The 72,089-nt window shown below is 43.8% G+C and overlaps 3 long non-coding RNA genes across 3 annotated transcripts in view; 2 read left to right on the plus strand and 1 right to left on the minus strand.

The window, feature by feature from the left end:
* Positions 1 to 13,305: 13,305 nt before the first annotated feature.
* Positions 13,306 to 40,862, minus strand: LOC122461015. The gene is made up of 4 exons (XR_006282693.1): positions 40,464 to 40,862; positions 33,955 to 33,961; positions 31,970 to 31,973; positions 13,306 to 13,511 (listed from the first exon to the last, which is right to left on the minus strand). It is a non-coding gene; the product is annotated as an uncharacterized LOC122461015 (long non-coding RNA).
* LOC122461016 lies at positions 37,005 to 45,088 on the plus strand. Its single transcript, XR_006282694.1, has 3 exons — positions 37,005 to 37,194; positions 40,664 to 40,665; positions 45,076 to 45,088. It is a non-coding gene; the product is annotated as an uncharacterized LOC122461016 (long non-coding RNA).
* A 21,630-nt stretch (positions 45,089 to 66,718) lies between these two features.
* Positions 66,719 to 72,089, plus strand: part of LOC122461116 — a 16,179-nt gene continuing 10,808 nt past the window's right edge. Inside the window, exons 1-2 of the long non-coding RNA XR_006282855.1 lie at positions 66,719 to 67,017; positions 69,650 to 69,652. This is a non-coding gene — a long non-coding RNA (uncharacterized LOC122461116). The remainder of the gene's footprint in view (positions 67,018 to 69,649; positions 69,653 to 72,089) is intronic.

The raw sequence follows: 72,089 nt of genomic DNA on the forward strand, positions 1-72,089 counted from the left end.
GCTGCAGTAACAGGTACAGCATGTGCTGGTTAACACAGAATAATTTTCACATTCACACTAGGAACTGCAGGCAGAATTCACTGCTGTGCAGCCAGTCTCCTCCCCCTCCTCCTCATTCCCCAGTTGGGCAAGTGAGTGAGAAAATCAGTCAGCCTTGTTAGCATCATTCAAGCAAACAGCAGCCAGCTAAATCAAAGCCTGGTTAAACCCAGGATCATATCTCTGGGGATGGAGGATAATGAAGAGTACAAACACCACCTCCAATGATCATAGCATGGCACAGACAGTCTCTTTATCCATGCACTGGGTCCAGATGACATATGGTATCTAAGAACACTAATTAGAATAGCTGGTTTTGTGATTAAGGCACTAGATTGGGATGCAGGAGACCTGGCCTCAAGCCTAGATCTAGGGTTGCCAATTTTGGTTGGTCATATTCCTGGACATTTCATCACATGACATTAAAGATTAATCTTTGTCCTGGAGTCTCCAGGAATTAATCCTGGAGAGTTGGCAACTCTACCTGGATCCTCAGGAATTTAGTCCTTAATTCCCCTTGATCTGGGCCTCAGTTTCTAACTCTACCGTGGTTCTTCCTTTGTGATCTTGAACAAGACAGCATCTCTATGTGCCCCAGGGGCCTATTTGCAAATGAGGGATGTTATTTCCTTTCAGCCGGCCTTTGTCTGAGGAGAGCATGCTTGTAAGCTCCTGGACAGTCTCTCCCAGTGTGCACTGTGCATAGCATATTAGGGCTCTGCTCTCATTTGGGACCATTAGATGCCAATGTAATACGAGTAGAAGCTTGGTGTCTCATCATTGCTCATCCTATATTTTATGGGAAATATTTAGTAAGAGTTCAAAACCTGTTTTAAGTTTTAGAGCTTTAGGGTTAAAGAAGGTCAAATTCCTTCTTAAGTAACCAACACAAAGGAGCTAGTGAGCTGCAGTATAGTGGTTAGAACAGTTAATTAGGAGTCAAGTATGTCCATGTCCTGTTCCCAGCCCTGCCACTCATTCACTGTGTCATCTTGGGTAGTAGTTTATTTTCCTCTTTCCTCATCTGTAGAAAGGATAAAACACCTGACCATACACAGGGGGTGACGTTGTGAAGATGTGTTTTGTGGAACCAGCAGAAGAGAGAAAAAGAGATAGACCAAATTTATAGTCTTATCTGCCCACTCAGGAGTACTTTTCTCTTAGGAGCCAGCTTCTGCAGTAGTATCCAACCCAATCTATTTATAGAGATGCTTAGATGGTCCCCATCACCATAATATCTGCATGATACATGGGAACTACCACCTGCAGACCAGCTCAACTGAGCCCTTCACTTACCAGGCTCGTAGGAATACCAGACCTTTGAGCCCATTCCACAGAGACCAGCCCATCAAGCAAACATCCATGGCCTCTAGGGTGGGGTTTCTGGGATTCTGAGGCACTTGAGTCAAAATCCAATAAGATGAGCTCTTGATGACTTTACTGGAAATATCAAAGTTTGAAAGGAGGATTTTTCCCCATGCTCAACAAATACATCAGATTCTGAGATTTTAAGTAAATGGTAACATGCAAATTTAAAGCGTCAGTCATGATACAATTGTATATTACATTAGTCATCCTTTTTTGGGGGGGCCAACTGAATATTAAGGGGAAAATTGTACAGCACTTATTCTCCTGTCATCTGTGGACAGCAAGGGGAGTATTTTGCTGAATGGTTCCATGAACTGCACTCTGTTGATGGATTCCCATTGGCAGTGTCCCAATAAGGATCCTATGTCCTATAGGAAAGTACATTATACTCACTCCTAAAACAATTACTATACTGTGGCCTGCGTCCCTGGGGTGCATTCAGACTTTTGAATTCCACCATCTGAGGAGTGAATGAATCCAGAATAAATGCATTTAAGAACATAAGAATGGCCATACTGGGTCAGACAAGAGTTCCATCTAGACCAGTATCTTGTCTTCCGACAGTGGACAATGCCAGGTGATTCGGGGGAATGAACAGAACAGGTAATCAAATGATCCATCCCTTGGTGCCCGTTCCCAGCTTCTGGCAAACAGAGGCTAGGGACACCATCCCTTCTCATCCTGCCTAATAGCCATTGATGGATCTAACCTCCATGAATTTATCTAGTTCTTTTTTGAACCCTGTTATAGTCTTGGCCTTCACAACATCCTCTGGCAAGGAGTTCCACAGGTTGACCTTTTTTATACAATTATAATGGTTACCAATTATATAAACATTTTAGACAACACTTAATTATTCCTGTTATATAGAGTTATAGTCAATGCCCACACAATATATGCAGCTCTTGAATAGTGATTTTTCATCCATGCATCTCAAAGCACTTTCGAGGCAGGCAAGTATCCTTACTCCAATTTTAGAAGAAATCAGAGCAGAGAAAGATGAAGTGAAATGATTTGATGAAGGTCACACAAACAGGAGAGTGGTAGAATCAGAAATACAGGGCATAATCCAGAGCTCATTGGAGTAAACGGGAGTCTTTGCATTGACTTCAGAGGGCTTCGGTTCAGGGATTTAGGGAATAAAACTAAAGAAACAAGCAGATATAAATTAGCAGCCAAAGAAACTGGAACAATTTGGAACACAAGTGCTTAGAATTAGAACCGAGTTCTTTCTTTGTTGGCAAATCTCATGGTAATAAAAGTCCTAACCCTGCACACTGTTGAGCACCCATGGTCTTCAGTGGATGTTAAAGGTTGCTCGCTATGTCAGAGATTGCACAATAAAGGCAGAGCCAGGAAGGATCTTCACATCCACAGTTGCATGAGGCCTAGGACCTAGTGAAAGCAGGGGAAGCCTTGTTCAGCTGCAAAGCATAGAAAAGTCACTAGCTTCCGTTATCTGAAGCTGAAAGACAGGGGCAAAACTAGGGCAAAGCAAACCTGAAATCTGACAGGAAAAGCTGAGGTTTAAATTTACTATTTTTTACCTCAAACTATAGCCTCCATCTGGTTCATCAGTCCCATACGGAAAAGGGTTCCAGTTATCTTCCTGAGAAGATGTATGGGCACAAGATGCTATTGAAGAGCAAAGAAGACCCATTCTATAATTTTTTATGTGAACTTAATTGGTTAAGCTCTGGGTTGACAGTCTTTGAATCTGAACCCTTTTCTCCACAGAACAAAGGTAACAGCAGTTCAAGCTTCCCACAGTGCCCTAACAACGTACTTCAAACCTTTGTGGTTCAAACTGTCTTGATGAGTCTTTCAGGTCTTTTCAAGCCTTGGCCTCCTTGCCGAAACTTCCATCAGGAATACCAATTAGTGGCAATTGTGGTGGGGCTTTTCTGTGTGGGGAGGTGACTACCTGTCCACTAGGTACTGGATTGGAACAACCAAAGTAATTTCATGTGGGCAATTGAAATTATAAATACCACCTAGTTTCACTATCCAAATTAAACTCTATTTTCTTTTTCAAACAAACAAAAATATCTAAAAACTGGGAGAGTTCTGAACACATTCAGAGACACCTTTCACATGTTATCCTTGGTCAGATGCAGACTGCATGTACTAAATGGGATCTTTGGCCCTTCTTAATGTTTAAATCATGTAAAACTTGTTTTAACATTTTCTGAGGTTTCACTTTTAGCTGCAGAATCAAGTAATGCCAAAATGGACATCAACATCAATCTGGATTAGTTCTGTAATACTTTATCTTGAAAGCATGAACAAAGCCAGCCAAGTCAATACTGGGAAGTGACCTGAATAGTCATCCCAACTGCTTTGGAGGTTTTGTGGGTTGGGGGGATGGAAATCAAGTAAATCATGTTTGCATTTGTCATTTTCCAGCGCTGCTTTTTTTTTCCCCCTCCCCCTCCGTTCTAGTGAGGGCCAGGAGCAGAAAGACCAAAATCCCAAGATAGTATGCAGTAAATATTTTGAGGATAGCCCAGCTGAAACAGGAAGTCTGGGAAATAGCATTAGTCTCCACCCCATCCCCCACTCTAATGTGATTTGCAGCCCAATTTTGCAGACCTGGGGAAGTTTGGACACTAGTATTTCAGAGAAGCATCCAAACTGGAGCTACCTGGATACAAAACTTCTGCAATGAAGTCTGAAACAGAGCTGGAACATGTTGATATTTTTCAGCCTTTGGAGTAGATCGTACAAACACTATTATAGGAGGGGCTTGACAAAAGTTTGTCATAGTTTTATGGAACGCTTGGTGAAATCCTTCACTGTGTACTTATCTTGTGGCAATGAATTCCACAGTCTATCATGGAGGTCAAGAGCTTATCAAGATTCAGAAGAGGATTAAATGTTTGTAGGGATAACAAGATGGAATGTTTTAGTAGAAGGATGGAAAATAAATTTAAGAACCCTCATGCTTTAGGGCCAGTATCTAATTTGATCAGGAAAAGACAAGACAACTTTCCTTGTGAACAGATTATTGAATAACTGCCTTGCAGCTTCCTCTGAAGCAGTTGGCCACTGTTGGAAATAGAATATTGGTGTAGATGGTCCTGGTAATTCTAGGATTCTAAGTGGAAGTGGGGATTGATTGTATGACATATACCCGTTTTCCATTGCTAATATTTAGGATTCCACATTTCCTATCTTCTGAACCTGGTTCAAGTATCTTTAAATTGTGAGTCCCTCAGGTCAGGATCTGTGGTTCTCTCTGTGTTTGAACAGTGGCTAGCACACTGTGTCTGCTACCAGAAATATATTGGACATATCAAATAATCCTGGATCCCAAATCTTAGGCAAGTCTGGGACTAATTATTCTTTCAGTTAGAAAATGTGATGCTTGGCAGTTGTGCATGCATTCAACCCAAAGCCACTAACACTCAGCAGATTCTGTTGACTTTTGCTTTGAGTCTTTTGAGTTTGTTCAGTCTTGAAACACAGAGAAACTCGAAGGACTGTGACTCCACCAACCAGAGATAATTTTAAAAAGGTTTATGCAATGCCCCCTGAACAATGAGATCAAATGGCTTGGCTCCGAATGTTTGGCAAGTCCCCCTTCAAATGGTGGATAAAGAGAAGAGTGTGGAGTCCTATATTCACATTAGCTCATTCTGATGCATCATGCTATTGAGGAAACAGCATCTTGTGTTCAGAAATCACACGCCATTAGACTGTTCCTGCCCACATGGTACTATTCTGTGGACAAACAGAGGCCTTCAGTCCCTCCAGGGATCTCAGTCTGGTTGTTTCCACCAGCACTAAAATCCCTTTCAAGAGAAGACAATCCAGCCTTTGACTTTTGGAATGATGACTGTGCTAAAAGCATAAGTGAAAACTGATCAGTAACTTACTAGGAAGAAATATGAAGGCAAGAAATATTCTCTGAGAGGTTCACCCACAGGAAGGGAACTAAGAACGTTCCTTCAGATAGAGTTAATTTCAGACTAGTGGGCAGTAGACATTGCTGTTGAGGAAACGCCCAGTAGTACATGGACAGATGGAACCCCCAGTAGCGTGAGGGGTGGGTGGATGGATGGATGGAGAGACATAGCAAAAAGATGAGCATACTGCCAAAGACGTGCAGCTTTTTGGTAGCGGACATACATTCATGGAAAAATGTTGTGGTATTTGCCCATCTGAACAGACCTAAGCAGCAGCCAATGCAGCTCTGCAAGATGGCTACCTCCGTCACAGTACATGCAGTCCACAGTAGCAAAGTGAGATGAAAGCTGCTGGCAATAGCTGTTCATAACAAAGGGAAATAAATTGGAGTTCTTCTAAACGAGGTCAAGTTTTTGCTGCTGCTTCTGTTCCCCTGCTTAATAGTCAAGGGAAACAGCACAAATGATTCAGCTAGAAAGGATACTGGCCATAATTTTCTCATTAGCCAAAGCTGATAAAGAGACATATTTAGCATGAGTCTCCTTGTGGAGCCAGGGACTCAGAAGAACATGAACTCGGTACAGGTTGTAAAGACTGAATGTAATTTCTATCCTTGCTAGTGAGACACATGTTCTGCATGGTACAGGGCAGGGGGAGGTGTAACGATGCATCACTGTGCAGCTTCATTACATTCAGAAACATTATGTGAGCTGTCCTGTTCTACGTCATGAGGAAACTTGGTTAGCTTGTGACATCACTGCCTCTTACATAAGAGAAGTGGATGCAGTGTGGCTTAATGGCTAGCACAGAGATTCAGGAGGGCTAGATTCTATGCCTGCTGGGTGATCTAGGCAAGTCACATCGCCTTAATGGGACTTTGAACCTGGAAAGAGCCATGCAATCAGAGCCTCATTGTTCTGCACCTGGCACAGTCATTTACCCTTGTGCAAAGTGGCTATAAAATGTTACCCAGTCAGAATGGAAATCAACCTCCATGAAATTTCAGCAAGCAGGATGCTCTAGATAAGAAATATTTACTTAAATACTATAAATATTTTTTCCCCTGGGGAGACAATGCAGCCTATTAGCTTAACAATCATGTCCACTAGGAGAGGTCCCTAATGTGCTTAGCACAAAGCCAATGTAAGGCCACTGATAGCATCAGCAGAAGCAGGCATGAAAACAGAAGTGTAGAAGATGGGTATTAGGAATGCAGTCTTGAATCCCAACAGAGAGAATAACCTATGAGCATGATCAATCAAAATGGTCCCAGAAGATCTATGGTATGGGCGGTCCAGACTTTATTGTATATAAGCAGTGCTGCTCTTTACTCTATTGATTTATAACAATTTGGCTGTACTTGGGTCTGCCTATTAGAATTGGAATGGTTTTGTCGTCATTGACAATACCTTCACACTGTTTCCAGCAACATGTTGTTCTAAGTATTTCCATAACTCTTTGGAGCTGGATCATTCACAGATGCTGGAGGACCCTGCAGTATATCTGAACATCAAACCAAACATTTCTTTTGCCAAGGTTCGTCTGTCCAGAGTAACTAAAGATATAATTGCTGGCTGGTATGGGCAGGAGTCGCCCTAAAAGAGCCAAAGCATTCTGGTGTTAATTAGTACCCAGCATGATCTTAGAAAGCAGTGCTAGGTGCCAACAGGCTAAATCCTGTTAAATACATGAAGCAGTGATTTGTTTTGTGGGACATATTGCCCCTCCCATGCTGTCCCCTATGCATCAGATGGAGTCCTACAAACTTCAGCTAATGGCACACAGAAGCAATAGTGGGAAATTGCAGAAAAAGGGCTCTCTTTCAGGCCTGACATCAGAAAAGAACTGTGGTGGATGGGATGGATGACCATATCATGTATAGTTGGCCTACTACAGACTTCTTTTGTTTTACCTTTTTGAGGATGATCACTGTGGTAACTTGGATCTTACTTCCACTAAAGTAAATGGGCTTGTCCCCATTCACTTAAATGGACTTGGATCAGGGAATTAAAAAAGGGCCAGGCTTCCCTTTTTAATACCCATAACATTGCAGACACAATTAAGGCCATATAGGGACTTGCAGGACCTAGGGCTAGCTGAGTGTTTTTTATTGAATAGCACTCTGTTTTCCAGATATCCAGGTCACATTGGTTTCATGTGCTGACAGTGTTGAAAATTGAAGAAAGATGAAGGTGGAGATTTTCATCTCCATCTAGGAGATTTTCACATCCAATGGGAACTGGGCATGAGAATCCCTTTTATGCAGCTTTTAACATCTCAGCCTTTATTTTAAATGCCAAGAGCAAGACAAACCAGTGGTATTTGGGCTGTGCTGTTACATAGCCTGCTTTGCAGGCCACCATTGCTGATACTAGGAAAGCAGGGTTACGCGAGGAGAGAAGGCTCATTAATCTGTTGGTTTTGTAGGCAGTGCTGAGCCAATATGCACCTCTGGATTTTGTTACTAAGTGCTGAAAAGTTTCGGCTCAGTCCGAATAGGTACAACTGAGCCTTTGGAGTCTATCCAAACCATCCATTAGGCTTCTCTTATCAAATAGATTCTTCTGGATGGCTCATGAGCAGCACTTTTGTCTTTAAAGTAAAAAGTTAAAATGTAAATAGGATTAGTGTTTACCACTAAGGAAACACTACTGAGACAGACATGATAAATATTAAACAACTGGCAGGAGCTTTGTTTTGATCAACATTTATCAGCGAATGTAGTGTTCATGAAGAGCTAACAGAACTAGCTCTGCAGAGCAAACAAGTGAACATGGACTATGCAAGTGTCCCTTGACCCCTAGCTCTGCAGACGTTCAGTTCTAACCTGCAATCACTGCCTCTACTAAATCCACAGCCACTCCTCACTCAAGCAGAGACTGCTGGATGTATAGCAGTTTTGGGATATGCATAAAGATGAGACTTGCCCTGCAGATTCTCTCCTGGGAGCTATACTAAAAGCTATGGCCAAACCGTGCTATAGTTCTCCAGAAGTGAAAGAGACTGCCATGCAGCCAAGTAACAGCATTTATGAATCCCAGTGTGACATATGGGGTGTCTGGAACAAGACACCGGCATTGGTTAAATTGTTTGGAAATAAACACACAGATTTAAGACGCTACACAGCATGCACCAGTTTTTCAAAGGTATTTAGCTGTCCAAAGAGGCAAGTGGGATATTCAGAAGCACCTAACTCCCATTGAACTCCATGTGAGTTGGTGCCTTGTCTGCGTAGGCACTTCTGAAAATTCCACTAAGCACCTCTCGGCATCTTTAGATACCTAAATACCTTGGAGGATTTGGGCTCATAGGTTAGTAAAACTACACCAAGGTCAAATTCAGCTCTCTGCCTAACCCTGCACTAGTTTATATCCCACTGCAGTTTCCTTGACTTCCACGTTACTTTTAGAGTGCAGAATTCAGCCATATGATGGTCATATCAAATCCCCTATTTCTTTTTCAAAGAGCCATAAAACAGACATAGAAAAACAGTATTAAGTCACCCAGCCACCCTCCTATCAATACAGACATACTCAGTGTTTGGTCCAGTGTGGTTTGATATTACTAAACCAATGGGATCTCTTTTTAGAAAGAGACGGATAGCTCAAACAGAAGTGGTGGGTTTCATGCAGAAGTTACCAGGTGAGATTTTTCTGGCTTGTGTTGTGCAGGAGGTCAGACCACATGATCATAATGGTCCCTTCTCTCTTTCAAGGAAGTCTATGAATCTATTGCAAGTCTATGAATCTATTAACCACTAGAGAGGTTATTCCCCAGCCTAGCAGAAGTGACATCTCTTGATGTGTTTCAGAGTAGCAGCCGTGTTAGTCTGTATTCGCAAAAAGAAAAAAAGGAGTACTTGTAGCACATCAAGAGTGAAAAAGAAAAGGAGTACTTGTAGCACCTTAGGAGACTAACATTTGAGCATAAGCTTTCGTAGCTCATGAAAGCTTTGCTCAAATACATTTGTTAGTCTCTAAGGTGCCACAAGTACTCCTTTTCTTTTCACTCTTGATGTGAATCCCAAATTTTCTTTGCATTTCTATGACATCTAGTTATACCCAGTCAACCCTCCTAAACAGTTATTCTTTCCTCATGCAACCCATAACCACATTGAAGTCTATACACTCTTCAATGGAATGACATGCGAATCTGGGGAGATACCAGATTAAGGATTGCATAATTAAGCTCTTTCAAATATGTAGACAGTTATTTCCAGCCTCCTTGTCACACAGGTAAAGAGACACCAGAGGCCAATTTGTCTCAGGTAGGTGGATGTAAAAGAGAAAATCTAGAGTAACTATTAAACTCAATGAAGATTCTCTGGCTTTACACCAGGATAGCATCTTTAGCACAAACACAATCCCAAGCATTACAGCACTGACAAATGTTCCCCCATCATTACTGAATCGTTATTGTCCGAGTATAACTCCACATGCATCATAAAAGCAGCTGAAGATGAAGCCAACTTCAAAAAGCAGATGAGAGAGCCTGAAATTACTGCCACAAGCATTTTCAGTCTTGAGGGCTGGACGAGTGTATAAAATAACTGAACTTTGTTCCTGGGGCTTATTACATCATATGGCCCCTCATTCACTGAAAATATTTCTGCTCCTCATTCCAGCCCATCTGTTCCTCAGCAAACTCCTTCTCTGTATTTACTTGAAAAACAACTAATTGAGGCAAAAGGCATCTTTCCAGAGAAAAGCATGTTCATAATTATCCAAAGAACATTTCATGTTTGTTCCTGCCAGTATAATTAGATATATGTATTTTTAGTAACTCTGTCAAAAGTGGCCTAATATTTCATTGCAGAAAGTCTTCCTGAGACAAAACACTGGTTATGTCTAGTTAGGAAATAAAACAGCATTGTGAAAAAGGATCTCTCTGGATGGTAGAATGACATGCCCTGCTGGGAAATGATGGGAGTTTTCCCCTACTGTTCTTTTTTCCTTCAATTCTAGTGTATTTTTGTGAGAACTAAACCCAGTGAAGTTACTTAGCAGACTGGGTTTGAGGGACCACAGGTCTGAAACCTCAACCTTCTTAGGCATCAGTAAATTCCAACAGGGTACTGGACGACAGGTTAAGTTACTAGAATTACAAGCTCAACACAGATAGAGGACTCCAGTCCTGGGATCCGATTGGTGGAAATTCAAGGGTCCTCATTGGTTCCCTACTTCTCTTTAATCCAAACAGAGAGACAGGAAGTTGTCAGTGCATGTGGTTTTCCCCTATGCTATCCGACCCTACTGCCCAACTATGATCTCCAGGTACCCAACCCAGCCTGCCTCCTGAGTCATGCTCTGACTACTAGGGAAGACTGCCCATGTCCCGTTGTGACCTTGGGAAAGGAAGGATGGCTTTGCAACTATGCCATTGAACAGGGAGTCAGAAGTTCCACATACAGCAACCTGCTCTACCCCAGTATTGTTGAAGCAAAACAACCCCCTCTAGTGTGGGTGCATTTATCCTGGTATAAAAGTGCTTTTCCTTTTCTCCTACCCTTGGTCTAGCTCATCTTTTTTTATGGTAAACATTTTAGGGCATGAGCCCTGACTGGACTCAAGGCCTCTAGATATTACTTTTAATACAAATAGTAAGGGGAAGCATTCTTTGACAAGGTAAGAAGCCTTCTGGAGGAGGGGAAGCAGTAGAGGAGGTATATCTGGACTTTAGTATGCAATTTGTTAGTTTCGCGTGACATTCTCATAAGCAAACTAGGAAAATATAACTTAGAAAACCTACTATAAGTTGGGTACATAACTGGCTGGAAAACCATACTCTAATCATCAATGCTTTACAGCCAAGCTGGCAGTGAATATTGAGGGGAGTCTCACAGGGATCTTTCCTGGGTCTACTTCTACTCAATATCTTCAGAAGTTATTTGGATAGTGGTACAGGGAATACAGTTACAAAATTGGAGGATAATACCAAAGTGGGATGGGTTGAAAGTCCTTTGGAGGACAGGATTAGAATTCAAAGTGCTCTTGACAAACTGAAGAAATGATTGAAATAAACAGAATGAAATTCAAATCAATTGCACAAATACAAAATGTGAAATGATTGCCTAGGAAAGAGTAAAGCAGAAAAAGATCAGAGAGTTATAAGGGGTCAAACTAAATGAGTCAGTCAATGTAATACAATTGCAAACCCTCCCCCCCACAACAAAAAAAGCCACCCATGCCTCATGAACATCATTCTGGGGTGCATCAGCGAGAGTGTTGTGAACAAGACATGAAAAATAGTTCTTTGATTCTACTCAGCACTGATAAGGCCTCAACTGGAATACTGCATTCAGGTCTGGGCACCACACTTTGGGAAAGATATGGACAAGTGGAGAAAATCCAGAGGAGAGCAACAAAAATTATTAGAGGTCTAGAAAACATGACCTATGAGGAAAGATTAAAAAACTGTAAAAAAAGAAGTCTGGATAGGCACACAAATCTTCAATAAGTAAAAGGTTGTCATAAAGAGGAGGGTGATAAATTGTTTTCATTATTCACGGAGGACAGGACAAGTAGTAATGGGCTTAAATTTCAGCAATGGAGATTTAGCTTAGAAATGAGCAAAGACTTCCTAACTGTAAGGCAGTTAAGTACTGGAAAAAAATTTCCTCGGGTTGCAGAATCTCCATCACTGGATGTTTTTAAGAACAGGTTAGACAAACACCTGTCAAGAGTGGTCTAGATAATACTTAGTCCTGCCTCAGTGCAGGGGAGTGGACTTTATGACCTATAAAGGTCCCTTCCAGTGCTACATTTTTTAGGAGGAATGTCTGCCTCAGGGGAAAAAAAAATAGTTTGCATGATTCAAATGGGCCATTTGGACTCTAACAGCACAAAGAGGTCCTGAATTACCCAGAGCTGAGCTCATGTGAAAATGATGAATGCAATAGTGCATATGAAAGGGTGAACTCTTCTAGTGACTGAACTGCTGAATTCTCAGAAATTGTTGGCCATGGGGAAATGCAATTGTACCGGTGCTGTTGAAAACAAAAACTACAGGTATTTTAACCTGAGGTTATTGCAATATTAACATTATGTATAATGGTTATGCTTGAAACCTATTTTGGAGGTAACTTGAAGTCTTTAAGTCATCTCAAAAGGCAAGATTGGATTTTTTTTTTTCCTAAAAAGTATGCTCTAGCTCAGCCAGACATTATGCGCTACATGCAGGAATTACTGATTGAAATTCTATGCCTGTGTTATGCAGGAGCTCAGACTGGACAATTTTAATAGAAACTACTGCCTTAAAAACAAAACACACACACACACCCCACACAATGGATCTGTGAATTTAAAAGGCAGCTGCCCATGTCTTGAAATGATTTTTTTTTAAATTGGGAGGGTTTAAATAAAGTGTGGGAGGTTGCCAGGGGCACCAACAGGGGGCGAGTTTGACACTTTTTATTTTCAATTAAGTTTTGAAATGAGAAAAAAAATAGGAAAAAAAATTGGAACAATGTTAAGATTGGCTGGAAGGTTGGAGTGATTTACCTTTGGACTAGCGGTACACCTAGTACAAAGGTGTCCATCCATGCTACACTTAGTGCATCAGGCCTGACCTGCAGGCTCCATGACTAGGGATGGAGAAGCTAGTTCAGTTTTCAGGCCCACCGAATCCCTGGTCTCTCAGCTAACACCATCAACAAGTATTCAATTAGTGTCTAATGAAGGCTCTACTCCATTTAGGACTGTAGTGGCTAGTTGTAGCACAAAGAAACCTAGGAGTGCCATCCACTGTGCTAGGTACTGTACAAACACATGTTAAAAGATGGTCCATGCCCCCAAAGCATTGCTGACTAAATAGGCAAGGCAGGCAAAAGGTGGAAGAGGAAATGAAGTGACTTGCCCAAGGGCACCCAGGTTCACTATCCATTGGGCTATGCTGCAACAATCAGTTTAGGGCCTCCATTTACAGCATACAAGTGCCCTATTGGACTAAAGTGCTAGCAAAGCTATTAGCTAGTGAGATTACGTGTCTGTGATATGTCACACAAGGTCCCTCAATGCAGAGTGAAAAGCCACATTTGCTTTATTATAATAAATAATAAAGACAACTCAATATGCTGAATGTCTGCATTCACCTTGAGAATGAAATGGGTTCACAGCAGTCTATTTTATCCCAAGGAGAGAATGATGCAAGCAGCTATACATTTCTATTCTTGATGTGGTTAGAAGCATCCATGATTCCTGTTGAGTAAATCAGACAGACAATTACCGTCAAGCCATTTAGCTCAGACAGGGAAAGTGGCCAGGCTAGCAACAACTTAGTTTCACATATGGAATGCAACTGAATTGGTGAAGTTCATTGTCATTTGCAGAAAGTATTTGCCTGTCATCTATAGAGCACAGAGCTATGTTCCTGGATTCTCCTCTTCATTCCACTGTTCTGATACCAGTGGAACACTGCTGTAAAGGGAGTGGAGAATCCGATCCTGGAGTATCAGTTATAAATCAGTCATACCTGGGTTCATTCACCAAAGCCATTTGCTTATACAAGTCCTGATCCTTCCTCACTTAAGTCAATGGGAGGGTTGCCATTGAGTTTAAAGGGCGTGGAGTTGGCTTAATTTTCCAAAGGGTCGGCACAGTTCTGCAGATGTAATCCGAGTCTGTAAAATGTGCATTTGTATTTTGGCACCTGCAATTGAATGGCACAAGTCCCTGCATCTCTAGCTACCTGGCTGCAAGCATAAACCAGGCAGAAGGTGCATGAATTCTGATTTGGATCGGCAATTCATTTCACAGGCACAAACTGCACCTGCAAAAAGGGAGATCTGGCCCCTGCTATTTTGAAATTTGAGGGCTTCATCAGAATGTTTGGAGATAAGCAATCCCCTGGAAGAATTTACATTGTAACCCATCTCAAACTGCTGATGGCACCTCAGCATGGGCAGATATCTGCTCATGTGGATATGGACAAGAGGCACATGGAAAGGCAGTACTCGTTTGTTTGGCTGCAGGTGCCTTTTGTGCTTCTCTGGATAGTATTAAGTGTGGACATTTTTAAAGCTCCACTGGAATGGGCATGATTGATTTTCCTCTGTGTCTTGGACTCTGCCTTTTGTTCACAAATAGATGAGTCTTCCAAGTGACTCATGGGCAACACTAGTGTTTTTAAAACAAAGTGAAAATAAGATTTACTATTTGGGAAAAGTTATGGGGGCAAACATAGGAAAATGTATGAATCATCATCCACTAGGTGCCATTCATCTGCAGAGAAAAAAAGAGCCTTCTTTTGTGTTTAGGACCACTCAACACAATAGATCTCCACTCTTATTTGTATTACCATAGCAGCAAGGAGCTGTAGTCATAGACTAGGACCCCATTATGCTAGGCAATGTACACACTCTGTGGGTAGTAATCCTATTTATATGGAATACTGTACTCCCAGGGTATTTGGTGCAGTTCTGGGACATGGTGCTTAGCGGGACCTCTCCTTGCCCTGCAATAGCTTGCCATCATCTGATGATTTGAAGTACGCATGAGACCTGCAGATATTTTAGTGGATTGGCAGGACAGCCAGAGTTTATAGCAACAAACAAGTAAAACACCAAGGGCTGGATCCTTAGCTGCATAACTTGCCATTGCAGAATGTACATTGTGCAGTCATACTAAAATAAAGTCAGTGGAGCCACACTATTTATACCAGGTGAAGATCCAGCCCTCAGGGCTGCTATGTTTCCAGAGAATTACACTGACTTCACAACTCCCAGGGGCTTTGATGGGACACACCTGGCCTACTTGGGCCTACTATTAGGAAACAGTGGCTAGATTCCTGTGCTTGGGGCAGACCCTTTCTGTCACAGGGCTTCTCTCCTCATTCTCAAACTTTGTAGCGCTTCAAACAAGGAGAGGCAGCTACCAGAGACGGGTGCTATCAAGACATGAAAATCCCTTTGACATTTCCATCTATCCAGATGAACAGTCGACAACTGACTCTCAGAGGGGAAGCGGAGGCAAGCTGTGTTGTCTGATCTTACAAAATCCCTAATATTCTAGGACAGGGGGAGTTGATTTTTTTTGTCAAGGTCCAAATTTCTTGGACAAGGAATAGTCAAGGTCCAGACTGCAGAGCAAAAAAAAAAAAAAAACAACACCACCCCAAGCAACAAGATTTTGGGGTCCATTGAAAAGTTCCCAGCGATCTGGATTTGGCCTGCGGTCAGTCTATTGACTGCCTGTTCTAGCGCTTTCATGGCATGATTGTCCACTCTTTCTTTGAGCCTTACAAAGGCTGAGATACTACAATACTAATGACGTGGGTGGACCCTCCCAGCCTCAGAAGAACCCCTCTGAAGTCAATGTGACTCTGTGGGAGTGCCTGGGAATGCCCATGTGGTTCTCATTACATTATCAGAGCCTACATTATCCTGAATCAGTAAATTGGATGGACATGTGGACTCAGACTTAGTATTATGGTCTCTGTCAGGCCCTCCCTGTTATTTGCAGTGGCTAACTAAGTCCATTACTAAAGCTCTTAATCCAAAGCTCTGGGATTCTGCAGCTTCAGAGCCTTCAATGCATTTGAGCACAGATTTGCCCATGCAGCTGTTGCAAATTAAGTGTAGACAAGCTTTCTTCCTGGGATACAGCCCTACAGACAAACTGATATAATTGAGCAAGACCTTCATTCTTTCCTTTAGCTGTCACATGGCTACCAATGAACCAGTGTTGTCACAATGCCTACCCATTACACCAGCATATACATACAAACCAGTCTGTATCAGAGTGCATAACAGCCCACAACTAACGAAGTATTCTCAGTCTTGATGTCTAGATGATGTGGGGGGGAGAATAAGACAACTTGGTTCTTGGGGCATTGTACATCATGGTTGAAAATATTTTTTCTCCTCACTGCATCCTCATCTGTTTTTCAGTATTAATGACTTATTGAGTCCGGGGAGTTTTAATATGGGACAAGAGTTAACCAAGAGGCAGAGAGATACATTCATGGAAAAATATGCACACACACACAGTTACCCAAATATTTAATACAAGGAATGTCACTTCCAATAATTTATACATCACTACTGAATGTGATCTGGTGTCTCCTTGTTTAAAATTCCAAGCCTGGCTTGAATGTATGGATATTTTGCACTGGAGGGGGGAAAACCAACCCAAAACAATGTGAAAATTGCCATGAATAACAGCATTAACAGAGTTGCAGACACTAGAAAGAAACAAAGTTACTGAGACTATGTGAGATAATAGAAAGCACATCAACTGTTTGCTTGAAGTGCAATTATGTCCAGAAAGTGTCTGTACAAAAGTGACACCTTCAGATATGCTCCTTGGGTGAAATTCACTGACTCAGATGCCATTGTCCCATTCAGGCCCAGATTAAGCCCTAAACACTCTAAGATTGTGTGTACTGCCTTAGTACCTGATTGGATTACAGCAGAAGAGAAAATGGAAAGTACATTTCTAGCCATTGATGTTCAAGAAAGTCATGCATGTCTGCCTGAGTCTGCAGGCAACCTGAAACAATAGGTCTGAGAAGCCAGAACTGCCCATTCTACTTATAAGCATGTAAACGCCAAGCCCTGTTGTTCTAAGAAGCTCTGCCAAACCACCTCAATGGAGGACTATGAATGGCAAGAGAAGAAAGCAGTGGGCCCAACTTACTCACCTCAAACCTCACATATCAAATCAAACCAAACCAAACCTACCCTAGATGCTGGGTTGTGTTCCAGAGGGCCCCCATATTGCCATCTCAGCCTCTCCACTAGGGGAGGGGGAGGAAGAAGGAACCTTGCTGCTGTTGGTGCATGGTGAGGACAGGGGCCCATGTCATGGCTCCTGCTTCCCTGCAAGTGGGGTGCAGGGCCATGGGGTGGAGCCATGTGCCCCCATGTGATAGTGTGCCTGGGACCTTAGCCCTCCAGATTTAAGGGGAAATGGGTGTGGCCCTCATCTAAAAACCAAAACAAAAAACCCTATAGTGTGAGCTAAGCAGGAACCCTTGGAGCAGCTAACCCTGCAGAGGAGGCTTCAGCTGAACTTCGTTACTGTTCATTTACTTGTTGATCAAGCAAAACTCCAGGAAGGGATGCGGCTACACAGCGTGTGGCTTTTGTTTTGGAGCAGCCCGGGAAAGGTAACTGCTCAAAGGGATCTGATGTGACATGAGCGGATGAATCTCAGCTTGGTTTCTAGCAGACATGTCTCCATCACAAGAGACCAGCATATATGTTGGCCCTAACTGCTGCCCTCTTTGGCCATGGAAAAGAAGTAGTTGGGGATCATGCCTATTCTCTCCCCCTAGAAGTTGTCACCACCCTGCTCAGGTTGAAGCGCTTTAGCAGTGTAGGGAAGCTTGCACTGCCTGTGCTCCAGTTGTTCTGTGGCTAAATGTAAGGCATCAGTTTGTGGTCTGGCCCACTTCACCCCCATGGACATTCACCCACTTCCCCCACGCTGGGAAAGTGATTTTTGTAAGTTTCAGGGAGGTAGGAGACTTTGTATTGCAGTAGCTCACAACAGTACTTTGTCCTATAGTTCAAGATATCTAGGCTAGTAGCGTATGCTTAGGACAGGAATAAAACATTGATGGATGTGTCATGCAAGGAAAGAAAGAATTAGCTTCACAGTAAGAAAACCAATAAGCTTTCAGAAACAAAAAGGGACAATACTCATTTAGTGTAGAGCAGCCTAGCTCTGTTGGCATCTGTGGAGCCACAGCAATTCACACCAGCTGAGAATCTGGGCCAAAAATTCTTTAAAGGAGAAAATATAGCAAGTGGCATGAATTCTTCCTTTGCTTCCACCCATGCAACTGCTGTGACTAAGGTGTCCAGAGCTTTCAATCAGATTTGCCCAGGTGCAAGGGTCACACTTCACAGGTTCTATTGCAGGATGGGTGGCAGTGGGGTGACTTGATGTAAGGGGACTGTTATATTCAGTGGGGGTTAGTGGTGGGGGGTGTTTTAGTTGCTAGCTCCCAGTACTAAAAAGGGGAAGGGTTAATGGGGAATCAGGACCCTGAGACTGACAGGCCCCAGAAACAATGGGGAGAAAGGCCAATGCTCCAGGTCAGCCTGAATGACAGGGCGAGCAGGCTAATCAGGGAGTCAGGGAGGTCCCATCCTCCATGTGAGCTGGAATTGCCTGGGTTAGAGAGTGGGGCTGAGCAAAGGAGAAAGCAGGGACCCGAGCTGAGCTAGGGAGCAGAGCTGTGCCAGATCTGGAGAGACCCTGTCCTGGGAGCAGAGCTGCAGTCCCAAAGCCAAAGCCCAGAGAGAGCAGACTTACCTTGGGAAGAAAGCTGCAACAACCAGAGCCAGAGGGGCCAGAAAAACAGCCCACGAAGCAGGTCAGTGCTAGGAGCAAAGCTGTAGCAACCAGAGGCAAAGGGGCCAAAAAGCAGCCCAGGGAGCTGGAGGCAGAGCAGCAGCAGTGCTGAGATGGAGTGATGGAGCTGGGGCTGGAGCAGTTTGGAGCTGGGTGTGGTGAGCAGCTGGGGAGAACGAGGGGGACCCTGGGCAGCGGGCCCAGCACAGGGAGATGTCTCAGCCAAGAGGCTCTGCAGGCCAGGCTTGGATTGTAACCCCGACAGGGCGGGCACGACACTGGGAAGAAGGGCCCTGCTACCTAGAGCCTGTGGCCACCACCAGAGCAAGTGTCCAACCCACAGCATCCCCGCAGCACAGCCAGGGTCTGAGAAGAAGGCCTCAAGGGCAGGGAGACCACTGGGTAAAGGAAGTGGGAGCGAGGACTCAGATCCTTTTGCTAGCCCACTTCACCGGGGTAGTGCAGAAGCCAGGAAAGTTCCCCACAATAGTGGGATTATTCCCCCGCTTTCATGGAGGGCAGAACTTGACTCAGTGGCTATAAATAAGGTTGGACAAATTTGTTCAGATGAAATAGAACCCAAACCAAAACCAAAGCCTTTTTCAAGAACTGCAAGGCTTAGCTAAAATGCAGTAGAGGAAACATCTCAGCTCTGTTAGGGACTAGAATTTGCATATGAAACCAAGGAAAACTGCCAAGCCTGTGCATTATTCACAGCAGTGAATAATTACTGATTTCTCCAGTTCCCCAATGCAAGAGCCATTTTGCCATTGACATGTATGATTAAAACATAGTATGAAATCTGCTATTTAAACCTGTAAGTCATATTGCTGATGTGGATGGGCACATACACAGAAGTTAAACACAATATCTCTGGTGGAAGATGTTGGCTAGAGGTGGTGGGGCAGGAAGAGTAGCCTGCCAGGCATCTCACTGCTTCTAATCTATGTTGCCTTCACCAGCTATGGGGTCTGTAGTCCCAGGGGCAGGGACTTCAGCCTCATGTGGTGTCCAGGTGTAGAGGGCATGCTGAGGTCTGATGCTTTATAGATCATGGGGAAAGTCTTGTGGTTAAGATGCTGGATTGGTACTTAAGAGATCTGGTTTCAATCTCCACTCCTGCCATTCCTGTACTGGCACCTAATCTCTGTGCCTCTATTTCCCATCTGTAAAAGGAAATGGAGATCTTTTCCTTTCTCCCATCTTAGTCTTATTTGCTTAGAGTGTGAGCTCTCTGGAGCAGGACTGTTGCTTACGGTGTGTCTGTACAGACAGACAGGCACCAGTCTCAGCTAGGGCCACAAGATGCTAATAGTAATGCATGTAACAATGGAGATACAGCTCCAGCCACTTCAAACCAGATATGGAATTCAGGCTTGGGTGTATTTCAGATGTGATATGAAAATGCTAAAGTGAAATCTCCTGCTTCATACATGAAAAATCTTGTCCTCGTGGGCTCATTGTAATAATTTTTGTTATTAAGTATGCAAGTGTAAGTTTCGTTATTGAAACTGCATATTTCATGCTGCATTTGAAGATTATATTTAACTTCATTTCCTGTGCACAAATAGTTCCATTTAATCTCACAGGTATATCAAAGCACCAAAGAGTGTATGCAAGCATAATCCGCTCTTCAATGAGTGTTATGCCCTCTGGCACCCAATTCACATTAGATATAGGTCTGTAACAGCTGCCGGCTACAGGGTTTAGCTTGAACTGCAAAGGCTTGTGCATTTAGCCCTGCAATTCCCACTCACAACTGAGATGGAGGGATGTCACATTTGCAGTACAATGCTGGATCTGCAACAAGCTGATATTCACTCCCAAGATGGTCATCGTTTGTGTGACTCTTCCAACAGTTTTTCAAACTCTCTTCCTTCCCATTCTTCATACCCCCTCCTCCACTCTGACTGTGGACCAGAATACCAATGAAGTCAATGAGAGAATAACCACTAACTTCTATGGGGTCCAGTAGTCTCCACACTGTCTCATACTCCTTTTGCCACCTCCCCTGATGCCCTGTGACAGTTTTGTTTGCTGGTGGGCATGTGGCTGGTTTGCAGATTCTCTGACATCATCCCAGTCCTCTTCCTCCAACTCACTCCTTTGTTTCCTTTATTCTGCTTTCCCAAAGTCACTGTACCTTTCGGTGGTGCAAGGAATGTTTGATTGGGCCCAGATTACTTAATGGGCCTTAAAGGTGGTATTTTCACAAGCATTTTGCAATGACCTAATGCAACAAGATAAATCCCTTGTTGACTTCAAATGGGAGCAGAGTTAGGCCAGATCTGGGAATGTCTGAAAATCCTCCCTCAAAAAAAAAAGAAAAAAATTATCCCTGATCCTGTTTTTGATGGCAGCAAACCTACTGATAAATAGTGTGAATGAAGCTTCTCTTCTCCAGATTGGATCCGACTAAGTAGCAGCATGCTGTTTACAGGCACCTGCTGGTAACAGACAGCTGTGCATTATTATATAGGATTAAAAAACAGCCGCCATTTATGCAGTAGTTTACCATGACCTACTAAAAATAAGACCAATGATTATGTGTTAACAATTTTACAGAGCCAGACAGACAAGGACTGATCCAATTCTGTTTTCATTTAAAAAGGTCAAATCTGGAGAAGTGCAGAGTATTTGAAAATTTGAACCTTATTTCTAGTCTGAATTTGCCTAGCATTAGTTTCCAGCCATTGGATCTTGTTATTCCTTTGTCTGCTAGATTAACGAGCCCTTGTCAACTATCTATTCCCCAGGTACTCTCAGGGGTTGGGGTCCTTAATTGTGTTTCATTGTTAAGGGTGGGTAAAAATGACCCCCCCAAAAAAGGCATCATGTAATTTATGGACAGCCCCATAACTGAGCAGGTCAATCCTTAACCGTCTTTGATAATTAAATAGATTGAGCTCCTTGAGACGATCACTATAAGGCAGGTTTTCTAATTCTTTTAATCATTCTTGTGGCTCTTCTCTGAACCCTCTCCAAGTTACCAACATCCTTCTTGAACGACAGCAGAACTGGACACAGTATTTGGCACTGCTGCCACCACCACTGAAATACAGAGGTAATATAATCTCCTGTCATGGTTGCAGGGCTAGCTGCATCCCTCCCCCTGCCCCCGCTCCAAGTGTAACCCTTGTGCCTCTCCCAACTATGATGGAATTCTGCAGTTGTCCCACTGTGACCAGGCTAGGGTGACAGTACCTGGTCCTGTGCATGGCCACGTATTCTAAGCAGTCAAGTTTTCCCAGACTGCACCATGAACAAAGGGGTAAGAGAGTTGCCACAGTTTGGAAGGGCACTACAAAGTCTGGGATATGGGTGATTGGACTCAGGGACACATAATGCAGTAGAAATTCCTAACTTGGGATTACAAATGAATGTAGATGCTCAAACCCTATGTTAACAAACCCAGGGGCTGCTAACTTGATAACTAACCCTGGGTTTACAGATCAGTGTAAACATACCCATTAAGTTTAAGGCCAGAAGCGACCATCAGATCATCTACTCTGACCTATTGTGTCTCAGGCCACCAGCACACTAAACTCAACAAGCAAAGTTAGACCAAATTATTATTGTCCACAGGAGAACTAAATTCATGCCACAAGGACAGAATAGGAGGGACCAGTGCCCAAGATCTCTGCAGTAGCAGGGAATTAAGTGAGATTAGCTAGATAATGTTGGCAAGTGCCCTGTTCTCCATGCTGCAGAGGAAGGGGAACCCCCTTCCCTCAAGGTCACTACCAATCTGACCTGGGGGAAAATTCCTTCCCAACTCCACATCTGGGTGTCGGCCAAAACTGCTCCCCAACTGCCTTGGAGAAGGAAAAAGTCACTTTCTAGCCAATCCAAATTCCTTTGTCTTCTCAGTTCCTGGGGTTTGTCCTGGTCAAAAAAAGTTTCACTAAGCCCCATGCAGAGCTGAGCTAGACGTTCACAATCCATGGCTCTCTCATTGTCCTCAGATATTTGCCGAGGGGTGTCTTATTTGAAGCCAGTGTGTCCTTCCTACTTGCTTTTCCTTACAAAGTGCTATTAAGCTACACAGATATAGTCATACAGTAAACTTCTCAATAACCAGGTTAACAGACAGTACATATTACAGAGCAGCCCCAGCTTCCCTGCCTGATATTCCTATTTATACATTCCCAACTAGCATTAACTTCTTTAGGCACAGCATTGCACTGGGAGTTCATGTTAGAATCTACTCACCTCCCAGGGGTGTGGCTGTCCTGTTTTGCTTTTAGAAGACATTTATATTTGGATATTACACAATGTCCCTTCATTAGGGAAGCAAGTATGGAGTGTATGTCCAGTGCTTCTGTGTGTACGGCCACTGTGTCTGATCACTGTGTTAGAAGTAGGTGGAAAGTGATTATGCAACTTCTTCGGTCTGAATGGTTCTTCTGTGTATGCTCTCAGCAAAGTGGGAAGCAGTTAATAGTGTTCCACTCTGGATGGCTATTGTACTCATAATAGATCATTTTCCTCATTAACCAAGTGAGCAGTGCTTGGGTTTATATGTTCATATATCTTTCTTTTCAGTCCAAGCATCATGGATATAGGTCAGGTTGGCAAAGCACAGCAAACTCAAATGGTTCCAAGCTCTGCAAGAGCACCCTTCCCTCTCCCCCCCCACCCCCATTTCTTATTCTTATGCTCCTTGAATTGTCATTTTAAAAAAAAAAAGCGCAGAATGACAAATGCTAGCTGGAGTCATGGGGGCAGAAGCCAGGAAATCAGGTAATAAAAAGGAAGAGGGGAAAAAAAAAAAGTCTTCAAAGGCTGGATTTTGAAGAGAGCACAGCAGCCAAAAAGCTCTCAGTTTCATTGGGAGAAGGTGGGTGCCAGCCACTTTCAGGAGGGAAATAAAACCTCAATCCTTTGAAAGCTTTTTTCCTTCCTTTTTTTTTTTTTTTTTGAAAGTTGATAAAACGCCCATAGAAGTTTCTTCCTAACTTCCCATTAGTTAGGAGTTGGTGATGTCCCAAACATGAGGGTTTATATTCCTTCCAAAACACTTAGTTTCAGGATTACTCTCTGTAGTATATTGGGGAGGGTTTTGAGCTGGTTGCTTTTGATGGCCCCCAACAATGAAGCTTTCATTGGGAGATCGTTACCCTATCCAATTCATATGCAGGATCCAGTCCTCATCTGGTATAAATTGGCACAGATCCATTGACTTCAATAGAACTGCAACGATTTACACCAGTCGAGAATTTCACCCTCCATTTATGTTTTCCTTTTCCTAAGGTCATCTAATTCTTCCCATTCTGGGTCCTGCTAGCAGAATTCCCTCTTCCTCCCAAGTGTTTAGCCCCTTTGAATACTTGAACAAAACAAGTTTCATCATTTAGCCACATTATGAATATTTACTTCTTTTAATCTCTCCTCAGTCAGTCCCTCCATCTCTGATCACAGAAGAGCAGCAAAAATGAATATTCTGATATTGAGCTTCCTGGAACCACTAACTTTGGATACATATCTGAAACAGACAGAACGCCCAAGCCTTTTGAGGTTGCCCCAGTGCTACTGCAGGATTAAAGTCAGTGAAACCGTAGGATTAGCAGCAGTTTATGAAACTCAGCCAACTGTCAGACTTTCCCTCCACCCCCTAAAATACTTCCTGTGTGGCTGATCGACACGTGCCAAGAGGACACTGCTGCTTTATATCCAGCCCTGATGCTGCATGCACTAAAGTCTCAGGAGTTCAATAAGATACATTCAGCAGCAGCAGCAGAAATAGACAAAGGTGCAATACTGAGAGAACTTCATGATATTTCATTTCTAGCGTGGAACACATTGAACAGGCTCAGTATTATTGCCTGAATGTTCATTTATGCACTGCTGTGGTAAAATAGCTTCAGAAGCATGCACAGGGTCAGGTTGAATACTGTTTTTACTAGCAGTCTTCTCCTTCCTCCCAGATTCTTGCAAGTCTATCCTCCAGAAGCACTGGGAATGATGGTTTGATTACAAGTGTATGGTGGCTTTAAAGGGACAAACTATTACAATTTAGGGCCCAATCCAATTCCAATGAAGTCAATAGGAGCCTATTGACTTCCAGGGGCATTCAGTCATGGCCAGAAGGCTCATAGGTTGCTGTAAGCAGCCACAGTAGTCAGGGTTGTCATTCTCACTGGACATTTTCCCCACTCTCTATGGTTAATACTCTAAGGTCCCCATCCACACAGCAACTTTTAGCTGCAATTTTTTAGCTATAGGCCAACTGAGGAACACAGGTAGCTTTGTGATTTCCACCTTGGAAAACTAGCAGAACTGTTAATGGTGTCCAACTCTTATATCCACAATTCATTCTGGATACACAGGAGTGAGACTATCCACTGATTGTTATTAGCTAGCGACCAGCCATACTCTGGCACTACTGGTCTCAGTTCTGTGAGGCAGGCATTTGTGTCCATGTTGCTCACATATAATCCCTCCAGACACCAATTGTACAAGAACTTTAGAGGAGTGCACTCCTCCATCTTAGAGCTTCAGACATATTGACCAATTGGCCATTGACCAACTGCTTACACAAACAGTGTCACAGTTAGGAAATCTTACCACAGCCTTGCAGTACAAGGGACAGAAGGGGAGGGGGGGGTCCCACAGGTCTCATACCCCTTCCCCCCCGCCCCAGAGTTTCAGAGCCTAAAGCAGGATGGCTACACTGCTATTTTTAACCCCACAATGACCAACCTCCCCCCCCAAACTTGTTATAAGAAACCAAGATTTTAGTTTTTCCACCCAAAACAAAAAAATGCCCTCAAAAGCCCCTCTTCCTCCCACATAAAAGAGTGTGATAAACCCCACCTGTCAGTCAAAAATTGCCATCCAAGTCTAGTCACAGGTACAGTAGCTCTGTGTAACTTTGGATACATTTACACTGCAAAGAAAAACCTGGCTCTGGATTCCAACAAGCAGGGAGGGTCTCAGAGCTCAGGCTCCAGCCCAAGTGGGACTGTCTACACTGCTATTTTTAATCCTACAGCCCAGGCCCCAGTCAGTTGACTCAAGACTTGCCACCACAGGTTTTTCTTTGCAGTGTACACGCACGCTGTACAGCCTGCATGACCATCTAGGACGGTCAGCTTTTCAAACTAAGTAGACCAAGGATATGGATGGATATGTATTACTCTGTATTTAGTGAAATACAGCCATGTCTGGAGTGGCATACATCCAACTATTGCTATTGTGTAGAATAGCCAGACACTATTTCCAAAATGGGTAGGAATAATAATATTCAATTAAACTGTAAAAGGAAGAGTTGATGCAGGCAGAATGGAATTACTTATGTCAGAATTTGGATGGGACACTCTTAAGCACCCTTGTTCTTGCTATTAATGCAATGGAAATTTTAGGCAGAATTTAGGCTTCCATTGGGTGCCTGACTCCTAGACTCCTTTGAGAATCTCAGCCTTAGGACCATAAGCAGGCAGGATTTCAGATACTTTATCTTGCAGGGCTGCTCTTCAGAAGAACAGGGCCTCCTAGCACCATGGCAAGGCACTGATTCAGCACCCACTAGGAGGTAAGAGCTCCCTAACATCAACTCCTGCAGCACCTGAGTTTTCCTTGAACACCTCCAACCTAAGGACTGCCCTGGCCAGCACCACTTAGCTTGAGAGATTCCAGCCCAAGGCAATATGGCTGCAGCTCAAAGTGCTCTGTGGGATATGCCATTTACCTGGCTCTAGTGAAAACAGGAGTGCTACTACATCACAGGGATACAATGATTAATCACCTGCTAATATTTGTACAGTGCTTTGAATGTGTGCTGTTTGAATGTGTGCTGCTAAATGCTAGCTATTACTTAGATCTCCCCCACACACCCCATTTCCTTCCCTTATGTGTTACCAGCTCATTTCCCCCTTACTTAGAGCATACATCAGCTCTTGGCTGGCATTATTCCAGCTGCCTTGTTATAACAGGTTCTCTCATTCCCAATCCTGCATTTCCTGGCACTGTCCCCATTCAAAAACCTCCAGTTCTCAGGGTAGTTGATACCATCTGGTGACCTTTTCTTGATTATGTCTCTACAGCACTCTTCAGTCTGATATTTTCTAAAATTGGGCTTTGCCTTCCTGGAAAGCATGACACTCGGGGTGAGTGACTCATGAGCTTTGGCATGCAGTTCCAGCAGCCTGGGACATGAAGGCAGCACCCTCCCCCTCATGCAGCAGATGTAACAGTAGGAAGTATTATTTTGCAAGACTGTGCTCAGATATTTCCTAGAAAAGCAACACAATGTCACATGTGAAGTCAGTACAAGGAAATCCATATATACCATATGTGGTTTAGAAATGGTAGGTGTCTAAGACCCATGTCTGCATAATCTCTTGCCTGTGGTATGCAATAAACATTCCACATCTTTAAGGGAAAATCCTATACAGCTTGGGTAAAGGAGGGTTTTTTTAAAACCCTGTCCCAAAATAAGTGTAAATGCACCAGAAAGACACATTTTACATCTGCATGTGGGGACATCTGATGTCACCTGGTTATTCTGATGGAGGACAATGAAGTGATGCAAGACTAACCCCCAACAACATAAAGGGCATGGCAACAATCTGTACGCTGAAGAGAGGAAGGAGAATCTGGTGGTTAAGGTGTTGGCCTCAACTCTGAAGATGAGGGTTCAGTTCTGAGAGTGACACATTTTGGGCAAGTCAGTAGGGCCGGCTTTCTGCAGGAGCTCAGAGGTGCACTTTCAAAGAGAACTCTGCTCCTGGTGAGGCACCAAAAGAAGTTGCCAGATTTCCAGACAGCTCAGCCCAGGTGATGCCGAGCCATTTTTAAAGCCTGAGCACAAGTACCAACGACAACTGGTTGGATGGCTGTGCTTGTGGAAAGCCTTGCCCTAAAGGTGCTTGCATCTCACCTCACCCTTCTACAAAGTGGGAGAGAATGGTACTTTCCATCTTCTACTTTGTTGTCCTTGTTTATTCAGGGGCAGGCTCCGTCATTCACTATGTTGATACGACACCTAGCAAACTAGGATTCTGAGCTTGTGTGGGGCCTCTAGAGGTATGTCTTCACAACAACCCCCAGCAGCAAGTCCCAGAGCCTGGGTCTGCTGCCATGGACTGTTTTTTGCTGTGTAGATGTACCCTAGGTGCAACTGCTATACAAATAAATACCCCATAAGCAGCTATACTGCCTCATGTCTGAGGTCTCCCCAATCTAGTGTATCTGACTCTACTGCTTAAGTAAGGCAACAGTAGTTTACCTTTAAAGAGTTAATTGTAGTATAATCAAACAAAAGCACCATGCAATACAGCATCCAGCTGTATAAGGGGAGGAAATGAGGCAATGAGATCAATTATATTGATTCATGTCTCGTCTTGATGGAAAGAGTTAGAAAGCTAGGTGTTGACTTGAAACTGGTTATTAGAATAAGGCAGATAGAACATGATCTTTGGAGAAAACATTACTGCTCATATGTTTCCAGTACTAGATTTCTTAGGTAACTGAATTCTGCCAAAATATCTGGCTCTTCTGCATTTCATTCTAACAAAAAGAGGACTGTACAAAGTATAAGAAAAATGCTGCTCTCAGAATGTGCAGGAAGTGTAAAAAACTTGCTGTGAGATGTGCCACTCAAGAGGTTTTAGAAAGATTTTGGAGTACAAGATGGGGGGGACCCACCAAAATACAGAAACACCCACAAAAAAAAAAGCTAAAAAAGATCCCAGGAGAAATATCCTTCAGTGTGAAGGAAATATCAAAGTAGACCCAGATCCACCAATATCTTTAGGTTCCTAATTCCAATTGATTTTTATGTTGTAGGTCTACTGGTCCAATCATCCCAGGAAAACTAACAATATTTTAATACTTCTTGAAATTAAACTTTAGATTGATATTCTTCAAGTCTGCCCCCCATCTCAGAGTTATAATCCCTCCCAGTCTGCCTCAACTCTGTTTAGGGGACACCCTCTCAAGAGGGTATTTCAGGGGTTCTCAAACTTCATTGCACCATGACCATCTTTGGACAATAAAAATTACTATGTGACCCAAGGAGTGGGAACAGAAGCCTGAGCCAGTACAAGTCCCCGGTGGGGAGGAGGGGGAAAAGCCAAGGCTTAAGGGCTTCTGCCCCAGGAAGGGGGCCTGTAACTGGAATCCTGATGCCCAGGGCTGAAGCCCTCGGGCTTTGGTCCTGGGCCCCAGCAAGTCTAAGCCAGCTCTGGCGATCCCATTAAAATGGGGTCCTGACCCACAGTTTGAGAACCACTGGGATAGTTTATTCTTCTGCTTCTCTGCAGAAGCTGACAAAGGGCCAATACATACCAAATATGATGGCTGTTTCTTGGCTATAGACACTTGTCTATAATGGGACTTGCCTAAGATCACGTCACAACTGTTTCTGTGTACTACTAAATGGGGTTGGATATGAATTGGCAACATTGGGTTAAAAGCTGCATGGCCCATTGTTACTCTGCGAGGACCCCCCCTCCCCACCGTCTAATCCATTTGTCTTGCATTTAGTCCAAGAAGCTGAACTAAACTAAAAAGGCATGAGGATTATTAGAGTGGGTACGAGGCATGTAATTATATCTGTTCTGGGCATCTCTCCATTCTAACTGGGGTCAGGACTTACAGCGAGAGTCTGACATGGCAAGCCTATGTAGTACTCGCAACTGCAGAATATTTGGTGGTGAAAGGGACCATTAGGCTCCACAGGGGTATTCCTCTAATCAGCACAGAAGAGGCAGGTGGGAACAGCTCAGAAAATTCTTCATACTCAGGTGCCAAATCGGTTTTTCCCCCACAGATCAGATCAGTGAAGTATTTGGTCATGAGTATTTGCACCAGTCTGATATCTCTAAAGGTGCAGCTGCTCTTCGGTAGTCAAGCACTGGTATAAGATAAGGGATGGAGAGAGATGGATTCATCCTCTGCTAACCTTTCATTGTTTTCTTGACATCCCCCACTCTATGGCTTCAGAACTTGTGCCTTTTCATTCCAGGTCTCTCCAAAACAGTGACTATGTGATGGCATCTTTGTAGCCAACCCCCCCGCCTTACTGAATTCACATGTAGTGCCCCTGGCAGTAAATGACAGGCCATCGAAACATAGCCAGGACATCCAAGTGTCACTGTCTGGTGCCATGCCAGCACTTAAACAGGACAAACAGACTGGAGGGAAGACCTCCAGATAAGGCAACAAAGGACCTTTTCACCTTTCCCTGGGGCTGAGCAGGTGACATTAGAAGCCCCAGGCAGTTTATGAACAAAGAAGGATGTAACCTAGTTTTCTGGCTCTACAGCTTTGAGAGAAGAAACATGATCTGATGTCCAAGGTTGTATGGGCTGAAATGCCCTCCTGAGCAGCGGCACTGCACAATGTCTGTCTGCTGCTAAAACCCAGTTGTAATGACTTAAGTGCTCTGTAGGCCCTGCATGGATTCTTTCCACTGGGGCAAGTTTTCAAATACATGGTGAAATATCTATGGGTTTATGGCCTAGGAGACGGGGATTGGACTGGGAATCAGGATATCTGTGTTCTAATTCCTAGTCCTTGGGCAAGGCATTTCTCCTTTCTATGCCTCCAGTTCCCTTGAGCCTTGTATGTTTAGAAAGTAAGTTCTTTGGAGCAGGAATGGTCTCTTGCTGTGCACTTGTACAGCACCCAACACAACCAGGCACCGATCTTGGTTGGGGGTCCCTTGACAGGGCCAGATTAAGGCAGGGCTTTAAGGGCTGCGGCCCAGGGCCCCAGCTCAAGGGGGCCCCACAAAAATAAATCACAGCCACCGATCTCTGGGCTGCTAAAAGGGGCACTCGGGCAGACTACCTGCATGCCGTAGCCCTACGCCACTCCCGGAAGCAGCCAGCTCCTGACAAATCTCTGCAGCCCCTGGAGCAGGGGTGGCTCCGCATGCTGCCCCTGCAGCTCCCATTGGCTGGTTCCCAGCCAATGGAGCTATGGGGGTGGTGCTTATGGGCACAGGCAGCACATGGAGACCTGCAGCTTTTAACCTGCTGCCCCCCAGAGGCATGCTAGCAGCCAGCCACTTCCAGGAGTGGTGTGGGGCTATGGCAGGCAGCATGAGCCCTGCTGTGCCACTGGCCGGGAGCCTCCTGTGGTAAGTACCTCCTGGACGGAACCTGCACCTCGCACCCCCTCCTTCACCCTAACCCCCTGCCCCAGGTCAGAACCCCCTCCTGCACCAAACTCCCTCCCAGGAAAAAACACTTGTATACAGGGGCCCCACAAAATTGGGGGGAGGGATAGCTTAGTGGTTTGAGTATTGGCCTGCTAAACTCAGGGTTGTGAGTTCAATCCTTGAGGGGGCCGTTTAGGGATCTGGGGCAAAAATTGGGGATTAGTCCTGCTTTGAGCAGGGGGTTGGACTAGATGATCTCCTGAGGTCCCTTCCAACCCTGATATCTATGAAAATCTAATAGCCCCAGGCCCATAAGAGAGTTAATCCGGCCCTGTCCCTTGGCATTACCTTGTTACTACAAAACGCTGAATACAGTGGCTGCTGTGTTACAAGTCTCTCAGTCATAACACTATGAGACAGCAGCTTTTATGCCTGAGCTAAGCCACCATTGCATTCCACATTAATGGAACAGGTGGTTGTTCTGAGCTTTTGGTTTCATTCACCTTGAGAAACTCTTTAGTAAACAGTAGACACGTAGTTTTATGTTTGTAATGTTGACAGGCTGGGTTATGCAAACATCCCTGCCCTTATCTTCACCTAATGCTCCTTTTGCTTTTCTTCCTTTTCACATGAGACAAGGATTCATCTTCTGAAGTCCAGTTGTTTCAGGCAGCAAAGCACACACCCCAGCAGGCCAACGGTCACTGGTACTGTGCGTGACAAGGAACTGCAAATTGCTGCAGTCAGAGCAAAGGCAAGATAAGCAGAGATAATCTCTGATAATTGGCCTCATTGTGGTGATTAGATCAGGCCTGACACAGGTGGTACCATATGTGCACCATTTAGATAACAGTGATATAGAACTACATATCAGCCCTCTATTGGGCTGGATTCCCACATCATGGCCTCTCACTGTTTTTGATTTCAGTTAAAACTAACTCTCAAGCCATTAGGTCTTGGATCTGTGGTTGCTGAGAGTGTCCGACAGAAAACAAAAACGCAAGTCAGAGGAGGTAAACACTAGTGAACTGGCTAGGAGCCACATCTCATTGAAGACTCCAATCTAGTGCCTGGATGGGACTGATGAACACAAGTAGTGCATCCATGTGCACTGCCTCCTAAAATTACATTCCTAACAACCATCCCAGAATTACTTTGGGGTATGCAATGTGGTTTTCCTTGGAAGTGGTAGTTATAGGTGTCATTATACAGCCTCTCTGCTCTATTTTTAGTTTCCTGGAAATACTACCCTCCATAGAAGAAATGTCCAAAAGAGGGTTTTTATTCTTTGAGTGAGGTGTTGATAGAATAAAATGATCAGCAAGATGGTGTATCTGATACAGAAGCAAAGCAATGCAATGCAATAGATTCAACACATAGGGCCAGATTCCCAGCTGGTGTGACTCAGGATAGCTCCAGTTACATTCTCTGCTGGAGTAGGTCTTTGATTTTACACCATCCAGGGATCCAGCCCCTAGAATTCAAGAGACAATGGCCAAGATTCTCCAAAAGTGACTAGTAACTTTAGGGTTTCCCTTTTTTTGGGGGTGTCTAACTTGACACACCTTGAAGGGACTCCATTTCAGAGAGCGGGCACCTAACAGTCTTGAAAGAGAACCAGTCCCTCTGGGACTGCTCATGCAACTGAAGCATTTCTAGGCTGGCTCCAAACGATTAGAGGTCAAAGTCAGTCCCTTTAATGACAAAGCATGGAACAAAAGTTTACAGTACAGATCTGGGGAGAAGGGTTAAATGCTTAACTAGGAAAATCAGACCCACCCAAGTATTTAAATCCATTGCCTTGTAGCCAGCCTCAGTTAGAGGCTGCAGGCCTGATTCTCAGAGAATAAGCTTACTTTCAGATCAGAAAAATGCAGATTCAATCAAACCCAAGCTTTTTTGCAGAATCCTAACAGTTTTGATTAAACTTATCAGGAAAGTTTCGAGTCCAGGACAGAATTTTGATCAAAACCAGAGAGAGGCATCCCAGTTTAGCCAATTTGGTGGCTAGGACACACATGGGAGATCTGGAAGACCCACATTCAAATCCCTGCTCTGAATCAGAAAAACCTGAGCCTCCATACAACCCAGGGAAGACCCTGACCAATGGACTAGTGGCTACTCTGGGGCATTGCATCTTTTTCTCCCCCCCTTCCTTCCCCCTCAAGTGTGTGCATGTGTAAAGAAAAAATTAAAAAAAAAAAAAAAAAAAAAAAAAAGAGTCAACGGTCTGTTTCATCCTGTTGTAGAAAAAATTTTTTTTTGAAGTCTGTCCTGAAAAACAATTTCTCACCAGCTCTAATGCCAAGAACCTACAACTACAGTCGAAGTCAACAGGAATAGCAGGTGCTCAGCATCTCTGGAAATCAGGCTTCATATTCCCCAATACTCTTGGCAGGTTCTTTTAATTCCAGTGGTGGAGGTTCTTATGAGTTCTGTTTCCCATGCTATATATGGGCTATAGCCAACCATTCCTAGTGATGGTGAAGGCATGTGATCGTGGGCGGTTTCATTTACAGCTTTTTACTGTAAGGTGAGAGGTGAGCTGGTTTCCATCTCCCACAGGCAGGTCAGAGAGATTTGTATAAGCAAGCTAAGCTGGCACAGACCCTCTCAAATGCAGAGCTAGGAGATGTAATCATCATGTAGGTCTACCGCATGCTCCAGAATGAAGATTTCCCCTGAACACACCACCTCTCAATGGTCCCTCATTTTTGATCCAAATTTACTTCGGTTTCCCACAAGCTTGCTATTATCCCCATTTTCTTGCTGTGAATTACAGGCATGAGAGATGCCTAACAAGGCTGTGGTTTTAGCAGAAACAAAGTTTGCTACATGGATGATGGGTGGGCAAGCTTCTTAGAATCTGAGGATGCCAGGACCTCTGGTGTTATTTTGGGGGGATGCAGAGCTAACCCACACCCCTAAAGCTTTCTCTTCCAGTAATTCAATCCTATGTTACAGGAGGATTCATTTGAAAGAAAATCTAGCCCTGTTCCTCTAGTTATCAGAAGCACATACTAGAGCCTCTGTATTAGTGATGCATCCTCTCACTTAAGGCTTAGACTGGTATAAGTGGGTGTCCTCCCCATTAGAATGATCCTTCTGCCAATTTCCCCACAGGGCTAGACTGAATTTAGACACAGCTTTGATAAAGGAGCCCTACTTAAGCAGCACCATCCCAGAGATACTAATCTGTCAACAGCCTACATCAGCAGCAAGTTATGACACCCAACACCTCCCCCCCCCCCCCCCCGCCACCAACTCTGCTCTGCTACACTAGCCAGAGATGGAACCAAAGCTATCTTTCTCCTATTCCCATGTCCACTCTTCACCTCCCTGCTTTGCACCTGGACCTATGGTCTAGGTGGCCCCTGTAGGGATGCAAGAGGCAGTACTTACACTTCCCCCACATCCTCTCCTGTGTGGGCATACAGCCCAAGGCCCCATCTAGCTCATATTCTTTATATGTTTTTCTGTCTGCTCTACTTCTCCCTCTGCCCCCCCAATTGTTTCCAATGGGTTATGAGATAGCAGGAGAAGGGGGACAATCTTTCCCTAAGCAGGATGGAAACCCAGTAACATTCTAGTGCCAGTGAAGCTTTCTAACCCACTATGTTAAAGTGGGTTTGAAGTTATGCAGAAGTGCCTGTCCTGCCCCAAGTCTGAAACAGAATATTAGAGCCTTATGCTTGAATAAAGAAAAAGGAGTACTTGTGGCACCTTAGAGACTAACAAATTTATTTGAGCATAAGCTTGGAAAGCCCCTCTGTTTTTTCCACCAAATGCATCCGATGAAGTGAGCTGTAGCTCACGAAAGCTTATGCTCTAATAAATTTGTTAGTCTCTCAGGTGCCACAAGTACTCCTTTTCTTTTTGCGAATACAGACTAACACGGCTGCTACTCTGAAACCTGTCATTATGCTTGAATGGAGATGCACGCTGCATCAGTGGGACTTCATGCAGTCATAAAGATCAACTCAGAATCAGTTATATATAAAAAGGTTTTTAAATCCTTCTGGAGTGCAGTTCAGGTTTTTTTTTTTTTTTTGCAATTTGATATATTTTGTGTATTATAGTAGCCTCTTCAGGAGCCAGTCAGGGCCCCATTGTGTTAAACACAGCACGTACTGAGTGAGAGAGGGTGGCTGCCTGAAAGAGTTTACAATCTAAAGAGACAAAACCAACAAAGGGTAGGAGAGAGGATGTGTTAACATACCTCCTTTTTAATACATAGTTTTGCTCCCTTCCCCTCCCCCCACCATTTTACAAACAGAGCTAGTCACAGCAGTCTGTCAACCCCATCACCATAGTGACATCTAGGTATGTTTTGGCCACGCCCCTCCTCTACACACTAATAATGAACACAAAATGCAGTCTCTCATAGTGTTTCCTGGCACAATCATTCCCCTCCACCCCCCATTCCTCAACAGGAAATGCTGTACTTTTCAAGTATCTGGTAATATATTTTCTAGCTCAGGACAGAAGAATTTGTATCTGGTCCAGATGATACATACGGGGGAGAAAGTAATCATTTTACAAAAGACAACTCAACTTCAGTCATTTTCTCTATACATTTCACAATGTGCTACATTGCAGAGCAGGTCCAAAATGGATGGGAAGGGAATTGAAATTTCCACAGTTGTTTCCAGGGCTCCCGAGACACCCATTTTTAATTTTTGAAGGTTTGTTGTGAATTTTTTAACTGAAAAAAAATCTTACAGAAATGCTCCTTTAAGAAACCCAGATTTCAGTTAGTGAATGTTCTTTTAGTAACTGGCTTGATAAGAGGCGGCAAAAAAAGTTATGCCAAAAAAGTAATGTTTTGAGTGGTTTTCAAAAAGGCCATTTTTTGTACAGTACGTGTCAAGCAGCTCTCCTGGCCTATAACTTAGCTACAGTCCCTCTGTTTGTGATGATGGGTATGGTTAGATTTTTATGTTTGACTGCGTGTACGTGTTCTCTCTTTGGGTGCCACCCCAGCCCTGTGCAGACAGCTGGCACAGCAGACCTCGAGCAAACTGCCCAATGACCACAAGATCGGTTAAGGGACGAAGGCACCCAGCCAGGTTTATTATTAAGCATGGTACTAGTATTCCGCAGACTTTACTGGATCACTAATACGTGTATGCCTGTAACAATGGACCAGCTCAGTGAATGACAGATAAAGATACTCCTGCTGAGATGCCTCTTTATACCCCAATAAAAAAAAAAAAAAAAAAAAAAAAACTTAGTACTGCCCCTCTGACAGTTAGTTACTGCCCCCTGATTTGACTAGTTATTACCCATCTTGTTCATGTTGGTTTGGTCAAAACATTTTTATTACATACTATTATCATGACCTTATCTTTTAGGAGGGGTTAGTGCGTTCCTGTTATTTTCAGGGAATGTTTTTGTACCAATTTTAATATTGGGATGTTTTGGTACCACTTGATATAGGGATGATTGCGGGTGAGTACTTTGTGACTAGCACATCTTAGGAATATGTATTTTTTCCACTATTAGCCTTGTTCTTGCCAGATTTTGTGAGCAGGTCTTGTCTTATTCCAGGCCTTTGATACAAGGGCTTATGTTTTAGGATCTCTTCCTACTACAATGGGCAGCTACACCACCCCAGAAGCAGCCCGAGAGCAAAGGAGACTGTGCTTTAGACAGACTTATAGTCTCCTCCTCTCTTCCCCCTAGCACTTGGAGGAATATGTGGGGAGGGTAACTGTCACTGAGGTTACACCATTCTGGGGTTGCTCAGTTTCATCTGCCAGCATGCTAGGTGACTGTCCCTTTCCTGCATGCTTGGAGTGGAGTTGCAGGAGCACAGCACTGAATTACCCCTGCATGCCTAGACCCAAGGGTCTGGGCAACCTGTGTACGGATATAAGACACCCTTCCACCCCTTACAACCAACACTGCATGGGCACATGCAGTCTTGCCACTAATGTCTTGCTCTGGGGCAATCCCAGAGCTCTGCAGTGCATTTCCCCTGAGAAGTATTACATACCCTGCATCCTTCTGCAGGCTTGCTTAGACAATTAGTGAATGGCAAGCTGCGGCATAAGTCTACAGCATACTCATGTGTGCCCCCTAACTGCCTGGGTGGACCCTGCTACCACACTCTAAATACATATTAGGGACCTTTAAGTGCATGATAGCAAGGTCCACATAGCCAGTTATCGTGCAGCAGGCTAGTGCATTACAGATCTATACCCCTTCTTGCCCCACACTAACTCTCCAACTAGATGTTAACAGTGTCTTACGCCATCAGAATGATACAGATTGGAACCTATACTTGCGGCGGGGCCCGTTGCCAGCTCCGTCCACATGTCTGTTCGGGGGATGCCATCGTGGGGCCTGGTCGCGTCGGCCACACTGTCAGGGGCTCGTTCACCTGCGCATCTACCGATGTGGTATATGCCGTCGTGTGCCGGCGATGCCCCTCTGCCATGTGCATTGGCCAAACTGGACAGTCTCTACGTAGAGAAGTGAATGGACACAGATCAGACGTCAAGAATTATGGCATTCGAAGACCAGTTGGAGAACGCTTCGATCTCTCTGGTCACTCGATCGCAGACCTGAGAGTGGCTATACTTCAGCAAAAGAGCTTCAAAAACAGACTCCGACGAGAGACTGTTGAGTTGGAATTAATTTGCAAACTGGATGCAATTGACTTAGGCTTGAATAGAGACTGGGAATGGATGAGTCATTGCGCAAAGTGAAACTATTTCCCCATGGTGTTTCTCCCTCCCACCCCACCCCCCACTGTTCCTCTGATGTTCTTGTTGACTGCTGGAGTTAGCCTACCTGCTTGTCGCGGTGAGGGGTTTTCCTCCTTCCCCCCCCCCGCTGTTGGTGATGGCTTATCTTAAGTGATCACTCTCCTTGTGGTGTGTGTGATGAGCCCGTTGTTTCGTGTTCTCTGTGTGTGTGTGTGTGTGTGTGTGTGTGTGTGTGTGTGTGTGTATGTAGATCTCTCCTCTGTTTTTTCCACCGGGTGTATCCGATGAAGTGAGCTGTAGCTCACGAAAGCTTATGCTCTAATAAATTTGTTAGTCTCTAAGGTGCCACAAGTACTCCTTTTCTTTTTGCGAATACAGACTAACACGGCTGCTACTCTGTAGCCAGATTGTTGAGATTTAGTCTCGATTTGGACTGGGAGTGGGTGGCCTTACATCTTCTGATACGAGTTTTCCTTTGGGGAAAGTGGATCCTTCAAGGGCATAAATGAGGAACTTTCCATTCACAAGCTAGAAGACAAATCTGCACAGTAGCCAAGAGACTGCTGCCAGGGGACTCTATACATGTTTTTAAGGGAAAGGATCTGTGGCAGGGATATCATATGGGGAATATAAATTTAGCCAGTATTTTAGCAGTTAGAATGGGGATCAAGGATTTGGGCTCTACCTCCTTGGCATGGCATCAGTCAATTACTATGTCCAGAGGCAAGCGTTTACTGGGTCAGGCCCTGAGATGGCAAACACATATGAGGAAAAGAATCCTAGGAATAGAGGCGGTCAGGTCAGCCTGTTTGTCTTATAGCCTGGTGGAAAGCAGTTTTCCTATTCTGCAAGAATCTGAGGTTTCAAAAGTTTGTCCTGATTTGGAACAGGAAAAGGTCAATGTCTCAAATATTTTTGTGAACAGAAAATAAAGAAAAGTTTTAAATTGGGGTGATCAAATCATTTTGTTTTTGTAATTTTTTTAAAAAATTACATTTAAAACTTTAAATTAGTTTAAATGTCAAAGTCATCATTTAGAATAAAAATGAGAACTTTCCTCTTAGAGTCAAAACAGGTCATTGACAGTTTCAAAACTTTTCAATTCTTTCTTCAAAATGAGAAGTTTCTCAAAACTATCACTTTCCTGCAGAGTTCTCTTTTTGATAGATTTATATCAGAATATGCCTGACCAGCTTGTTTCTGTGTGCCAGACTGTTCACCGGAAACAGGCTGCTGTACAGTTTTTCATGATCTCCCTAGGCCACTGGTTATATGGCCAGCTACTGGAAGTGTTAGACTCTCTCTGATCCTTGGCAGGGGGCTGATTAGCCAGAATTAGTAGTAAGCAGGCCCTGTGGATTTTTATAACACCACACAGATTACAACAAAAACACAGTTAAATTAGATAGAGTCAGATCCATGATACTCAGCAGAAATAATTACACCTCTGCAACAGATCTGCAGACTCCATGCTGTGCTTTGATCAGCAACCCTTAGCTATTATGATTAAATAGCCATGGAACTGGCCAAGGAATTTGAAGAACTCATGGAAAAAAAAACAAAACAAACAAACCACAAGTTAAGTACCATTTTTATGTAATAGAAGGGCACCATTAAAGCCTTGAGGTTGCATACTGTATTCCCGGATGTCAAAAATAGGTCCTCTCTTCCTGTTCACCCACCTGAAATGCCTTTTGGAACCACCATGACATTGTAGCAAACTTTGCTACACAGTCTTTTACTAAGCTACCACAGAATTGTCATGTGATAGTCCCATAAATCCAGATCACTGGATCCAAATCCCATCACTGCAGAACAAGGATATTTTTGTTTGTAAATACAGCAGAGCTGTAACTATTCCCTTTGTGATCAGTGATTTTATAAAGATATTTCTATAGCACTACAAATGTACTCTGCTCTTTACAAACCTAAATAAGACTCATACACTGCATAAAAAAAGCTTGATATAATCTGAAGCCAGAATTGTCACTCATATTCAATAATTGTGATTCAGATCTCCTCTCCCACCCCCAAAACCATGACATTTGAGAAAAATTGCAGTTCACTTGCCTTTTGGCTTCTGTGCCATAAGAGCACAATAACCATGAGCATTAGAAACATTTTTAAAATGAAAACAGAGATTCTCACCTAATCACTGGACTCCAGGAGCTAAAACTTAAAAAAAAAAAAAAAGTACTAGATATTGCAGGACTGCTCATCAAAATTGCAAGAGTGGGCAACAATGTAAACAAGACAGATCAGGAGAAGAAGTGGGAGGATCATTGATCAGAAGGGAAGGGGATTGCTAGAGGAAATAGGATTAAGGGGAGGGGGGGCTTGGCAATTGAGCAGAGGGACAGTGTTCCAGTTGTAGGGGGAATCAAGGCATGAACAGGCATATGCGGGAAAAGGAAAACCAAAGGGCCAGACTCCCTAGCAGGTGAGAGTCACTACAGCACAGTGACTTCAGGGGAGCTGTGGTGGTTTCTACCATCTAAGGCTCTGGCCCAGAGACTAGCAAATCGAGGAGTGGGGAGAGAGTGAAAGAGAATCAATAGAAGGAGTCCAGAAATGTTACAGGGATAGGATTGCCTCTGGGCTTGCAGGTGAGGCAGAGAAGCTGAAATCTGATGCTAGAAGAAACTAGAAGCCAGTTTAGGGATTGGTTACTTTACCACAAGCCAGCTAGAGCATCCCCAGAGATGGAACGGTCACATCTCTAACACTAAACAGTGAGCACAACCAAGTGACTCTCGCAAGGTCAGAGCGAGCGGACTGGAAAATGGGAGGCGGTTTACAAACCAGAACACTGGTGACAGCAGCACCACAGCTAGAAGCAGCAGAAGAAAAGCATGTGACTCTTTAAACTGAGCCGTCTCCAATCATTACCATCAAAAAATGTCAAAACAAGCCCAACATTGAGTTAAGGTTACTAAGGACAAAGAAGCACCCACACCTATAGAATTTAGGAAAGGTAGGAAAAAAAAAAAAAAAGCTATGCAGTAGCCTCCTTTTAAAGAGTTCTACTTACCACCAGAGCATGGCATTACAGCAGGTCTTCACCTCAAGCATCCCCTTTTGCCAGCTGCTGTGGTTCTGCCACAGCACTCTTCTAGCTGACTTGGCCCTCTGGCCCGGTCACATATAAGGTCAGTCTTCTTCCAGGGTAGCAGAAGTCCAATTAAACAAACAAAACACACCATGCTTTGCCTCCTTGGGCCTGACAGGCGTCCCACTACCTCCCTTCCCTGGGAATTCCAAAAACTTCTCTCAGTAGCCTCCCTATTTCTTACAGGCCCTAACTCAGAACTTCCCACAGGTACCTAAGCTGCTGTCTACAACTCCTAACCCAGCTTCCTTGTGACTGTGCTCTTTTACATCATTTTATCACAAGGCTCAAGTGTTCCCCATCCTAACAGCTGACCTCTCAACCTGCCCCCTCAGGCTGGGCTGCTGTTAATTACAGCACGGGTGGGGCTGATCGAACAGGCATCCTGGGGCATAAAGGGGCAGGCCACCCTATTACAATCTACTACCTTCTCCCACATGCACCTCCAAGCAGTAGCAAAGAACCCTGAGATATGCAGGGCCCACAGGGATTTATAGAGTGCAGCATTGCTAACTTCTATGCTTTTATCACAAGTCTTGGGGTGGTTTTTTTTTAAATCCCTATCTCTTAGAGTCAGGTGATAATATGGGAATCTCAAATTGTGTTTTTATTTTTTTAAAGAATCTAGCCCTTATGGTTCTGGATTAAAACCTGAAAACATCAATGATAAGGGCTCAGACATCAGAGGGAAAATACAGAGCCCAAAATTTAAGATTTCATGGTATTTTGGGGTCTCTTGATTTTTTGAATACTTGAGGCTGCTGAAGGAAGATAGATGTGTTTGGACCATAAATAAATGTTATCTTTTTTGTGTGTCACGCTGGGATCATAAACTCAATTATATCATTGCAAGGCAAAGCATTCCACTCTGGCTCTGTTCCATGAAAGCATTTAAGCAGGTGCTTAACTTTAATCAGGTGAATAATCCCATTGAAATCAACAGGACTTGAGCATGCCCTTAAAGTTAAGCAGGTGCATAAATGCTTTACTGAACAGGGGTGAGGTTGCTCCTGTGACTAAAGTCAAGCACACAGTTAAGTGCCTTGCTGAATGAGGGCCTTAGCCTTATAAACCACAATTCACAGAGTATTTCTCTCAAAAGAAGATTCCTCCGCCCCCAGCAACAGAACCTGCACTTTTCAAAACTAGAAGATCAAAGCTCTATAATTCCTTCGTATTTTAATAGTTCCCTTTCCATCTGTCATACACCAATGAGTCACTGGGAATTAAGCCCTCCTTTGGGGAGTGCCACATCTTAAGTACTTCTGCCGCTTGTAAGCCACTTGCTATTGTGCAGCTTATCAGTTATTCACTCAGCCTGTGAATGAGCCTCAGCTTCTCATTCATAAACCAGTCCCTATTCCTTGAATAAAAGGGGAGGAGAGAGGCACTTGCTGTGTTTCTGTCATCTCTTTCACACACTGGCCTGTGCTTGCTGAATCAATGGGGACCCCAGGCATCCTTTGGCTTTGTTGTGTTGTGCAAGAGCTTTCCCTATTAAAAGAAACAGTAGCAACAACCAGCCCAGTACAACAATGATCTAAAGGCAGAGAAAACCCATCTACAGATAGAAGCCCCCTTTGTACAGAGAAGAATGCTTAAAAAAACCTTTAATAAAATAGAGCTACAGAGTTCTTGAATGTTGCAGGTTAACAAGGGAGTGGGCGTTGATTTAACAATGGAGAAGAATGCTGCGTTTACATAATGGAGGCAAGCATCCGATGAAGTGAGCTGTAGCTCACGAAAGCTTATGCTCTAATAAATTTGTTAGTCTCTAAGGTGCCACAAGTACTCCTTTTCTTTTTGCGAATACAGACTAACACGGCTGCTACTCTGAAAGGATGACGTAGCAGTTGGAAAGATAAGAGACCTGTGCTCATGAATGAACTCCAGACACAGCTCTGCTGCATAAAGGGAAGCCTCTTAATGGTATGGCATTGTTGTGGCATATCTGCTTCTTGTCTCAGCCAGAACCTAGAAATGTAGATCCTTAGAGGATTAGGAAATACCCAAAAGGGCACTATCCTTTTGATCTGTTAACAAGATTTGCAAATATGAGTAGAGATTTTCGGAGCCTCATTTTTTTTGGGTGACCAACTTGGCATGCTATAAAAAGGCCCAGTTTGAAAAGGCTGTGAAAATCAGGCCCTATTCAAAGGTCTTTCAAGTTGAGCACTTGAAATCACTTATGAAAATCTTGGGCACTGTTTGAATTTTAGGTGACGGCTCAGGTCAGATCTTGCTTTATTGGAAAGTCATCTGTCCCTGACATGTGATCAAAATTCAGTAATGACATTACGCCTTCGAGGTAGGGCAGCAAAGTACCTGGGCTAAGTATGATAAGTGCTTGATTGTTTATTCAGACCAACCCACAAAATGCCAAACCTATGATGTTTGCCTGTCACTAATTCAAATCAATTACTCAGAATGATGGATGTGGGCAGATATGTGCCACCAAGTACGATTTTTAATTCTGACTCCTGAGGTGCAGTGTTTCTTTTAGAAAATGACAGATTTGGTCCATTCTTCTTCAGGCCTTTCACTGATTATTTATAACAGCAATGCTAGTGATCACATTGTGTAACGACAGGTCTCGGAGTATAAAATCACTACTGTTACTTCTCTCCCCTTTCCTCAGGTGGATGGGATAGAGGTACAAGTTATGTACGTCTATTTTTACCTGGCCTTCATGATATATATTCAATGGGTTGTCACTCACTGTAGAAGTCCATAGGATTCATGGTCACAGTTAGGTGTTTAAGTGACAGGCGGGTGACTATGTGTCCCATTTTGGCCGTGACAGTCCCTTTTTTAGAGCCCTGGCCCAGCTGTCCCAACTTTTTTGGCAAAACTGGGCATTTGTCCTGTTTGCTCTTGCCAACTGATCATCCAGAGCACCCATGGAATCGGCACCTATGGGTAGTGCACAGTTGCAGGGCGAGCTATCCCCTCTTTTATCTCTGACTGCACCCTCTCAGGAGTTAGGCCGCATTGCTGTACCTAGCCTGGGGTGGAATTCTGTAGTTCTCCTCCTCCTGAACTGGCCACTGGGCTACAGTAACCTGTGTATCAGCCATACTCACCTGACAGGTTTGACAGGATTCGGCGCCTGAGTTACTTCCCTTTGGGAGTCTGTAACCTGTGGTGTACATGGGGACCAAACAGCTTTCTTAAAACAATGTATTGTTTATTTACCAGTAGGAACAAAGTATTGAGAGGAAAGGGGTTTTAAGAATAGTCTGCCTGCATGCTCTGATTGCAAGCCACACTATCTTGCCATTGTGACCACCTTCTGCAGATACCCAAGTGGGATCCCCATGTGTCAGGCTGGCCCCCCTGAACAACGCACCTTTCTTGAGAGGGAGACACTTTTTAAACCTCTTTAGTCCTTCATGTTCCCAGACCTTTCCCCTGTCCTAGAATTGTCTCAAGTGTTTGCTGAGAAGTGGCTTGTCTTGAGTCATTCTTCCGTTCCTGCTTGTTTTTCCCCTAACAGCCCTCTATTAAACCAAAAAAAAAATATTCAGACAGTAAACATCCTAATAAACAGGTCAACATACACTGTTCATAATTAGTACAGAGCAGCTCCGATTCCATTACATGTGCTCTTTATTTTATTACAGGAAAGCCACATTCCTTTTGCCTCAGGATTATTTGATTAATAAGGCAAGTCATATATCTTGAGGATTCCCTGCCTCCAACACGCTTTACAGAACTTATGTACCATCACCTAGAGATTTGAGGTTAGACACTTCAATAAATGCATATATACATTTGAACCCATAGTTCATTATCATGCATTTGTATTATGGTAGCACCTTGTGGCCCAATGTGCTAGGCTTTCCTGCAGCTCCCATTGGCCAGGAATAGCGAACCGCGGCCATTGGGAGCTGCGGGTGGCCGTGCCTACGGATGGTCAATGTAAACAAACTGTCTTGTGGCCCGACAGTAAATTACCCTGATGGGCTGCAAGTTGCTCACCATGGCTAGGGCCTGGTTGAACATAGAGAAACCCACAGGGCTGAGGGAAAAACAGAGATGAAGGGATTCACTGCAGATGACGTGGCAAAGCCAGGAATAGAGACCAGTGCTCCCAAGTTCCAGTCCAGTGCACTGTTCTCCAGACCATGTTGCCTCACAAGAAATTATACCTCTAAAGAGCGAGGCTGTTTTTCAACATCTGACCTTTCGTTCTTAATGGAAAAAGCAGCCCCTCTTTACTATGTGGCCTGCAGGTGTGTATAGGACATTTTGAACCATCCTGTGTTTTTTCTGAAATTAAAAAAAAAGAAATATTTGATCTACAGTGGGCCAACCAGTTTCCCCTGTGAAGAATAGCTGGCTGCTCTGAGCAGCTTGTTTTCTTCGGGGTGAAGGCAGAGATTGAGGGTTCTGTGAGTCATTAAGCAAACAGCTGGCAAGGTAGCCCAGGAGGGTGAGACAAGGATGGATACTTTATGAATGCTTGTCCTTCTTTCATTCCTTGAGCAAGATGCCAGTCGCTGGAGCCTTGCAGATGCTGACTAGTAGGAGGGAATGGGTGGAGGGTATTCCTGAAATTAACTCGGCAGGGAATGTCTCACCATGATGCATTATTATGTAAATTTAGTGCTGGCAAAAAATACCAAACTGACAACTGTGACATGACTCAAGTCCAGTATCCTCCCACACCACCTCCCTTCAGACATACCAAACCCGTGAAAAAAAATGCAGAAATTGGGCTTCTTTTTGACTTACTTGGCTTGTGAGTTGCTTGTTGGCTAGTTTTTGGCTTGTAGTTTGTTTGGATTGTAGCTTGTTGCAGCTTGTTGCTTCTTTTTTTTTTTGATTGGGCAAGGGGGGGGCAGGCAGGGGCAAGGGCAAGGGGAGAGAGTCAGAGGTGCACAGTGGGCTTACCACAGTCCCAGACTGCACGCCGGGGAGGATCTAGTCACAGAGTGCTGGGGTTCTTAGGGATTGGCTTATTTTGGCTTTTGTTTTGAAATGGGATTGGCTTGATTTTTGGCTTATTGTGAAAGTTGGGGTACTAATTTACCACATGAAAGTTGGCAACTGTGCCTCCCACCAGCCTTGAGGATCTATAGGGAGATTTTTATGCATCCCCTTTTATACCCCCCTTTGCTACAGCTGCCAGCGAGGGTGTCAACTAATGCCAATTGTCAGGGTATATTGCTGTCTGTGCTGGGAACACCAAGTTGACACCCAAGCCCCTGAATAGCAATCCAATGAGTAACTTTTGCGTTACTTCAAAATGGGGCCAGATTTGAACCCAGGACCTAGCAATAATCCCAGCCTCCTGAGCGATTTAAATCTCTTGTGTGGGGCAGATGCTATAACCATTTAAAGCAAGGCAACATGCAGTATGAGCTCCACTTATGGGAGTCACAGAGCATTCTATTTCTGCTAGGAGATGGATACCATCGCATCAAATTTGTTCCCAAATTTATGTTCTCTCTGGGGCCTGCCCACCTAACAGATTTGATCTCTTTGTAACCCCCCTCCTTTTACTCTCACCTAAAACACTAGCCTGTTCTCTATCTTTCTCCTTGGGTGTAGAAATGTTGGGCTGGAAGGACCTCAAGAGGTCACCAACTTCAGCTCCCTGTGCTGTGTCAGGACCAAATAAACCTAAACCATCCTGACAGGTGTGTGTTCAACCTGTTTTTAAAAACCTCCAGTGATGGGGATTCCACAGCCTCCCTTGGAAGCCTATTCCAGAGCTGAACTACTGTTATAGTTATAACATGTTTTCTTAATATTTAACCTAAATCTCCATTGTTGCAGATTACGCCCATTACTGTTTGTCCTACCTTCATCAGACATAGAGAACAATTGACCACAGTCCTCATTACAGCAGCCCTTTCCATATTTGAAGACTGATCTCAGGTACCCCCTCAGTCTTCTTTTCTTGAGACTGATCATGTCCAGTTCTTTTAACCTTTCCTCATGGGTCAGGTTTTCTAAACCTTTCATTGTTTTTGTTGCTCTCTTCTGGACTGTTTCCAATTTGTCCACATCTTTATTAAAGTGTGGTGCCCAGAACTGGACACAATACTCCAGCTGAGACCTCACTAGTACCAAGTAGAGCGGAACAATTATGTCCTATATCTTGCATAAAACACTTAGATTAATACACCCCAGAATATTAACCTTTTTAGCAACGGCATCACATTGTTGACTCATTCAATTTGTGATCCACTATAACCTCCAGATCATTTTCAGGAATGTCAGCACCTAGCCAGTTATTCCCCCCTTTTGTAGTTGTACATTTGATTGTTTTTCCTTCCTCAGTGTAGTACTTCGTACTTATTTGTATTTAATTTCATCTTGTTGATTTCATTTTGAATTCTAATCCTGTCTTCCAAAGTGTTTGCAACCTGTCCAGTTAGATGTCATCTTCAAACTTCTCAAAAAGAAAAGGAGTACTTGTGGCACCTTAGAGACTAACAAATTTATTAGAGCATAAGCTTTCGTGAGCTACAGCTCACTTCATCGGATGCATTTGGTGGAAAAAACAGAGGGGAGATTGATATACACACACAGAGAACATGAAACAATGTGTTTATCATACACACTGTAAGGAGAGTGCTGCTGGTGATGGCTTATCTTAAGTGATCACTCTCCTTACAGTGTGTATGATAAACACATTGTTTCATGTTCTCTGTGTGTGTATATCAATCTCCCCTCTGTTTTTTCCACCAAATGCATCCGATGAAGTGAGCTGTAGCTCACGAAAGCTTATGCTCTAATAAATTTGTTAGTCTCTAAGGTGCCACAAGTACTCCTTTTCTTTTTGCGAATACAGACTAACACGGCTGCTACTCTGAAACCTTCAAACTTCTATGTTTGTTTCTATGATTCTATGAACTTTATAAGCATATTCTCCGCTCCATTATCCTATCCAAGTCATTAATGAAAATTTTGAATAGCACCAGACCCAGGACAGATCCCTGGGTGACCCCACTAGACACGTCCTCTCTGTTTGACAGTGAACCATTGATAACTGCTATTTGAATGTAGTTTTTCAACCATTTTTGTGCCCACGTTATAATAATTAAATCTAGACCACAATTTTCCTAGTTTGCTTATGAGACTGTCATGTCAAAAAAGCTTTACTAAAATCAAAATGTATCCTGACTACCCTACCCTCCTCTTCACTAGGCCAGTAACCTTGTTGAAGAAGAAAAATAGGCTGGTTTGGAATAACTTGTTCTTGACAAATCCAGGGTGGCTATTTCTTATACCCCTATTGTGCTCTAGCTGCTTACAAACTGATTGTTTAATAATTTGTTCCAGTATCTTTCCAGATATCAGAGTTACGCAGACTGCTCTATAATTTCCCGAGTCCTTTGTTTTAAATCATGTCATTACTGATACAAGATACTCCTCAATCTCTCATGCCTTTGAGAACAGATTTCCTTTCTCCAACCCGTCGCCTCTTCAAGGCTTTTCAAATCTCATCTTAAAACAGATGTCCTTCCCGTTCTGTCTGTCACTGTTATTGGCCTTATGACCAAAGGCTTTAACAGTGCCATCCACACCACAGTTGTGATTTATGTAAGGGGACTGTTGCCCCCTTACTAACATTCAGTGGGGGTGTTTTAGTTGCTAGCTCCCAGTACTAAAAAGGGGGAAGGGTCGATGGAGCATCAGGACCCTGAGACTGACAGCCCCCAGGAACAATGGGGAGAGTCCAATGCTCCAGGTTAGCCTGAATGACAGAGCAGGAAGGCTAATCAGAGAGTCAGGAGGCCAGGGAGGTCCCGTCCTTCCTGAGAGCTGGAATTGCTTGGGTCAGACAGAGTGGGGCCGAGCTAAGGAGAAAGCAGGGGCCCGAGCTGAGCTGGGGAGCAGAGCTGTGCCAGATCCAGAGAGAGCAAACCCTGTCCTGGGAGCAGAGCTGCAGCTCCAAAGCCAGAGGCACAGCCCAGAGAGAGCAGACTTGCCTTGGGAAGAAAGCTGCAGCAACCAGAGCCAGAGGGGCCAGAAAAGCAGCCCACGAAGCAGGTCAGTGCTGGGAGTAGAGCTGGAGCAACCAGAGGCAGAGGGGCCAAAGAAGCAGCCCAGGGAGCTGGAGGCAGAGCAGCAGCAGCAGTGCTGAGACAGAGTGGTGGGGCTGGAGCTGTCCGGAGCTGGGTGCGGTAAGCAGCTGGAGAGAGCGAGGGGGACCCTGGGCAGCGGGCCCAGCACAGGGAGACGTCTCAGCCAAGAAGCTCTGCAGGCCAGGCTTGGATCGTAACCTTGACAGAGCAGGGGCAACACTGGGAAGAAGGGCCCTGCTACCTAGAGCCTGTGGCCACCACCAGAGCAAGTGTCCAACCCACAGCATCCCTAGAGCACTGCCAGTGCCCGAGAAGAAGGCCTGGGACTTACAAAGAACAGACTGTGAACTGCCCGGACATTCCAGAGGCACTGTTTGTGATGTTCCCTGCCACAGAACGGGGTGATGTGTTTCCTTTAACCTTTCCCATTTTCTCTTATCCTTTTTAAAATTAATTGTTGATTAAATAACTTGAATTTGCTTTAAATTGTATGTAATGGTCAGTGGGTCAGAGAAGTGTCCAGTGCAGAGAGATTACCCCGGAGTGGGGGCACCCTAGCCCCTGTCCTAAGTGACCACAGCAGGGCTGGGGAATCCTGGGTCTGGCCTTGTTGGGGTTGCAAAGACTCTGTCAGAGGAGAGTGGAAGGGGAGTTCTCAAGGGCAGGGAGGCCACTGGGTAAGGGAAGTGGGAGCGAGGACTCAGATCCTTTCGCTAGCCCACTTCACCTGGGTAGTGCAGAAGCCAAGAAAGTTCCCCACAATAATGGGACTTTTCCCCCCGCTTACATTTAGACAGACCACAGCTAAAATCCTGCACCTGACTTTTGGAAACATTCAGAACCCAGTTCCAACGCTGCAGTTCAGACCCATCTCTAGCTTATACCACTGGACTGTATGTATTCCTGGTGTGCATTGATTTGAATTATTTGCTATATGTCAGTATTTCTTGGCATGATTTGTGCAATCTCTGTAAAGCAGTTTGAGATAGTTTACATGAAAGACTTTCAAAATTAATATTAATATGAACTCCATCAATTTTAGTGAAGAGCTAAATAAAATGTGCAACTAGTGTAGTTATTTTTCTAAGCAAAAACGAAGACTGGTGAGCATCAGGTAGTAATGGACCATTTTCAGCTGTTGTAAATTCCATAGCTCTATTGAAATCAGTGGAATTTTGTTGAGACGCTGTAATCATTAGTGTAGACAGCACCTCTGCCAATAGATAGTGATAGAACTATCTTAAATATTAAGTTATCTTGTATGTTGTTGATCTGACCTGAGGGGAGAGCAGGATGTTCAGTTCTGCCTGTGTAAACCAGAGTTGGGACTTGCATTGCCCCAATAAATCCATGTGCTTCCATCAGTGAGTATTATAATGCACCAGAATTGCCCCAATATCTTTGAACATCCATTATGTTTGCAAACCAACATACTGTTCACTGCCAGTAAGTTGCATCCTCCCCCCAGTTCCAATTTTTTGGTAGTCATGTTTATTTAGATTGTAAGCTCTTTGGGGCAGAAACTCTCACACATACAGAAAGGCTCCCTACTCCCTTAATTGCAGTTGAGGGGTCTAGATATTACTATAATCCAAATAAAACACACTCTAGTCTCTACTGAAATGCTACAGGTATCCCCACCCCTGCACCCCATTCTTCTTAACTTCACTTGGTGTCCTTTCTAAAACAAATGTAGCAGAAACCTGCCACAATTGTCTATTGTAGTTTGTTATTAAAAGTATATCTTACAGTGAGCTATAGCTCTTCAAGAACAAGGCAATTTATACTTTGAATAGATTATTTAATCATTAGCAGTAGAGAACTGTATAAAAAGTACAGCAAATTGCAGATAATTTGCTCTCTGCTGTTAATTTTTTCCCAACAGGATTTAAAATCCAAGACAGCTCCGGGACAGAAGTTGTAGGTTCTGCTACTGCACTACTGATCAAAGATTCACCACAAGCCAAAAATAGATTGCTATGAACGCTACAAATGAAGGAGAAGCTTTCTGTCTCATCTACTCCCATTATTTTTAAAGAGAAAAAAACCACACAATACTCATCCATAGCTGGGGATATTGTCTGCTTCACTTATGGCCTGATCTAAAGCCTAGTGAAGTCCACAGGAGTCTTTCCACTGATTTCATTGGGCTTGAGGTCTTGGCCCTTAGGATCCAATCCTGCACTTCTCACATTAGCAAAGCCAGTGAAAGTGTGATTCTGTATTCCTAACTTTGACTTCTGAAGAAAGATCAGCAATGTGGTGTGTCCCAAAGCTGCATTCAGTCTCCACAAGGGAGAGGTGCAGCAGACCCATCACCAGGCCCCGACAAGTGGCAGTGAGCAGCTGGCTATTCCATTCAGCTCATCACAGCCAGGCCCAGTCCCAACCCCATCTGTGCTCTGGGACCCTTCGAGCTGATATTTCCAGACCTGTTGAAGGAGGTGGCATGGGCTTTGTAAATTGGCTTGGGGGCCAGGAGGCCCCAGCAAGTAGTGACTGAGCAAATCAGCTTCAGCCGAGGAGCAAAGAAAAGCCAACCAGAAAAAATTCATGAATCACTTCCCCAGAGACAACTAGTCGCCCATATGTGGAGCACCACTGCTGTAGGCAGAGACTATCTGTGCCTGCCAATAGTGTATGTGGGGGGGGGGCATAGTGATGGCAGCCAGCTTCAGCAGTGTCACTGCGCACGCTCTGTCCAAGCCAAGCAGCAAATCTGGGGCAGCGGCGGTGGGGAGGGGAGGGGTCACGTGACTCCACATGCCCATCCCCCACGCATCACCTCTGGCTATGGGAGATACTGCTGTCTCAGAAACTGAAGGAGAGTGCCAAGATATATAGGGCTCCCTATGGAGATGATGCAGGTGGAACGTTACAAGCGGAACTCAGTTCTGTTAGATGCCAAAGTGGCACGTATTCATGGAAGACATCCAGTTTACCTGAGGAAGTGTATTCTAATCCATCCCCATCCTACCTCCCCACCCTTCTCAGCAGCCTGCTTCATGGTTAACAGCCAAATGAAAACATCCTGCCGTCGCTGCACCCCAGGAACAATGGCATGCCTGAGACACCGGTGAACTTCTTTTGGAGTCATGCTGACTTAAGTCGGTATTATCATAGTTTCTTTATATCCATTACCAAGAAGGGCTGGCAACGTTAGTGGCTTCTGCAATGATTCATGGGTTTAAATGCCTAATCCCCTCCAGAAGAGGAAATGAAAGCCAAGCCGAACAATACACACAAACACACACACACACACACAAATACATTTAACAACCGTGTGCTGTGCTGAGGAACTCAGGAAAGTTTAGCTGAGGTTTTTTTCATGTGGTTGGTTTGGTGCTAAATTATGGCAGCTGGCATTTGAAGGCAGGGTGGGCAAATGGGATGTGGGCAACAGGAAATATTTACTCCAGCTTCCTTATGTTGATTTTAGCTCTTCAACTAAACTCTGTAGAGGTGCTTCTTGCTCCAGACTCTTCAGCATAGGACCAAAACCATCTAAGGAGTAAGAACATATTATGCTTCAGGGCCTAGCCAGCCACTAGTTGATGGGGCAAGGAATAAGATTCCCCTGTGGGGAAATCATTCTATTATAGGGTTTCTTGAAACTTTCTCTGAAGCTTTTGGTATCAGCCTCATCAGAGAGATAATACTAAAGAGGCTGGGCCACTGGTCTGATCCAGTATAGCAATTCTGACGTGCCAGCTTACCCCTGGAGAAGCAGTCAATTCAGAACCTAGTTCATTCACTCCTATGTATGTGCCTAAATGGCTCATATCTTCATAGGATCCCAGTGTAGAAAGCATCTATCAGAGTCAGGAATTGAACCCAGGTCTCTCAAGGTCTGCTTACAAGTCCTTCTTTCCTACTCATCTTAGAGTTGCTTGTTATAGGTGGGTTACATAGCATAGAGTTATGGTTGCCAACCCTCCAGAATTGGCCTGGAGTCTTTATTGAAAGCAGTGTGGGAGATTTTAATAGGATGTTTTAAGAAAATGACATTATGTCATGTTGGGGAGAAAAAATCTCCTAGAATAGCTTCAGTCAGAGTCGGCAACCTTACCTAGAGTCCAGCACTTTGTTTTGCCCACTTTAGCTAAAACAAGCAAATACCACTCCATCAGGGAGATACAAAGCAAGGTGCAAGGACACTGGAGGCATACTGAGAAACAGGCAGCATCTGTGCCAGACATGAACACTTGGAGCAGCGTTATTGCAAAACGTTCAACTCTTGGCAATCCCACATGCTGGGCTGCCTAGACGGAGAGGGCTGCGAGTGTGGGTCTGGGAGAGCGTAGGAGTGCCAAGAACAACCACCGAGTTACCAAAAAACTGAGCTATAATACTGCTAAGTGTTTCAATTAAAAGGCTTGGGATGACCAAATATCAGACCCAAGTAATTCTCTAGTAATACATTTGGGTTATGGATATGACTTTGGGTTTAAACATTACAGGGACAGTTAAGACAAACACAGTAAAGCTGACTCTCTGGAAGGGAGCCTCAGATTCCCCAGATGCTCAGCACCAGATGTTTAAATCAAAGCTGCCATGGGAGACCAGGATTGCACTAAAAACCAGAGAGAGGAAAGCACTCGGGGAACTCCCTCCCCCACAGCCTTGTGAATTAGAAGTAGAACAATGGCCTCCAAGTGTACGCAGAGAGGGATGGATTATGGCTCAAAAATGGATTGAGACTGGTCAACTCAAAATAAGGGACACGTCACTTATTTATTTTTCATGTGAAGCAGCAGGGTTGCATGCTGTGGGGCCCTTTTGTAGCATATAGGATCGGTCCTCTGGTCAGGGGTTCCAGCTCATGTATTTGATGCTTTCCTAACCCACTTTGGTGCGACAAGAGCCCATAACTCAGGCTATCCTGGTTTCAGGCTTGGCTATAAATCCAAGAGTTGGACCAGGATCACAAATCTGCCAAGTTGAATCTGGGTCAGTTTATACTTTAAACCAGGCAGGATCTGGAGGTTTTGACATGCCATCAAGCAAAACAGCAAGCAAAGCTTTTGCAAGGCACAAATGCCATACACCTCCTGTGTAATAATTAGTAACTAAGTACATGGTAGATAGCTTACAATGGCTGAATAGTTACGGTAGACCCAAGTCAAAGTAGTAAACTCATCATGCCACAAAGTTTTCAAGAACTCTATACATTTTACCTGGGCTTCACACCTCTGGAAAGGGCCCCACACTGCAAAAAGACAACCCCTGAGTTAGCTGAGACACACATGGTTGATTAACGTAAGAGTTCAGAAAACCATACAAACTCACCTTAAGGCTTGACCTAGGTAATTATATGGAGCATGATCCAGAGCCCACTGAAGTCAACGGGAGTCTTTCCAGTGACATCAAAGGGCTTTGGTCAGAGGTCGGATGAATTTACGTACAAAAATGTATATAGCAGTGTTTATATGAAATGTTAATTCCACAAAATATCCAGATTTAATTAATTGATTCCAAGGCCAGATGGTCATCTAATCTGACCTCTTGTAGAACACAAGCCAGAGAACTTCCCCAGATTTTAGAAAAAATAGTCAAGCTTGATTTTAAAGTTGTCAGTGCTGGAGAATCCACCATAGCTCCTGGTAAGTAGTTACAACAATTTATTACTCTCAGTTTTAAAAATGGTTTCAGAGTAGCAGCCGTGTTAGTCTGTATTCGCAAAAAGAAAAGGAGTACTAGTGGCATCTTAGAGACTAACAAATGTATTTGAGCATAAGCTTTCATGAGCTACAGCACTTCATCGGATGCATACCTTGTTTCCAGTTTGAAATAAGGATAATCACACGAGATCTACTGTAATTAGCACCCAGAAAGGTTTCCTCTTGCCCCCAAAGGACTTTCAGAAGTGTTTTCTAATAGAGCCCCTCTCTCTCAGTATTTTCCCATTTTCTTTTTTTACCCTGGGAGCACCTGGAATCTCGTGGACTCCCCCACAACTGAATCCATGCAGTGCGATGAGCTACACTGATGTCTGAGTCAGATGAGCACACAGTTCAAGCCACCTCCACATCTTAAAAATAGGAGGAACAACTTGCTGGAGAGAAGCAGCTTTTCTATACATAGAAAGACTAATTTGCATATCGAGCAGCAGGTCTGATGGCACTCTCACAACCTGGGTTTCACAAGAATGCGCATCCCATACTTCTGAATCTTCAGGTTTAGCCTCTCTGTAACACAGTGCAAACATTTCACATGTTATTTCAGAAGATGGTCAGTGATCCTCCTGATAACTGTATTACCTGCAGTCACTGCACAATCAGCCAGTGACAATCATCATACTTTGACACCAGCCTAGAAAGTTCAGCACCTCTTCCAAAGAAATCATTGTGTGAAGGAACAACTTTATATCATACAGTCTGCTCTACCCAGAGTTGCAGTTTACTTCCTAGAAGTGCTACATTTAGCCAAATTCTACCTTGCTCCACAAGTTCAATTTTAAAGGGTTTGCTGCACAGGTGTAACAGTAGAATACAGGCCTTATTTGATTAGAGAAGGCGGTCTGTATTATAAAAGAGCAACAGCTGCTATCTTGATTCCAGGGACCTCTTGAAATAGATAATAGAGGCTCATGCTTTTGAGCAAAAGAGCCAAACCTCTCTAGCTGGGGTTGTAACACTCTCAACCTCTGCAGATCAGGACAGCAGTAGCCTTGTCACACTCACCAGCAGGTTACAGTAGCACCTACCTAAAAAGACTGCATTGATTAGCTGATGGTGCACTCATCTGTGGGGTCATGAGTTTCGCTCAAATGCCAACTCAGCAGAGTGGTATCATGGGAGAGTGTGCTGGAGTGGTGACAGTACCTTCATTTGGAAGAGCTGTCATGATGACATCTCTTCTACCCATTCCTGATGGCTGTTTAAGTGCAAGTTAGAGATGCTGTGGTATGAGTTTGTGAAGAGGAGAGTATAACTTTACTTTTCTGGTCAGCAGTATATTGACAAATTCTTTTCTAGTTGTGCAGCAGCTTTATCACCATTCATTTAAAATCCTAATGCCCCATTATGCAGCTGATGTTTCATAGAATCATAGACATATAGGGCTGTAAGGGACCTCAAGAAGTCTTCAAGCCCAGCCCCTTGCTCTGTGGCAAGACCAAGTATACCTACACCAGTGGTGCCCAACCTTATTACCCAGGAGGGCCACATAAACCTAAGCACAACCTTGTGTGGGCCACGCAGATTCTACACATTTTCATAAGATGTAAAGTCACCTGTATTGATTTATATTTTAACTTGTTTTGTATATATTTAGATAGATACAAGCTATATGTAGTATTGTCTATTTAAAACAAATTAAAAAAATCAGTGAACAAAACGTATCAGAATTATAGAAAACGGGGGGGCGGGAAACAGTAAAGAACACATAACCTTCTCCCTAATTAGCCATTACTATATTGTGTTGAAGACCTTATGAAATGCTCTGGTGGGCCATGTACAGCCCGTGGGCCATAAGTTGGGCACCCATGACCGGAACTATCCCTGACAGGTGGGTGTCCAACCTGTGTAAAAACCTACAATGATGGGGATTCCACAACCTCCCTTGGAAGCCTATTCCAGAGTTTAATTACCCTTATCGTTAGAACATTTTTCTTAATATCTAACCTAAATCTCCCTTGCTGCAGATTAAGCCATTAGTTCTTATCCTATCTTCAGTGGACATGGAGAACAATTGATCACAGTCCTCTTTACACCAACCCTTAACACATTTGAAGACTGATATCAGGTCCCCCCTTAATCTTCTTTTCTTAAGACTGAGTGTGTCCAGTTTTTTTAACCTTTCCTCATAAGTCAGGTTTTCTACACCTTTCATTATTTTTGTTGCTCTCCTCTGGACTGTTTTCAGTTTGTCCACATCTTTCCTAAGGTGTGGCGCCCAGAATTGGACACTGTACTCCAACTGAGGCCTCAGTGCTGACTAGAGAGGGATAATTGCCTCCTGTGTCTAACGTAAGTCGCTCCTGTTAATACACCGGTGACAGGGTTGCTCTACTCACAGCTGGAAAGTGCCACCTTCTGGCGGTTCTGGGGATTAACTCAGTCAGGCAGATGCTCCTTACAGCGATTACACCCAGTTAAAAGAAAAGGAGTACTTGTGGCACCTTAGAGACTAACAAATTTATTTGAGCATAAGCTTTCGTGAGCTACAGCTCACTTCATCGGATGCATTCAGTGGAAAATACAGTGGGGAGATTTATATACACACACAGAGAACATGAAACAATGGTTTTATCATACACACTGTAAGGAGAGTGATCACTTAAGATGAGCTATTACCAGCAGGAAGGTGGGGGGGAGGAGGAAAACCTTTTATGGTGGTAATCAAGGTGGGCCATTTCCTGTAGTTAACAAGAATGTCTGAGGAACAGTGGGGGGTGGGGTAGGGGGGAGAAATACCATGGGGAAATAGTTTTACTTTGTGTAATGACCCATCCACTCCCAGTCTCTATTCAAGCCTAAGTTAATTGTATCCAGTTTGCAAATTAATTCCAATTCAGCAGTCTCTCGTTGGAGTCTGTTTTTGAAGTTTTTTTGTTGAAGGATAGCCACTCTCAGGTCTGTAATCGAGTGATTGGAGAGATTGAAGTGTTCTTCGACTGGTTTTTGAATGTTATAATTCTTGACGTCTGATTTGTGTCTATTTATTCTTTTACATAGAGACTGTTCAGTTTGACCAATGTACATGGCAGAGGGGCATTGCTGGCACATGATGGCATATATCATATTGGTAGATGTACATAGAGACTGGGAGTGGATAGGTCATTACACAAAGTAAAACTATTTCCCCATGTTATTTCTCCACCCCACCCCCCACTGTTCCTCAGAAGTTCTTGTTAACTGCTGGAAATGGCCCACCTTGATTATCACCATAAAAGGTTTTCCTCCTTCCCCCCGCCCCCCCCCCCGCCTTCCTGCTGGTAATAGCTCATCTTAAGTGATCACTGTCATAGATTCATAGATACTAAGGTCAGAAGGGACCATTCTGATCATCTAGTCCGACCTCCTGCACAGCGCAGGCCACAGAATCTCACCCACCCACTCCTATGAAAAACCTCACCTATGTCTGAGCTATTGAAGTCCTTAAATCATGGTTTAAAGACTTCAAGGAGCAGAGAAGCCTCCCTCAAGTCAACCATGCCCCATGCTACAGAGGAAGGCGAAAAACCTCCAGGGCCTCTCCAATCTGCCCTGGAGGAAAATTCCTTCCCGATCCCAAATATGGCAATCAGCTAAACCCTGAGCATATGGGCAAGATTCACCAGCCAGATACTACAGAACATTCTTTCCTGGGTAACTCAGATCCCATCCATCTAATATCCCATCTCAGGGGATTAGTCCTATTTACCCTGAATATTTAAAGATCAATTACTTACCAAAATCTCATTATCCCATCATACCATCTTCTCCATAAACTTATCAAGTAGAATCTTAAAACCAGATAGATCTTTTGCCCCCACTGCTTCCCTTGGAAGGCTATTCCAAAACTTCACTCCTCTGATGGTTAAAAACCTTCGTCTGATTTCAAGTCTAAACTTCCTGGTGGCCAGTTTATACCCATTTGTTCTTGTGTCCACATTGGTGCTGAGCTGAAATAATTCCTCTTCCTCTCCCTCTCCTGTATTTATCCCTCTGATATATTTATAGAGAGCAATCATATCTCCCCTCAACCTTCTCCTTACAGTGTGTATGATAAAACCCATTGTTTCATGTTCTCTGTGTGTGTATATAAATCTCCCCACTGTATTTTCCACTGAATGCATCCGATGAAGTGAGCTGTTACTCACGAAAGCTTATGCTCAAATACATTTGTTAGTCTCTAAGGTGCCACAAGTACTCCTTTTCTTTTTGCGAATACAGACTAACACGGCTGCTATTCTGAAACCTCTTCACCCAGTTAGTTTCTCCTCTGCAGCCACTCTTTCACTTCAGGACCCACAGCATCCTCTTCGTGAATCAGCCCTCTGGCTAGTTCACTGTTGTGGTTTTCCCTTCCAGGGGGAGTGTGTCAAGGTTCCCACTATTCATCAGCCTCAGGCTTCATTGCCTCACAGTGCCACTCTCACAGTGGCTGCAGGGGAACCTGGGCCCACCCTGTACTCCAGGTTCTGGCTCAGGGACCCTGTACACAGCAGCCAAGATCCACTCCATGCACCTTGCTGCTTTTCCCTGAGCTGCATCTATACTTCCTGGCCAGTGCTTAATATGTAATGAAAGAGGTGCTGGGGCTCAAGCAATTTTCTTACATTCATAACTGATGCAGAAAGCTCAGAGGTTCTGGGGCTATGAACTACCAAGCCTAGAGGTGCCAGGGCTCAGCCCTGGCAAGCCCTGGCACAGATTAAGCACTGGTCCTGGCCCTGCCCACTCCTCTGGGTTTGCCAGTCTCTCCACTTCCTTCTTCCACGGTGTAACTTTAGACAGTTCATTTCTCCAGCCCCCCAAACACACCTCCATTTTCCCAGGTAGTGACTGTAGCCCTCTCTGCTTCTAATTTCCTGTCTTTTGTAGAAGCCTCACCTGTCCCTTATAGGTGAGTGTCTCTTTAATTAGCTGCTACCAGCCTAAAGCTCCCCCATTTTCCGCCTGATTAGCTAATTGGGCCCAGCTGGCCCAATTCAACCCTTGCAGGGCCAGTGCAGGGAGCACACCCCATCACAATACCCAAAAATACTATTATTTTTCTCAGCTGCATCACGTTGTTGACGCATATTCAATCTGTAATCCAATATAACCTCTAGATCCTTTTCAGCAATACTACAACCTAGCCAGTTATTCCCCATTTTGTAGCTGTACATTTGATTTTTTCCTTCCTATGTGTAGTACTTTGCACTTATCGATTTCAGTCCTATTCTCCAATTTGTCAAGATCGTTTTTAATTCTAATCCTGTCCTCCAAAGAGCTTGCAACCCCTTCCATCTTGCTGTCATCTGCAAATTTTATAAGCATGCTGCCCACTCCATTATGCAAGTCATTAATAAAAATATTGACTAGTACTGGACACAGGACTGATGCTTGTGTGGCCCCATTAGATATGTCCTCCCAGTTTGAGAGTGAACCATTGATAACTACTCTGAGTATGGTCTTTCAGTCAGTGGTACACCCATCTTATAGTGATTTAATCTTGACTATATTTCCTAGTTTACTTATGAGAATGTCATGTGGGGCTGTGTCAAAAACATGACTTTCCTGAACCTTTGGGAGGCACTATGATGGAAGAGTGGATGGAGATGTTTATTTTCATCTTTTCAAACATTTGTCAAAGTGTCCCAATAAGTATGGTTGGGACTTTTGAGAAGCAGTCAGCGTTGAGCTAACTCAGGGTGAGGAGAAGGAGATGTTCAGAAGGCCAATAGCCATTAAACATCTAATTCTCATTATACTTGGTCAAGTGGGGAGAGAAGTAGGCCAACACTGAGCATTCTTAAACGTCCCACTCTAAAGGCTGGCAGAGAGAGGGGAAATTAAGAGTCCTTGTTCGCCCTAGCAACATATTTCAAGACAAACAAGAAAGACTCAATCAAACACAAATTTCCACTGCAGCACCGTTAACCCCAAGACCCAGCCTACTAAGCCCTCCAGATTCACACCTTGTTAGCATTCCACATGCAACTTATCACTCCCCGAGCCCTTTCTCCCCTGCCCTCTTGTTTACTTACCAGCATAGTGCACGGGCACACACACTCTTTACATTCCTTCTGTTATAGCCTACACCACTTCTCTTGAGCTGGAGAAAAGCCCACCCACCTCTTGCGCAAACATGCCTGGGTGAATGCAAGCAGGAATAACAAAGCAAAGGGGACCCACATGCCATGGCTTGGTGTGGTTACATCATTTCCTTCTGAGAAGGCTTGTCAGAAGTTAACCAGTTCCTCCTGAGGCTTCTCCTCACACCCTAGGAGCTAGCTTTCCTTGCTGTAGATCCCTTAGCACCTGATTGCAGAGAAAGGGGTTGGGGGGGGGGGGAGGAAGGGGAAGAGAGAAAGAATACACTTTTATTTAGTTTCTTATAGTCTAAGAGGTTGTACCTGGTAAAAGATTGTAACGAAACTGGTCATGGCAATAAAAACATGTTGACATGGCACTTCCCCATTTTATGTCCAAAACTCACCTTTCAGGCACATTCCTTTGCAGCTCACCCAACTCTTCCTGAAAGCATAATGTAAATGGCCATGCATGCAACATTAATACATTCCCAAGAAGGAATTCACTGGTCTTATGAAGTAACACTATGTAGGAGAGAAAGTGCAGGGGCTGAGTGGGACTTCTTAGAGAGAGAATTTTTCATTTCCTGGGTGCCAATATTTAGTATCATGACTGATATTTTGGGAAGGGCCTTGATCAGGAAATAGCTGCAGACCAACCATGTCTGGCTTAATTCCTAGGTTCTCACTGGAATTGTACTGTATGTTTTTCTTGTACATAGAGTGAAATGGTTTCTACATCAGATGCAGCACAAGTTTTTCCTATTTATTGAGCCCATTTAGAAAGTTTCCTTATCTACTGCCATTGTGTAACGTGAGAATGGCTGTTTAAGAAAGAGGAATGCCTATTTGGATGATGACTTTCTGTTCCCAGGAAGTTTGTCCTGAACTTCATCTAAGAATCGGGGTTAGTGCAGTTCTTGTTTGGTACATGCAGTGCAGATAGACTACAAAGAGCAGCAGAGACACAGTGCCAGGAGACAATTTGTGCATATAGAAGTAATTTGCCAGATGAATTAAAGCAGCAGTTTTGGAAACAAAGTTGTATTTCTGTTAGACTAGGAAATGTCAACGTTAGTCATTGCTCAATAAAGCAACAAGCCCTACAGGGGATTGTTTCTTGCAGGTATCCTACCAATTCACTTTCCCAGTGTAACCCCCAAACTGTCCTACTGTTATATTATTGCAAATGGTATTGTTTGGACCGGATATATTGTCTCTCAAAGGATTGACAAATTAAGAGAATTGAGAATCTTTAGTTGTAAGACCTACGGGATACTTAGTACTAAAAATGGAGCCATGTTGTAAAATTTTACTCTGAAACTAGATTTTGAACACCATACATTTTGCAGGCATCTGAATTTAAGACTCAGGTTGCAATCATCATATAGCCTGTAACTAGCCACAAATTTCAGCTCTGGGTCCAGTTTCAGATTGGAATTCCCACCCCATCAGTTTCCAGGGCATTTAGATAGGTCAGGCCCATCTCAAGTCTATAGTGTTTCTGGAACCACAACTGCCTCCCATTCTTTTCCTTGCCTTAAGGGAACACATGTGAGCCAAATGAACAAACCCAGATACATCACTGTCATCAAGCAGACCAACAAAGAATATTTTGCCCTGACTCAAATGTTCATCTATAAAATGGTGCTTTCTCCCCAAAATGTAAGATAGCCAAAAGCTGTACATGTGGAGGAAGCTGAAGTTCAGAAACAGTCAACCAGGTGTTTTCATCTTGTGAGGACTCTGGAGCAGTAGCTAGGTCAGCATAGTTACTGCTGCATATCACCTCCTAATAAAAGATTCGCTCCTCGAAGCACAACATTACTCTATCTCTTTACAATGCAATGGCAATCTGTATGAGAGAGCGAGCCCATCTCTATGGCAACATGCTGTGTTCTGGTAACAAGGGAGCAGACCGCTCTTCACCACTGACAGGAGAATGAGGCAGCAAGGTTTGCCCTTTCCTTGATACGGCACGAAAATTCTTCAAAGTTCAACAAACGAGTGTCAAAAAATGAACAGCTTGCCCTGTCTTTTTGAACTATTCTTAGGGCGTGTTTCAAGAACTCCCATCTTGCCTGACATTTCCTCGCTTGACAAAGTGATGTGCTGCATAGACTGGAGGGAGGATTCCCAGCTTAAAACCTCCTCACAGAGAATTTTTAAAAGTCTTGAAAATTGGGTCCCCTTTTATACGCTAAAAATAATCTGTGGACAAACCTAGGATTTAACGATTGCCGTGATTCTGAACAGTACAGCAATCAGGAACTGCTCCACCACAGGAACAGGGCTCCTGTCACCCTGCTGGAAAAGGCCAAGAGCCCCTCCCAGTCAAACTGAAGGAGTATCTCAATTAGCCATTGGTAGGATGGGGCATGTGACATGGCTGGGCAGTTCTGATTCCATCCAGTAAAGGGCAGTGGAACTCATGCACATGAGCCAGTTTATTGTAATCCCCTTCTACTTCTTACTCACTAGATTTCAAATAAGAGGCTCAGCAAGGCTTTAGTAATAGAACTAGAGGTGAAGGTGCAATACACTTAGCTTTTTTTTCTCCTGCTGATAATAGCTCATCTTAATTAATTAGCCTCTTACAGTTTGTATGGCAAATTCCATCTTCTCTGTATCTGTATATACCATTTCCATCCCACCATCAACCTCAGCCTAGACCAATCCACACAAGCGGTCCATTTCCTGGACACTACTGTGCTAATAAGCGATGGTCACATAGACACCACCCTATACCGGAAACCTACTGACCGCTCTACTTACCTACATGCCTCCAGCTTCCATCCAGGACACACCACACGATCCACTGTCTACAGCCAAGCTCTAAGATACAACTACGTTTGCTCCAATCGCTCTGACAGAGACAAACACCTACAAGATCTCTATCAAGCATTCTTAAAACTACAATGCCCACCTGCTGAAGTGAAAAAACAGATTGACAGAGCCAGAAGAGTACCCAGAAGTCACCTACTACAGGACAGGCCTCACAAAGAAAATAACAGAACACCACTAGCTGTCACCTTCAGCCCCCAACTAAAACCTCTCCAGCACATCATCAGAGATCTACAACCTATCCTGAAAAATGAACCCTCACTCTCACAGATCTTGGGAGACAGACCAGTCCTCGCTTATAGACAGCCCCCCAACCTGAAGCAAATACTCTCCAGCAACCACACACCACACAACAAAAACACTAACCCAGGAACCTATCTTTGCAACAAAGCCCAATGCCCACTCTGTCCACATATTTGTTCAAATGACACCATCATAGAACCTAATCACATTAGCCACACCATCAGAGGCTAGTTCACCTGCACATCTACCAATGTGATATATGCCATCATGTGCCAGCAATGCCCCTCTGCCATGTACATTGGCCAAACCGGACAGTCTCTATGCAAAAGAATAAATGGACACAAATCTGACCTCAGGCATCATAACATTCAAAAACCAGTAGGAGAACACTTCAACCTCTCTGGCCACTCAGTAAAAGACTTAAGGATGGCAATTCTGCAACAGAAAAGCTTCAAAAACAGACTCCAACGAGAAACTGCTGAGCTTGAATTAATATGCAAACTGGATACCATTAACTTGGGTTTGAATAGAGACTGGGACTGGCTGGGTCATTACACATATTGAATCTATTTCCACATGTTAAGTATCCTCACACCATCTTGTTAACTGTCTAAATGGGTTATCTTGATTATCACTACAAAAGTTTTTTTTCCTCCTGGTGATAATAGCTCATCTTAATTAATTAGCCTCTTACAGTTTGTGTGGCAAATTCCACCATCTCTGTATGTATATATATCTAATCTCTTCTTACTCTATGTTCCATTCAATGCATCCGATGAAGTGGGCTGTAGCCCACGAAAGCTTATGCTCTAATAAATTTGTTAGTCTCTAAAGTGCCATAAGTACTCCTGTTTTATTAGCTTACAAAGAATGTCAACATTTATGACTGCTTGGCAGAAGTTGACTTGCTCCAGGGATGAGAAGTATAGTATAGGGAGAAAAACAAAGTCTTTAACCTGTCCAGCGGAGGGAGGGGTGTGTATTTTCCCCACTCTGGAGCCTTCAGTCCACTGATGCTCTGTTCCAGTTTTGCAACTTTGCTAACAAAGAGTCATTCCTCAGGCTGAAGCAAGGATGGGCAAATTTGCTTTGATTAAATAAGATCCTGATTCTGCAAGACACACACACTGCAGAAATACAGCTAGAAAGCACTGCATATCCTGCCACAGCATTTGTTCACCCAAGATTGGTACCCAAACATCAGTTACTCAAAAGGCTCAGAGAAGCATCTTGTGATGGAATGCACTCCTGCAGTACCACCCTGCACACCATTGTAATAATCTGGGCACCAAATATTCCTTGTAAGGTATCATTTGAAACTAATAACTTCCTGGTCAGTATCATCATGGTGAAACATACGTATCTCTAAGGTGCCACAAGTCCTCCTTTTCTTTTTGTGGATACAGACTAACACGGCTGCTACTCTGAAACCTGAAATATGTAGCAATGTGACAGAAGTGTGTTTACCAGACAAGTCTGAGGGATGGGGAAATGTTATCAAAGACAAAGCTGACACCTTTAGCCAGGTGCCATCAAAGTTGATGGGCCATTGCCAATCAAGTGGCCATGATTGGCAAGGAAGGGGGGCAGGAACAAACAGATCTGCCCTTAGCACACAACACCTTGGCACACCTTTCACCATCAGACTCTTTGTCTCCATCCTCACTGCAGGAATGAAATTTATTTAAGGGTAACCCTCAGGAAAATGCATTTCAAAGGGTGACATTTCAAAGCAAAGAGCAAAACCACCCAAAGTTATCACTTCCTATCCATCGCTTGCTCTTTCACCTAAGACAAGAAAAGAAACCCGCGCATTTGACTTTGAGAGAGACCCTGACCTGAAACTTGATCAGCTCTGTTGTGGGAAGAATTTTATCTTGAACTAAGTCTAGTTTATTAAGTTTTAGCACCAGAAAGTGTTTTATCTTTATTTCTCTTGTAACCATTTCTGACTTTAATGCCTTATACTTGTACTCATATAAAATCTATCTCCTTGTAGTTAAACTTGTTTTATTCTTTAATCAAAACTAATCCAGTGTTGTGAATTATTTTGGTAACTCCATTTAGGGTAGCAAATGGTTGTATGTTGATTCTCTTAGGAGGCAATGGACTTAATATATCTGGATTGTCCAGGAGGGGGCTGGACAATGTAGAACTCAAGTTTGGGGGGAAAATCCAGGACTGGGAGTGTGTTGGGGTCACTGTGCAAGTGGTAACCCAAGCTGGTTGAAATCAGAGTGTGATTGATGTGTGGCTGGCAGGTTGCAGCTACACAGAGACACTCAGGGTGTGACCTGCATGCTGTTTGGCTGTTCGTGAGTGGCCCAGGTGGGAGCTTCAGCAGCAAAGCATTAAGAGGCACCCCAGGTTGCGGGACAGGTTGTGACACAACCCCTCATGTGTCTGGATTGCACCCCGGAATGTCATACATCTGAAATTGTAGATGGAGCTTCCCCAGACTGAACCAAATTAGCTGAACACTGAGGTTGAGCCCTCAGTATTCTGAAGACACTGGACTTTTGGGATGGGAGAGTTTCCCTGATAGGAACACTTTCCAGCCCTTAAATGGTTAAGGCTCTAATTCCTAACCAAACTCAGTCAGAAATTAAATAAAACTTTCTGGTAACTGGAATAATTCAGAACATTCTGTGAATGTGACTTCATGGGGGAAAAAATCTGAGATGGACCTCTTCTCCCCCACCCGATACTGGATTGTTTCTGTTTGGAGTCTCTTGTAGAATTTTGGGAATGCGGCTAAGCAGAACACCTGGTCTTCTCGTTTATTGCTCTTGTAGGTATGAATGCTGCAGACCACCTGGTAAGACCACCATCCCTCCACCACTATCTTGGGGAGTTTGAGCACAGCTAGTCAAACAGTAGAGCACCTTCCATTATTATGATGATCGCTACTTCAGAAATGAACAAAGCCACTCTCCCTACAACCAAACACCAGCCTTGTTAGTGAGGGCACTGCTAACAGCAGGGGTGAAAATAATCAGTAAAGTGACTAATGAGTCACTTTAAAAGGATCAGTAAAGTGACTAATGAGTTTGGGTGCCCAATCTGAGACACCTTAAAAAGGGACTCATTTTTAGAAGGCAAATGCTCAACATGTTCTGAAAAAAATCAAGCCCCTTCTAATGTGTCAAGCTTTAAGTCATTTTAAAAAACCACAGAAAATATGCATACCGAGCAGGCAAAAATTACTGACTTTCATTTATATGGGATACTTTTCCAGTGTTGACTGAAATAGGAGCTGAAATTAAAAGTGGCCCAGATCTTTCGGTCTCAGGTTCATCTCCTACCCATATCTATCACCGGGGGCTTGTGATCTTTACATAAAACTCAAACTAATAAAGGTACAACAGAATTTATTAAAGGGGGTGGCAAGAACTCCCAGGATAAACAAGGTAAACAGATAACGATCAGGCAAATTACAAAATAAGGCAGGTTGTACCAATAAGGGAACTGTGAATACAACCAAGTGATGGTTACAGTACCATTCCTGGCAGCTTGACTCACTGGTGTCTTCTCCTTAGGGTAGCACAGCACAGCAGGACTGCTGAATCCCTCAGATGGAACCAGGGAACCCGGTACAGGATCAGATGAGTGCTTCTTCAGGTAAGTTGCTAAAACCCTCCCACTCCCTATCCTGCCTTGTCGCGCATGTGGTGAGTGAATCCTATACAGGTGGATCAGGTGTGTGTAGGTAAGTATGACAAGTAACCCTTGTGGGGTGAATAACCTACCCTCAGTTACTGAGTTTGTCTCAACCAGACACTACCACTCAGATGCGCAGCCCCGATCTGATTTGAACACTGCCTTAAATAGACTTTTGGTCACTAAGCAGATTGATTGACAGCCACTGCCATTTCGCACCAAAACAGAAAAAGCGCCAAACTACAGATAGGAGAGGACAAGAAGGGCTTATAAGATGGACGCTCAGTAATCCTTTAGAGGAATTCAAGATGGCCTTATGATTTTATCTCTACACCAGAGCTACATCATCATCCAGTAATACATTCAATACATCCCACACCACACTGTAAAACATTGGAAGAAGACATTCTAACCATGCTACACGGTCATGTCATCTTTATCCTCCTTCCGTGTTCAGTTTACAAAAGAAGTAATCTTTCATCTTGCCTCTTTTAAGCTTCCTTTTTCATGATGCTTTGTCTTTTGTGCTAAAGAAAATTGATATTCTTCTCCTAGATATGGTCTGTGAATGAGGGTGTTATATGTTGGAATAGGTTTCAGAGTAGCAGCCGTGTTAGTCTGTATTCACAAAAAGAAAAGGAGTACTTGTGGCACCTTAGAGACTAACAAATTTATTTGAGCATAAGCTTTCATGAGCTACAGGTCACTTCATTGGATGCATTCACGAAAGCTTATGCTCAAATAAATTTGTTAGTCTCTAAGGTGCCACAAGTACTCCTTTTCTTTATGTTGGAATAGTAACTCATAAATACTATAATAACTGATGGATGAGTAATACCTGAAAAACAATTAATAGAATCATACAATCATAGAATATCAGGGTCGGAAGGGACCTCAGGAGGTCATCGAGTCCAACCCTCTGCTCAAAGCAGGACCTAATCCCCAACTAAATCATCCCAGCCAGGGCTTTGTCAAGTCTGACCTTAAAAACCTCAAAGGAAGGAGATTCCACCACCTCCCTAGGTAACCCATTCCAGTGCTTCACCACCCTCCTAGTGAAAAAGTTTTTCCTAATATCCAACCTAAACCTCCTCCACTGCAACTTGAGACCATTACTCCTTGTTCTATCAACTGGTACCACTGAGAACAGTCTAAATCCATCCATCCAGCCAACCCCCTTTCAGGTAGTTGAAAGCAGCTATCAAATCCCCCCTCATTCTTCTCAGCCTCTCCTCATAAATCATGTGCTCCAGCCCCCTAATCATTTTTGTTGCCCTCCACTGTACTCCTTCCAATTTTTCTACATCCTTCTTGTAGTGTGGGTCCCAAAACTGGACACAGTACTCCAGATGAGGCCTCACCAGTGCCGAATAGAGGGGAATGATCACGTCCCTCAATATCCTGGCAATGCTCCTACTTATACAGCTCAAAATGCCGTTAGCCTTCTTGGCAACAAGGGCACGCTCTCCAGCTTCTCGTCCACCATAATCCCTAAGTCCTTTTCTGCAGAACTGCTGCCTAGCCATTCGGTCCCTAGTCTGTAGCGGTGCATCGGATTCTTCCTTCCTAAGTGTAGGACTCTGCACTTGTCCTTGTTGAACCTCATCAGATTTCTTTTGGCCCAATCCTCTAAATTGTCTAGGACCCTCTGTTTCCTATCCCTACCCTCCAGCGTATCTGCCTCTCCTCCCAGTTTAGTGTCATCAGCAAACTTGCTGAGGGTTCAATCCACACCATCCTCCAGATCATTAATGAAGATATTGAACAAAACCGACCCGAGGACTGACCCTTGGGGCACTCCACTTGATACGGGCTGCCAACTAGACATGGAGCCATTGATCACTACCCGTTGAGCCCGACAATCTAGCCAGCTTTCTATCCACTGTATAGTCCATTCATCCGCCCATACTTCTTTAACTTGCTGGGAAGAATACTGCGGGAGACCATATCAAGAGCTTTGCTAAAGTCAAGGAATAACACGTCCACTGCTTTCCCCTCATCCACAGAACCAGTTATCTCATCATAGAAGGCAGATAGGTTAGTCAGGCATGACTTACCCTTGGTGAATCCATGCTGACTGTTCCTGATCACTTTTCTCTCCTCTAAGCGCTTCAGAATTGATTCCTTGAGGACCTGCTCCATGATTTTTCCAGGAACTGAGGTGAGGCTGACTGGCCTGTAGTTCCTTGGATCCTCCTCCTTCCTTTTTTAAAGATGGACACTACATTAGCCTTTTTCCAGTCATCTGGGACCTCCCCCGATCACCATGAGTTTTCAAACATAATGGTCAATGGCTCTGCAATCACATCCGCCAACTCCTTTAGCACCTTCAGATGCAGTGCACTCAGCCCCATGGACTTCTTTCTCCACAGAGGGCTGGTCACCTCCTCCCAATACTGTGCTGCCCAGTGAAGTAGTCTGGGAGCTGACCTTGTTCATGAAGACAGAGGTGAAAAAAGCATTGAGTACATTAGCTTTTTCCACATCCTCTGTCACTAGGTTGCCTCCCCCATTCATTAAGAGTCCCACACTTTCCCTGACCTTCCTCTTGTTGCTAACATACCTGTAGGTTTCAGAGTAGCAGCCGTGTTAGACTGTATTCACAAAAAGAAAAGGAGTACTTGTGGCACCTTAGAGACTAACAAATTTATTAGAGCATAAGCTTTCGTGAGCTACAGCTCACTTCATCGGATGCATTTGGTGGAAAAAACAGACCATCATAGGGCCTAATCACATCAGCCACACTATCAGAGGCTCGTTCACCTGCGCATCTACCAATGTGATATATGCCATCATGTGCCAGCAATGCCCCTCTGCCATGTACATTGGCCAAACTGGACAGTCTCTACGTAAAAGAATGAATGGACACAAAAAAGACATCAAGAATTATAACATTCAAAAACCAGTTGGAGAACACTTCAATCTCTCTGGTCACTCGATTACAGACCTAAGAGTGGCTATCCTTCAACAAAAAAGCTTCAAAAACAGACTCCAACGAGAGACTGCTGAATTGGAATTAATTTGCAAACTGGATACAATTAACTTAGGCTTGAATAGAGACTGGGAATGGATGAGTCATTACACAAAGTAAAACTATTTCCCCATGGTATTTCTCCCCCCCACTCCACCCCCCACTGTTCCTCTGATTTTCTTGTTAACTGCTGGAATTAGCCTACCTTGCTTGTCACCATGAAAGGTTTCCTCCTTTCCCCCCCCTGCTGCTGGTGATGGCTTATCTTAAGTGATCACTCTCCTTACAGTATGTATGATAAACCCATTGTTTCATGTTCTCTGTGTGTGTATATAAATCTCTCCTCTGTTTTTTTTCCACCAAATGCATCCGATGAGTGAGCTGTAGCTCACGAAAGCTTATGCTCTAATAAATTTGTTAGTCTCTAAGGTGCCACAAGTAAACATACCTGTAGAAACCCTTCTTGTTACTCTTAACATCCTTTGCTAGCTGCAACTCCAAGTGTTATTTGGTCTTCCTGATTTCACTCCTGCATGCCTGAGCAATATTTTTATACTCCTCCCTGGTCATTTGTCCAACCTTCCACTTCTTGTAAGCTTCTTTTTTGTGTTTAAGATCAGCAAGGATTTCACCGTTAAGCCAAGCCATACAGTATTTCCTATTCTTTCTACACATCGGGATGGTTTGTTCCTGCAACCTCAGTAAGGATTCTTTAAAATACAGCCAGTTCTCCTGGTCTCCTTTTCCCCTCATGTTATTCTCCCAGAGGATCCTGCCCATCAGTTCCCTGAGGGAGTCAAAGTCTGCTTTTCTGAAGTCTAGGATCCATATTCTGCTGCTCTCCTTTCTTTCTTGTGTCAGGATCCTGAACTCGGCCATCTCATGGTCACTGCCTCCCAGGTTCCCATCCACTTTTGCTTCCCCTACTAATTCTTCCCTGTTTGTGAGCAGCAGGTCGAGAAGAGCTCTGCCCCTAGTTGGTTTCTCCAGCACTTGCACCAGGAAATTGTTGGGTTTTTTTGTCTTGGCTGCTGGAAAACAACTGATTAATACCAAAAATGAAACTATCCAGAACTCCCTATGTCTCCATTCGAACAAGAAGAACAGCTCAATTAGCATTTGTATCATTCCACAATGATCAGGTGGCTCTTAGTTTTAGAAGATCAGAACATAAGGATGGCCATACCAGCTCAGACCAATGGTCCATTGGTATCCTGAGTATCCTGTCTCTGACAGTGGCCAGTGCCAGATGCTTCAGAGGGAATGAACAGAACAGGGCAATTTTGAGTGATCTTATCTCCTGTTGTCCAGTCCTAGCTTCTGGCAGTTGGGGGTTTTGGGACACCCAGAACATGAGGCTGCATTCATGACCATCTTGGCTAATAGCCATTGATGGACCTATCCTCCATGAACTTACCTAATTCTTTATACTTTTGACCTTCACAACATCCCTTGAGAATGAGTTCCACAGGTGTATTGTGTAAAGAAGTACTTCCTTTTCTTTGTTTTAAACCTGCTGCCTATTAATTTTAACAGATAAAAAAATTTCAGAACAATTCTTGCATTATTGGAAGAGGTAAATAACATTTCCCTATTACTTTCTCCAACCATTCACAATTTTATAGACCTCTATCATATCCCCCACCCAAGTTGTCCTCTTTCTAACATAAACAGTTCCAGTCTTTTTAATCACTTTTTGGATGGAAGCTGTTCAATAGAACAGAATAGAATGGAAGCTGTTCCTGATCATTTTCATTAACCTTCTCTGTACCTTTTCCAAGCCTTTTTTGAGATGGGGTGACCAGAACTGCATGCAGTACTCAAAGTGTGGGTGTATCATGGATTTATAGTGTAGCATTATGATATTTTGTTTTATCTATCCCCCTTTACTAATGGTTCCTCACATTGTTAGCTTTTTGACTGCCACTGCACATTAAACAGATGTTTTCAGAGAACTATCCACAATCACTCCAAGATCTCTTTCTTCACTGGTAACAGCAAATGTAGATCCTATCATTTTGTATGTATAGTTGACATTATGTTTTCCAGCATGCATTACTTT

This window comes from Dermochelys coriacea, chromosome 7 (genome assembly GCF_009764565.3).
Source record: "Dermochelys coriacea isolate rDerCor1 chromosome 7, rDerCor1.pri.v4, whole genome shotgun sequence".
In the NCBI taxonomy this organism is placed as follows: Eukaryota; Metazoa; Chordata; order Testudines; family Dermochelyidae; genus Dermochelys; species Dermochelys coriacea.